The following is a 70,984-nucleotide window of genomic DNA, read 5'->3' as shown; positions in this document are numbered from 1 at the left end:
CGGCGTGGGGCGATGGCTAGGGTTTACGGCGGCGCTCTGTTGGATTGGGAGAGGCGCAGGGGGGTCGTGGGGTTTAAATGAAGGGGCTGGGGTCCTGGGCGTCCGTGCCACTGGGCGCACGGGCGAGATCTCCGGCGAGATGGGCGGGGTTCGTTGGCGCACTGGAGAAGGAAGGGGGAGGAGGGCGATGACAGGCGGGCCCGGGTGCGCAGGGAGAGAGGCGACGCGCGGTGCGGGCGAGCGGGCCGAGCGGGGTGTGCGGCGCCGACAGGTGGGGCCGGCGGCTCAGGTGGGTCGCGTGTGCGGAGCGGGCGGGATGGCTGTGGAGCGGGCGTGCTGGGCCGGTGTGAGGCAGGTGTGGGAGAGGGGCGAGCGCGCTGGGCCGCGGGAGATCGGGCTGGGCCGGTGGCGCGCGAGGAGGGAGAGGGAGGAGTGGGCCGGGGAGAGGCTGGGTCGGGCTGAGGGTTTGGGCTGGTGTTTTGGGTTTTGGCAGGTTTTTCTTTTCCAAAACTTCTTTTCTTCTATTTCTAATTCAAACAAGTTTGAATTCAAATGCAAATTTGAATTCAAACCACACTCAATTAAAAGTATGCACCAGCATGTATGCACAACAAAATTTAAACCTATGGTAAAAATTTAATTACTTAAGGAACAAAATTGAATTAAATGCCCTGCTAAACACAATAAATCCTTAGAAAATTAAATAAACCATTTAAATTTATTAATAAATTCTGAAATTTAAATTAGGGTGTTACAGACCCTACCCCGTTAAAGAAATCTCGTCCCCGAGATTTAGCTGGGCTGGCTAGCAAAGAGATCTGGATATGTCTTCATCAGCTCATCTTCTCGCTCCCAAGTAGCCTCAGCTTCACTGTGGTGACTCCACTGAACTCTGCACATCTTGATGCGCTTGTTCCGAGTAACCCTCTCTGATGTCTCCAGAATCTTCACCGGATGTTCAGTATAAGTCAGATCTTCCTGGACATCTACTCCATCCAGGGGTGCCTGCTCCTCGGGTACTCGCAAACACCTCTTCAGCTGAGATATATGGAAGACATCATGAACTCCCGAGAGGTTGAGAGGTAACTCCAGGCAATAAGCAACTTCGCCTTTCCGCTCTAGCACCTTGAATGGCCCCACATACCGAGGTGCTAACTTCCCTTTGACATTGAATCTGCGAATTCCTCTCATCGGAGACACCTTCAGATACACATAATCACCAACACTGAAGGTCAGATCTCTCCGTTTGCCATCAGCATAGCTCTTCTGTCTGCTCTGTGCAATCCTCAGGTTTTCTCGCATGGCCTGAACCATCTGCTCTGCATCATCTATGATCTCAGGGCCAAAGAGCTGCTTCTCACCAATCTGATCCCAATAGAGAGGAGTCCTGCACTTTCTGCCACACAATGCCTCGAAGGGGGACTTCTTCAGACTGGCCTGATAGCTGTTGTTATATGAGAACTCAGCATATGAAAGGCACTTATCCCAACTAGTACCGTACTGAATGGCACAAGCTCTCAGCACATCCTCCAACACTTGGTTGGTTCTCACTGTCTGCCCATCTGTCTGAGGGTGATAAGCCGTACTGAAGCGCAGCTTCGTATCCAACGAGTCATGGAGCTGCTCCCAGAACCGAGAAGTGAACTGAGACCCTCTGTCAGATATGATCTTCTTGGGCACACCATGTAAGTAGACAATCCGAGAGATGTACAACTCTGCCAGTTTAGCACCGGAGTAAGTAGTGTTCACCGGAATGAAGTGAGCAACCTTCGTCAATCGATCCACTACTACCCAAATGGAGTTGTACCCTTTCTGAGTACGAGGCAATCCAACAATGAAGTCCATAGTGATCTCCTCCCATTTCCACTCTGGAATCTTCAAAGACTGTAACAGACCTGCCGGCCTCTGATGCTCAGCCTTGACACGCTGACAGGTGTCACAAATAGCCACGTACTCTGCCACTGAACGCTTCATCCCATACCACCAGAAACGTTCCTTCAGATCATAATACATCTTCGTGCTGCCCGGATGAATAGAGTAAGCTGTATCATGGGCCTCACTCAGAATCAACTTCCGGAGATCCTTCACATCTGGCACACAGATCCGGTTCTTGTACCACAAAGTACCCTGATCATCCTCTCTGAAATGAGGAGCCTTGCCCTTCTTGAGCAACTCACAAATCTCCTGCAGCTTCTCATCATCTTTCTGATGCTGCCTGATCTCTGACTCTAGAGTCGGTACTGCCTCAAAAGCTGCACTAGAGGTATGATGCAAGAAGCCCAGACTCAACTGCTCGAACTCCTCGCATAACTCTGGAGGCATCTGGAAAGCCACGGCCATGTTGACATAACTTCTTCTGCTCAGAGCATCTGCTACAACATTGGCCTTGCCCGGATGATAGTGAATCTCCAGGTCATAATCCTTGACTAACTCTAGCCATCTTCTCTGCCGCATGTTCAGCTCATTCTGCGTGAAAATGTACTTGTGGCTCTTGTGATCAGTGTAGATATCACACCGCTGCCCATACAAGTAATGCCTCCAAATCTTCAGAGCATGCACAACTGCGGCTAACTCAAGATCATGAGTAGGATAGTTCAGCTCATGCCGACGTAACTGCCGTGAAGCATAAGCAATCACTCTACCCTCCTGCATCAGAACACACCCAAGACCATCCTTCGATGCATCACAATATACCGTGAACCTCTTGGTCTGGTCTGGTAGAGTCAGGACTGGCGCCGTAGTCAACCTCTTCTTCAGCTCATCAAAGGCCCTCTGACGCTCATCAGTCCACACAAAAGCCACATTTTTCTCCAGCAAAGAAGTCAAAGGCTTCGCGATCTTGGAGAAATTCTCAATGAACCTCCGATAATATCCAGCTAAGCCCAAGAAAGACCTGACTTCCTTTACTGTCTGCGGTGTCTCCCACTCGAGCACATCCTTCACCTTGCTCGGATCAACAGCAATGCCTCCCTGAGAGATAACATGACCGAGGAATGGAACCTCGTCAATCCAGAACTCGCACTTGCTGAACTTAGCATACAACTGATGTTCTCTCAGCCTCTGCAACACGAGTCTCAGATGCTCCTCATGCTCTTCTTCTGTCTTGGAGAAGATCAGAATATCATCAATGAAAATCACCACAAAGACATCCAGATAATCCATGAAGACCATGTTCATCAGATGCATGAAGAAAGCCGGGGCATTAGTCAAGCCGAAGGACATGACCGTATACTCATATAGCCCGTACTTGCAGGTGAATACCGTCTTCGGAATATCCCCAGGATGGATCCTCAGCTGAAAATAACCCGAACGAAGATCAATCTTCGAGAATATACGAGCACCTCGAAGCAGATCGAAGAGATCCTCAATACGGGGCAGTGGATGCTTGTTCTTGATAGTGACTGCATTCAGCTCCCGATAATCCACACACATCCTCTTCGAGCCATCCTTCTTATCTACCAGCAACAATGGAAAAGCCCAAGGAGAGAAGCTGCGACGGATATAGCCCTTGGCTAGCAACTCATCAATAGTCTTCTTTACTTCTTCATGCTCTATAGGTGCCATACGGTAGGGCCACTTTGCAATAGGAGCTGTGCCAGGCAAGAGATCAATACAAAACTCAATGGCGCGTTCAGGCGGCATACCTGGCAAATCATCCGGAAAGACATCCGGGAACTCAGACACCACGCGAATACCGTCCGTGGGTCTAGCCTCCATCTGATGAAGAAATCCAGAAGGCTCTGAAGCGCTGACTGTCACCTCTTGGCCATCAGATGCCGATAAGTGAACTGTTCGCTGAGCACAATCAATACGGACTCCCCATCTGGTAAGGGTCTCCATGCCCAAGATCACATCTATCCCCGAGGAGTCAATAACTATCAAGCCAGTGCGGAATTCTACCCCCTTTATGACAATACTAACTCTGGAGCATATAGAACATGTACGAATCTGACCCCCAGGTGAGGTAACTACCATAGCTGTCCTCATACAAGAAATCGGTATACCATGTTGCTCGGCAAATGACTTGGAAATGAAAGAATGGGTAGCACCGGTATCGAAAAGCACTGTAGCGGGGTGAGAGTTGACCATGAACGTACCAATAACCACGTTAGGAGCCTCGGCCGCTGACTCGGCCGTCACGTGGTTCACCCGACCCTGTGCAGGCGCCCTGGGCTGAGCTGGGCGCCCCTGCTGTCCCGCCTGCGCCTTCCGGGGGCAAGTGTTGGCGTAGTGCCCCGGCTGGCCACAGTGATAGCAGACGCGTGCAAGTGTCGAAGCTTGCTGTCCGGTAGGAGCTGCCGTACGTGGAGCCTGAGGTGCTGGCGGAGCTGGTAGAGCAGTACGAGCCGGAGGTGCCGGTAACCTCGGGCCCTGACCTGCCTGCTGCTGTCGAGGCGGGTACTGCTGCGGTCTCTGCTGGTACTACTGAGGAGGCCGGTACTGCTGCTGGTACTGCTGGGGCGGCTGGAGGCGAGGACGAGTGTTGCTGCCGGTAGCAACGGGGACAACCTTCCTCTTCTTGTCCTCCATCTCCAGGTGCTTGCGCTCAGTGTTGAGCGCACTGTCAACCAGATGGTTGAAGTCGTCGAAGCGGAGGTTGAGCAGCGCGTACTGGAGGTAGTCCTCAAGACCCTCCATGAAGTGCTCCTGCTTCTTGCGGTCATCCGCAACATCGGCAGGGGCGTAGCGAGCAAGCTGCAGAAAGCGATCACGATACTCTGTGACCGACATAGTCCCCTGAATTCACAAAGACAGATAGATATCGGAAGATTAACTCAAGATTCATAAGGATGGAACAAGGGGCATTAGCTCAAAATGAACCGCTGAATGTTTATATTTAAGATTACCTGCTTCAGTGCAAGGAACTCCTTCTGCTTCATCTTCATAACGCCCGCGGGGACGTTGTGACTGCGGAAACGCTCCCTGAACTGGAGCCAAGTGAGAGCCTCGCGGTCGTGAACTGGGTGGGACTCCCACCAGTCCAAAGCTGCCCCTCGCAGCTGTCCTGCTGCGTACAGAACTCGCTCCCGATCATCGCACTGGGCGATGTCCAGCTGACGCTCCACTGCACGGAGCCAGTCGTCAGCCTGAAGAGGGTCGGACGTGTGAGAAAACGTCGGTGGGTGACCCCTCAGAAACTCAGCACGCCTGTCGCGAGGCTGCGGCGGTGGAGGAGGCGGAGGCTGAGTGTGAGCATGCTGAAGAGCCTGAACCGTGTTGTTCAGGGTAGCCATCATCTGCATCTGGAGCTGGAAGTACTGCTCCGGAGTCAAAGGCGGCGGCATCGGTATCCCGGTACCCTGGTTGTTCTGACCCTGCTGCTGGCCAGAACCGGAACCGGTGCTCCTGGTGTTCACCATCTGATTTTGGACAAAAGATTTCACGAGTAAGGAATTTGCAGAAATAATTCAGATGGATATGATAACTCTTTGCGGAAAAAGACTCAGACATGATAAAGTTGACAGGATAGAGTGGACTATTTTACCCCCAACGATCTAACTCATTTTATTAATTAGTTAACTTTAACATCAGAGTGATTTTCTTTAAACAAATTTAAACTACTAAGCTATACAATCATTCAAAAATCCAAATCAAGCATGTAGCATAATAACAAGCAGACAATTTTCACAACTTAGCCGAGTTTAACATACGACTCAACTAACACGACGCGTAGCAGAACGTGCTATCGTGTTATTATAAAAGGGTCACCTAGCTAACTCATGGTGGTCAGATGACTGATTCAGGCCAAATCTACGAAAACTATTCTTCAGAGAGAGAAATCAAGGCAAGACGGGTAAAAGTCAAAGAATTCAAGGGGTATAATAGTAAAATAGTTTCAGCAGACAAGGATTGGAGAGAAGAAGTCCTAAAACTCGACCAGTTCTATCTAAGCTTCGTCCTACAGTCGATATGGCTCTGATACCACTCTGTAACACCCGGTTTATAAAAGAACATAAACTGAACAATCATATACGTGCCAGGATCAAGTCACACGTATATACAACAGAATGAACAGTATATCACAGCACATATCACGAATAAGACATAATAAATCGAACTACGAATGTTATTTATTACATTAATGACAAAATGTCTGATACAGCGGAAGCGAAGTACAAAATACGAATAAAGCTCTCCGAACCTGAAGCAGGGCGCCACAGGGACGTCGACTGGGAGACGAACACCTAGAAGTCCTCGTAGTCCTGGTAGCGCTGGACGAACTCCCTCGTGTCGGCAGGAACTGAGCAGCAGTAGCGTAGCCGAGAGGAAAAAGTAGAGAAGAGGCAAGAGTGAGTACACAACTTGTACTCAACAAGTATAACACAAACTATGAGGCTCTAGGCTGGCTGACTCAACTGCATTAGCTTTTAAGTGTTGGCAAAATTTTATTAAAACTATTTACTACAAGTTGATGAATTACCATTAACCCGGTTACATAGTAATTAGTCAAATTTAATCATGATACTACTGAGAACCAAACCAAAACCAAGCCACCAAGGTAACCCCTAGAAGCACCTCCCTCGTCGGAAGGAGATAACTCCACTAATCAAAAGGAGGATCTGGGCCGCTCGTAACCGTGAGTATGGCTAGTATACCAGTTTTACACTCTGCAGAGGTTGCACATCTTTACCCACAAGTCGTGAGCTACGCCAGATGTTCATCACACTTCCTTAGGTGAGATGACTAGCGACTCACTACGAGGCCTTTACAAAGAATCTCGTTGGTAGGGAGTAACCGCGAGGGTGGATCGGCGACTATGGAGCAGGTCTAGTGGGCGTCAAGACACGAAGCACAGACGAGGCCACTCAGCACGAGGGCCATAGAAGCTTACCGCCCCTGCCCCGCAGGTAAGTTACTCCAAACCAAAAAGATCTAATTATTACGCCAAGTCTATCCCATTCTAGCCTTGTGGTAGCGTTGTTGTCCCAGGTTGTTACTCTATGAACCGGTCCTTATGGAGAGTGGCCAACCAAGCACTAAGCACCGTGCTGGCCCCCTAAACCATGTTTCTACAAAAACCATATTTTAACGAGATGTGAGCCACCCAAGCACGAAGCACAGAGGGCCACTCTCAGAATTAAGTTCAAGTAAACCATTAATCAAATTAATTAAAAAGGACCAGAGTGTGTTATAGCGCAGCAACCTAGCACAACTAACCAAAATGCAACCCAAAGGTATATATAAAGGGTATAAAGTGGCTAGGAAAGTCCTTATAGGCATATAGTATTAAAATGCAGTATGAAATTGCAATTAAAGGGATAGGTTGTTCATGTTACACTTGCCTTCCTCGTACTGCTCTGGCTGCTGCTCAAACTGCTCCGAAGACGGCTGCTCCGGGTACTGGTACTGGGGCTCCTCAGACGGATCAACGTCTACTCACGAACACATGGCCAAAACAATGCACAATAATAAGCATACAAGCAAACACTAACAAAAACTAAGAAACAGTACAACAATATATAAAAACAGCACACTAAACTAGTCTAAAACTATTCTACGCGTTACAACGATTCCGTGGATATAAAGAACGCTAAAAACGGAGCTAAAACGCATAATCTACGCTAAAAACAAGTTCTAGGGGCTTATTTGTAATAAAAACAGGGTTCCAGGGGCTTTTCTGCTAAAACCGAGGACTAAAACGTAATTATACTATAGATCCAGGGTCTGACACGTAAAACTGTCAAGGGTGGACGGCGGGTTCAATATTAAAGAAGCTCAGGGGGCTAAGCGTTAAAAATAGGGACCTAACAAGAATTAATTTTGAACTGGGTGGACTGCGGGTTGATTTAGAGAAAACCCGAGGGCTCTTTAGCAAAATGGCCAAGGCGAAGCGGTATGTTTAGATCTAGACCGCCGAATCTGGATCTGAGGGCTAGGATCTAATCAAGGCACGATCTAATCTAGGTCGTCCATTGGAGATCGTGTGGCTCAGGGCGTTTGGGCGCGCGGGGGGGCGGCGGGACACGCCGGAGTTCGGTTTTCCGCGGCGGGGCTTCGCCGGCATTGAACGATCCAGCGCTCCGGGGGCTCATTTGGGCCGGTGTTTGGCCGTGGAGCACCGCCGTGGCATGTGTAGTCCACTGGCGGGCTCGGACGGGCGGTGCGGGGCTGGGAACGGGTTCCTCGACGGCGAGGGCGGCTCGGCGGCCACGGAGCTCGCCGGAGCGCGATGCCTGGGCGCCTAGAGCGCGCCAGGGTCTATGAGATCTAGCGCAAGGGAGCCGGTAAGACTTGGGGTGCTTACCCAGGGCTTGGAGCGGGCGGAGCTGCAGCGCGAGGTCACCGGCGTTGATGGCGAGCGGCGGAGCACGGCGCTGTGCACGGGGGCCGGGCGTGGTGGAGCTCCTCCGGGCGCCTGGACCTCGCGGATCGATGCGGGGTCATGCTGCGAGGTTGGACAGGGGGTCAGTGTGGGCCAAGGACCACCGGCGGCGAGGGAATTCCAGGGCGGAGCGGCTCACCTGAGTTGAGCTCCGGGCGAAATCTCGGCACGTGCAAGGCGGAAACCGAGGGCAGCGGGCGCGGAGCAGGTACTGGGCACGGGGCGGAGCTACTGCAGCGGTTGTCCGGGGCTGGGAGGCCGTGGCGTGGCCGGTCCGCGGCGGAGCAGGGGCGCGGTGAGGCAGAGCGGCGTGGGGCGACGGCTAGGGTTTACGGCGGCGCTCTGTTGGATTGGGAGAGGCGCAGGGGGTCGTGGGGTTTAAATGAAGGGGCTGGGGTCCTGGGCGTCCGTGCCACTAGGCGCGCGGGCGAGATCTCCGGCGAGATGGGCGGGGTTCGTTGGCGCGCTGGAGAAGGAAGGGGGAGGAGGGCGATGACAGGCGGGCCAGGGTGCGCAGGGAGAGAGGCGACGCGCGGTGCGGGCGAGCGGGCCGAGCGGGGTGTGCGGCGCCGACAGGTGGGGCCGGCGGCTCAGGTGGGTCGCGCGCGCGGAGCGGGCGGGATGGCTGTGGAGCGGGCGTGCTGGGCCGGTGTGAGGCAGGTGCGGGAGAGGGGCGAGCGCGCTGGGCCGCGGGAGATCGGGCTGGGCCGGTGGCGCGCGAGGAGGGAGAGGGAGGAGTGGGCCGGGGAGAGGCTGGGTCGGGCTGAGGGTTTGGGCTGGTGTTTTGGGTTTTGGCTGGTTTTTCTTTTCCAAAACTTCTTTTCTTCTATTTCTAATTCAAACAAGTTTGAATTCAAATGCAAATTTGAATTCAAACCACACTCAATTAAAAGTATGCACCAGCATGTATGCACAACAAAATTTAAACCTATGGTAAAATTTTAATTACTTAAGGAACAAAATTGAATTAAATGCCCTGCTAAACACAATAAATCCTTAGAAAATTAAATAAACCATTTAAATTTATTAATAAATTCTGAAATTTAAATTAGGGTGTTACATAGGCGGTGCTGAATCGTAGCTTCGTATCCAAAGAATCATGAAGCTGCTCCCATAACCGTGAAGTGAACTGAGATCCTCTGTCAGATATAATCTTCTTGGGCACACCATGCAGGCAGACAATCCGAGAGATGTACAACTCAGCATGTCTAGCACCAGAGTAAGTAGTGTTCACTGGAATGAAGTGAGCAACTTTCGTCAGACGATCCACTACTACCCATATGGAGTTGTACCCTTTCTGAGTACGAGGCAATCCAACAATGAAGTCCATAGTGATCTCCTCCCATTTCCACTCTGGAATCTTCAAAGGCTGTAACAGACCTGCTGGCCTCTGATGCTCAGCCTTGACACGCTGACAGGTGTCACAAATAACCACGTACTCTGCCACTGAACGCTTCATCCCATACCACCAGAAACGTTCCTTGAGATCATAATACATCTTCGTGATGCCCGGATGAATAGAATAAGTTGTATCATGAGCCTCACTCAGAATCAACTTCCGGAGATCCTTCACATCTGGCACACAGATCCGGTTCTTGTACCACAAGGTACCCTGATCATCCTCTCTGAAATGAGGAGCCTTGCCTTTCTTGAGCAACTCACGAATCTCCTGCAGCTTCTCATCTTCTTTCTGATGCTACCTGATCTCTGCCTGTAGAGTGGGTACTGCCTCGAATGCTGCACTCGAAGTATGTTGCATGAAACCCAGACTCAACTGCTCAAACTCCTCACATAACTCCTGAGGCATCTGGAAAGCAACGGCCATGTTGACATAGCTTCTTCTGCTCAGAGCATCTGCCACGACATTGGCCTTACCCGGATGATAGTGAATCTCCAGGTCATAATCCTTGACCAACTCTAACCACTCCTCCGCCGCATGTTCAGCTCATTCTGCGTGAAAATATACTTGAGGCTCTTGTGATCAGTATAGATATCACACTGCTGCCCATACAAGTAATGCCTCCAAATCTTCAGAGCGTGCACAACTACGGCTAACTCAAGATCATGAGTGGGATAGTTCAGCTCATGCCGACGTAACTGCCGCGAAGCATAAGCTATCACTCTGCCCTCCTGCATTAGAACACAACCAAGACCATCCTTCGAAGCATCACAATACACCGTGAACCTATTGCTCTGGTCTGGTAGAGTAAGGACCGGCGCCGTAGTCAACCTCTTCTTCAGCTCATCAAAGGCCATCTAACGCTCATCAGTCCATATAAATGCCGCATTCTTCTCCAGCAAGGAAGTCAAAGGCTTCGCGATCTTGGAGAAATTCTCAATGAACCTCCGATAATATCCTACTAAGCCCAAGAATGACCGGACTTCACCGTCTGCGGTGTCTCCCACTCGAGCACATCCTTCACCTTACTCGGATCAACTGCAATACCTCCCTTGGAGATGATATGACCGAGGAATGGAACCTCGTCAATCCAGAACTCGCACTTGCTGAACTTAGCATACAGCTGATGCTGTCTCAATCTCTACAACACGAGCCTCAGATGCTCTTCATGCTCTTCCTCTGTCTTGGAGAAGATCAGAATATCATCAATGAAGATCATCACGAAGACATCCAGATAATCCATGAAAACCATGTTCATCAGATGCATGAAGAAAGCCGGGGCATTAGTCAAGTCGAAGGACATGACCGTGTACTCATACAGCCCATACTTGCAAGTGAATGCCGTCTTCGGAATATCCCCAGGACGGATCCTCAGCTGAAAATAACCCGAACACAGATCAATCTTCGAGAATATACGAGCACCTCAAAGCAGATCGAAGAGATCCTCAATACGGGGCAGTGGATGCTTGTTCTTGATGGAAACTACATTCAGCTCCCGATAATCAACACACATTCTCTTCGAGCCATCCTTCTTATCCACTAGCAACAATGGAAAAGCCCAAGGAGAGAAGCTGTGACGGATATAGCCCTTGGCTAGCAACTCATCAATAGTCTTCTTAACTTCCTCATGCTCTATAGGTGCCATGCGGTAGGGCCGCTTTGCAATTGCCAGGCAAGAGATCAATAGAAAACTCGATGTCGCGTTCAGGCGGCATACCTGGCAAATCATCCGGAAAGACATCCGGGAATTCAGACACCACGAGAATACCATCCATGGGTCTAGCCTCCATCTGATGAAGAAATCCAGAAGGCTCTGAAGCACTGACTGTCACCTCTTGGCCATCAGATGCTGACAAGTGAACTGTCCGCTGAGCACAATCAATACGGACTCCCCATCTGGTAAGGGTCTCCATGCCCAAAATCACATCTATCCCCGAGGAATCAATGGCGATCAAACCAGTGCGGGAATTCTACCCCCTTTATGACCATACTAACTCTGGAGCATATAGAACATGTATGTATCTGGCCCCCAGGTGAGGTAACTACCATAGCTGTCCTCATACAAGAAACTGGTATACCATGCTTCTCGGCAAATGACTTGGAAATGAAAGAATGAGTAGCACCAGTATCGAAAAGCACTGTAGCGGGGTGAGAGTTGACCATGAACGTACCAATAACCACGTTAGGAGCCTCGGCCGCTGACTCGGCCGTCACGTGGTTCACCCGACCCTGTGCTGGCGCCCTGGGCTGAGCTGGGCGCCCCTGCTGTCCCGTCTGCGCCTTCCGGGGGCAAGAGTTGGCGTAGTGCCCCGGCTGGCCACAGTGATAGCAGGTGCGAGGGGGTCCCTGAGCCTGCTGTCCGGCAGGAGGAGCTGCCTGCCGTGGAGCCTAAGGTGCTGGCGGAGCTGGCGGAGCTGGTGGAGCAGCACGAGCCGGAGGTGCCGGTAACCTCGGGCCCTGACCTGCCTGCTGCTGCTGTCGAGGTGGGTATTGCTGCAGCCTCTGCTGGTACTGCTGGGGAGGCCGGTACTGCTGCTGCTGGTACTGCTAAGGCGGCTGGAGGCGAGGACGGGTGTTGCTGCCGGAAGCAACGGGGACAATCTTCCTCTTCTTGTCCTCCATCTCCAGGTGCTTGCGCTCCGTGTTGAGCGCGCTGTCAACCAGATGGTTGAAGTCGTCGAAGCGGAGGTTGAGCAGCGCGTACTGGAGGTAGTCCTCAAGACCCTCCATGAAGTGCTCCTGCTTCTTGCGGTCATCCGCAACATCGGCAGGGGCGTAGCGAGCAAGCTGCAGAAAACGATCACGATACTCCGTGACCGTCATAGTCCCCTGAAGTGAAAAAGACAGATATATATATCGAAGGATTAATTCATGACTCAGAAAGATAGAACAAGGGGGTATTAGCTCAAAAGGAAATGCTGAATGATTATTTTTGAGATTACCTGCTTCAGTGCAAGGAACTCCTTCTGCTTCATCTTCATAACGCCCGCGGGGACGTTGTGACTGCGGAACCGCTCCCGGAACTGGAGCCAGGTGAGAGCCTCGCGGTCCTGAACTGGGTGGGACTCCCACCAGTCCAAAGCTGCACCTCGCAGCTGTCCTGTTGCGTAAAAGACTCGCTCCCGATCATCGCACTGGGCGATGTCCAGCTGGCGCTCCACTGCACAGAGCCAGTCGTCAGCCTGAAGAGGGTCGGACGTGTGAGAGAACGTCGGCGGATGACCCCTCAGGAACTCGGCACGCCTGTCGCGGGGCTACGGCGGTGGAGGAGGCGGAGGCTGAGTGTGAGCCTGCTGAAGTGCCTGAACAGTGTTGTTCAGGGTTGCCATCATCTGCATCTGGAGCTGGAAGTACTGCTCCGGGGTCAGAGGCGGAGGCATCGGGATCCTAGCACCCTGGTTGTTCTGCCCCTGGTTGTTCTGCCCCTGCTGGTCAGAACCACGCCTGGTGTTCACTATCTGATTTGGACAAAAGATTTCATGAGTAAGGATATTGCAGAAATAAATTCAGATGGATACGATATTTCTCTGCGAGAAAGACTTAGACATGATAAAGTAGACAGGATAGAGACGGTTTTACCCCCAACGATCTAACTCATTTTATTATTTTAATTAACTTTAACTTAAGAGTGATTTTCTTTAAACAAATTTAAACTACTAAGCTATTCAATCATCCAAAAATCCAAATCAAACATGTACATAATAACAAGCAGACAATTTTTTTCACGACTTAGCCGAGTTTAACACACGACTCGACTAACACAACGCGTCGCAAAACGTGCTATCGTATTATTATAAAAGGGTCACCTAGCTTATACTCATGGTGGTCAGATGACTGATTCAGGCCTAAAATCTACGGAAACTATTCTATAGAGAGAAATTAAGGCAAGACGAGTAAAAATCTTGGAATTCAAGGAGTATAATAGCAAAATAGTTTCAGCAGACAAGGCTGAGAGAGAAGAAGACTTAAAACTCGACCAGTTCTATCTAGGCTTTCGTCCTACAGTCGATACGGCTCTGATACCACTCTGTAACACCCGGTTTATAAAAGGACATAAATCGAGCAATCATATACGTGCCAGGATCAAGTCACACGTATATACAACAGGATGAACAATATATCACAGTACATATCACGTAAAAGATATAATAAAGCGAATATGAATGTTATTTATTACATTAATGACAAAAATGTCTGATACAGCGGAAGCGAAGTACAAATATGATAAAACTCTCCGAAGCTGAGCAGGGCGCCACAGGGACGTCGATTGGGAGACGAACGCCTAGAAGTCCTCGTAGTCCTGGTAGCGCTGAGCGAACTCCCTCGCGTCGGCAGGAACTGAGCAGCAGTAGAGTATCCAAGAGGAAAAAGTAGAGAAGAGGCAAGAGTGAGTACACAACTTGTACTCAACAAGTATAACACAAACTATGAGGCTCTAAGGTTGGCTGACTCAACTGCATTAACTTTTAAGTGTTGGCAAAATTTTATTAAAGCTATTTACTATGAGTTGATGAATTACCATTAACCCAGTTACATAGTAATTAATCAGAATTAATTAAGAAACTACTGAGAACCAAACCGAACCAAGCCACCCGGGGAAACCTGCCTCGTCAAAGGAAGATAACCCCACTAATCAAAAGGAGGATCTGGGCTGCTCATAACCGTGAGCACGGCTAGTATACCAGTTTTACACTCTGCAGAGGTTGCACATCTTTACCCACAAGTCATGAGCTACGCTAGTTGTTCATCACACTTCCTTAGGTGAGATGACTAGCAAACTCACTACAAGGCCTTTACAAAGAATCTCGTTGGTAGGGAGTAACCGCGAGGGTGGATCGACGACTATGGAGCAGGTCTAGTGGGCGTCAAGACACGAAGCACAGACGAGGCCACTCAGCACGAGGGCCATATAAGCTTACCGCCCCTGCCCCGCAGGTAAGTTACTCCAAACCAAAAAGACCTAATTATTACACCAAGACCGTCCCATTCCAGTCTTATGGTAGCGCTGTTGTCCCAGGTTGTCGCTCTATGAACTGGTACTTATGGAGAGTGGCCAACCAAGCACTAAGCACCGTGCTGGCCCCCTAAACCAACCATGTTTCTAACAAAACCAATTTTAACGAGACGTGAGCCACTCAAGCCACACAGAGGGCCACTCTCAGAATTAAGTTGCATATACCATTAATCAAATTAACTAAAAAGGACCATTATGTGTTATAGCGCGGCACCTAGCACAACTAACCAAAATGCAACCCAAAGGATATATATAAAGGATATAAAGTGGCTAGGAAAGTCCTTATAGGCATACAGTATTAAAATGTAGTATGAAAATGTATTTAAAAGTGGTAGGTGTTGTTCATGTTATACTTGCCTTCCTCGTACTACTCCTGCTGCTGCTCAAACTGGTCGAAAGACGGCTGCTCCGGGTACTGGTACTGGGGCTCCTCCGGTAGCTCAACGTCTACTCACGAACACATGGCCAGAAAACAATACACAACAATAAGCATACAAGCAAACACAAGCAAAGACTAAGAAACAGTACATCAATACATAAAAATAGCACACTAGTCTAAAACTATTCTACGCGTTACAACGATCGCGTGGGCATAAAGAACGCCTAAAACGGAGCTAAAACGCAAAATCTAGGCCTAAAACAAGTTCCAGGGACCTTTTTATAAGAAAACTAGAGTTCCAGGGGGGTTCTGGGCAAAAACCGAGGACTAAAACGTAATTAAACATTAGAGCCAAGGGCTAGCGCGCAAAAAGACCTGGGGTGACAGCTGGGTGGACCGCGGGTTAAAAACTGGAAAACCTCGGGGCTTAGGTGTAAAGATTAGGACCTGGATAGAAATATCTTTACACAGACATGGACCGCGGGTTAATTGCAAGGAAATTGGAGGGCTTTTTAGCAAAAATGCCAGGGCGAACCGGTATGTTTAGATCTGGGCCGTTAGATCGCGATCACACAGCTCGGGTTTGATGGGCTCTAGATCTAATCGGGGCCGTTGCCTCGAGATCGGGCGGCCCAGGGTGAAGGGAGCGCGGGGCGGCGGCGCTGGGTCGCCGGAGACGTGCTCCCACGGTGGCGTTGCACCAGAGAGGGCCGAACTCGACCTTCTCGGGGCGGATTCGAGCGGAGCTGGGGTGTGGAAGCACCTATACGGCACGCGTGAAGCACCTGGGCATTCAGCTGGGCTCGGGAAGGTCTGTGGAGGTGGAATCGATGGACGGGGGCGGAAACTGCACGGTGGACACCGCCGGCGTGCGGTCTTTGTGCCGTGCTGGGCTCAGGTTTGGGCGCTAAAGGGTGCTAGTGTGCGCGCAAAGCCAACATAGGTCTGGGCAAGGCCAGCGCGAGGCCGTGCAGCGGTGAGGGGCATCCGCCATGGCGGAGCCATGGCGTGCGCGGCGGCGGAGCACCAGGGCACGTCGTGCCAGTAGCTAGGGTGGCACACAGCCGAATTAACTTATCGCAAAAGATAGCGGGCAACGGGGCGATGCTCACCGAGGTTTGGGTTAGGCTGGGACGGCGCTCAGGGTCGACGGCGTCGAGTTCGGCGGCGGGTCACGGGCGGAGCTTCGCGGTCCGGGTTGAAGGAGGGTGCTGCAGGGGTCCCCTGACCTCTGGATCTCGCGGATCGTTCCGGGATCGTGCTACAAGATTAGATGATGGGTCAGGGCGGGCCAAAGGCCACCGGCGGTGAGTAATGGAGCGGGCGGGGGAAAACTTACCGGAGAGACGTCCGGCGAAATTCTGGCGCAGCACGGGGCTAGGGCCGAGGCAAAGGCCTCAGGAGGGTTGCTGGCGTCGTGGCGATGCCCCTGCGCGGTTTGGCCGGGGCTCCGGTGCGGCGGAGTGGCGTGGCCGCGGCGAGGTGCTCTGCTCTGGGCAGGGGCAAGGCGGCGGCTAGGTTTGGGCGATGCTGGTGTGTGGGGTAGGGAGCAGGAGATTACGGGGCGGTTTAAAGAGCCCGAACCGAGGATCTCGGCGAGCAGGATAGGGAGGAAGGGATGCGGGGATCGCAGCCGGGGATCACGGCCGGTTTGTTGTGCGCAGTTGCTGTGCGAGCGGAGGGCGCGGGAAAGGAGATGGCCCTGACCTGTGGGTCCAGCCTGGCAGCGAGGGGAAGGCGACGCGGGCGAGAGCGGGCCGAGCGGGGCGCGGGTGAGCGGAGAGCGGAGCGCTGGGCCGCGCGCTTGGGCCGAGCTAGCGCGTCGTGCGGTGCTGGGCTGAGCGCGGGAGGAGGCAAGCTGGGCCGCGAGCGGGGTTTGGGCCGGCCTGTTGGGTTGTCCGGGAACAGAGGAAAAGGGGAGCGGGCTGGGTTTGGTTTTGAGTTTTCTTGTTTTGGGGTTGGGCTGGGTCCACTTTTCCTTTTCTATTCTATTTCTAAAACAAACAAACATGTTTGAATTCAAATACAAGTTTGAATTCAAACCACACTCACTCAATTAAAAACTATGCATCAGCATGAATGCAACAACAAGATTTAAACCTAGATAAAATTTTAATTACTTGAGGAACAAAAAGGGATTATATGCCATACTAAACACAATAAACCTTAGAAATTTAAATAAAGCAAATTAAATTTATTATTAAATGCTGAAATTTAAATTAGGGTGTTACATCATCCTCAGGCTCCAAATAACCGAGGGCAGCTCTGTGAGCCACCTCCGGCCAAACTTGTTCAGCTTGTTGAAGATCCTTGACTTGAGGCCTTGGAGGATCATGCCATTGGCACACTCCACTTGCCCATTCGTCTGTGGGTGCGCCACAGCCGACCAGTCCACGCGTATGTGGTAGCTATCGCAGAACGCCAAGAATTTCTTGCCCGTGAACTGGGTGCCGTTGACGGTGATGATCGAATTCGGGACCCCGAACCTGAACACAATGTCAGTAAAGAATAGAACAGCTTGCTCAGATCTAATATTGCCGATGGGTCGAGCCTCGATCCACTTGGAGAATTTGTCAATTGCCACCAATAAGTGGGTGTAGCCCCCGGGCGCCTTCTGCAGCGGGCCAACGAGGTCCAATCCCCACACTGCAAACGGCCACATGATGGGGATGGTCTGCAGAGTGTGGGCCGGGAGGTGCGTCTTTCGAGCGTAGAATTGGCAACCCTCGCAGGTCCGCACGACGTCGGTAGCATTGGCAACCGCGGTGGGCCAGTAAAACCTTGCCGAAACGCGTTACCCACGAGGGTGCGCGGTGCAGCGTGGTGACCACAGATGCCAGCGTGGATGTCACGGATCAGCTCCTTGCCCTCGGGAATCGGGATGCAGCGTTGCAAGATGCCCATGGGACTGCGCTTGTACTGCTCATCGTCGATTAGGACAAAGGACTTGGCTCACCTAGCAACGCGTCGCGCCTGTGCGCGGTCCGGGGGTAGCACCCCTCGGTTGATCCAGTCGAGGTACTGGTCGCGCCAGTCTTGCAAAAGTGGAGCCTCGTCGATCTGCATTGCCTTGCCCTCATCCTCCGAGGGCGCCTCGGTTTCGGTCTACATGGGCTCGGCCTCATCCACCAAGGGGTTCCCACCGGGGGGCTCGGCATTCGAGAGGCCCGGTTCCGCCGAATCCTTGAAATCGACGGAGGGCTTGGCGATGTCGCGAGCAAAGATGTTCGGGGGGACGGTGGTCCGCCCTGACGCGATCTTGGCCAATTCGTCGGCATGCTCGTTGTACTTGCATGGGACATGGTTGAGTTCTAGGCCGTCGAACTTGTCTTTGAGGCAGCGTACTGTGATGCAGTATGCCTCCATCTTCGGGTCGTGACAGCTAGACTCCTTCATCACTTGGTCGATAACGAGCTGAGAGTCACCGCGTACGTCGAGGCGCTTGACGCCGAGCTCGATGGCGATGCGGAGGCCACTGAGGAGGGCCTCATACTCTGCCATGTTATTGGACGCAGGGAAGTGTAGGCGAATTACGTAGCGCATGTGCTCTCTGAGGGGTGAGATGAAGAGGAGGCCGGCACCGGTGCCGGTTTTCATCACCGACCCGTTGAAGTACATGGTCCAGCATTCAGCTTAGATTTGCGGTGGGGCAGCTGAGTGTCCGTCCACTCGGCGACGAAGTCGGCCAAGATTTGGGACTTGATCGCCTTGCGAGGCGCGTAGGTGAGAGTTTCTCCCATCAGCTCCACGGACCACTTGGCAATTCTACCCTCGGCTTCCCTATTGCGGACTATCTCTCCCAGAGGGAAAGACGAGACCACGGTGACAGGATGGGCCTCGAAGTAGTGGTGCAGCTTGCGCCGAGCCAAGACCACCGTGTATAGCATCTTCTGGATCTGCGGATATCATGTCTTGGTTTCAGACAACACTTTGCTGATGTAGTACACTGGCTGTTGGATAGGCAGAGCATGGCCCTCCTCTTGTCTCTCTACAACAATCACCGTGCTGACCACTTGGGTCATTGTAGCTACGTACAGGTAGAGGGGCTCACCGTCTATGAGTGGTGTGAGAATGGAGGCATGAGTGAGTGATGCCTTCATCCTGTCAAGGGCTTCTTGAGCCTCGGGGGTCCACGTGAAGCGCTTAGTTTTCCTCAGGAGTCGATACAAAGGCAAGCCTTTCTCGCCGAGGCGCGAAATGAATCGGCTAAGGGACGCCAAGCATCCCATGACCCTCTATACCCCTTTTAGGTCCCGGATCGATCCCATCCGAGTGATGGCCGAGACTTTCTCAGGGTTGGGTTCAATGCCCCGCTGGGAGACAATGAAGCCCAAGAGCATGCCTCGAGGGACCCCGAAAACACATTTTTCCGGGTTGAGTTCGACCCCTTTGGCCCTTAGGCAATCGAACGCGATCCTGAGATCAGCGACCAGGTCGTCCGCCTTCCTGGATTTTACAACAATGTCATCAACATATGCCTCTACGTTCCGCCCGATATGGTCCCCGAATACGCGAAGCATACACCACTGGTATGTAACTCCGGCGTTTCTGAGGCCAAAAGGCATCGTGATATAGCAGTACATGCCGAATGGTGTGATAAAAGAGGTCGCGAGCTGGTCGGACTCTTTCATCTTGATTTGGTGGTAACCAGAATAAGCATCAAGAAAGTATAAAAGTTAGCATCCCGCAGTTGAATCAACGATTTGATCAATACGCGGCAAATGAAAGGGAACCTTCGGACATGCTTTATTTAAACTAGTGTAGTCTATGCACATCTTCCAACTTTCATTCTTTTTCTTCACTAATACAGGATTAGCTAGCCACTCGGGATGGAATACATCCTTGATGAAACCGACCGCCAGAAGTTTCAGCAGCTCCTCGCCGATCGCCCGGCGCTTGAGCTCGTCGAAGCGTCGCAGGCGCTGCTTCACCGGCTTGGAGTTGGGTCAGATGTCAAGGGAGTGCTCGGCGACCTCCTTCGGTATTCCCGGCATGTCCGAGGGGCTCCACGCGAAGATGTCTGCGTTGGCGCGGAGAAAGTCGACGAGCATCACTTCCTATTTGCTGTCGAGGGTGGCGCTGACCTGCAACGCCTTGTCGTCGGGGTGATTCGGGTTGAGGGGCACCTTCTTAATACCCTTGGCTGGTTCGAAGCTGCCCATGTGCCGGTGCATGGAGTCCAAGGCCTCGCTTGCCATCTTGTCGAGGGTGGCTGCGAGGGTCTCATCCTCCGCTTGAGCCTCCGCGTACTCGACGCACTCGACGTCGCACTCATAGGCATGCTCGAACGAGGAGCCGACGGTGATGACACCCTTTGGACCCAGCATCTTCAGCTTGAGGTAGGTGTAGTTGGGGATGGCCATGAACTTGGCGTAGCAGGGACGGCCAAGGATGGCATGGTAGGCTCCCCGAAACCCCACCACCTCGAAGGTGAGCACTTCCTTGTGGAAGTTGGCTGCCATGCTGAAGCAGACTGGTAGGTCGATCTGGCCGAGGGGTTGGACTCGCTTCCCCAGCGCAACACTATGGAATGGCGACTTGCTGGAGCGGAGCTTGTCCAATTTGATCCCCATGAGCTCCAAGGTGTGGGCGTACATGATGTTGAGGCTGCTGCCTCCATCCATGAGCACCATGGAGAAGCGAGTGTTGCCGATGATGGGGTCGACAACAAGCGGGTACCGTCCCGGGTGCGGGACGTAGTCGGGGTGGTCTTCGCGACCGAAGGAAATAGTGTCCTCCGACCAGTCGAGGTAGGATGGCGTGATCTTGGTGACGGAGAAGACTTCCCAGCGCTCACACTTGCGCTGCCGAGAGGTCATATTCGTCATCGGCCCTCCGAAGATGAAGAAGGCGTTCTCCACAGGGGGGAACTCGTCGTCTCCACCTTTATCACTAGCATCCTTCTTCTTGTCCTCATTGCGATGCGCGACTTGGTTGTAGTACTTTCGGAGCATCTCGCACTGCTCGAGGGTGTGGTTGACCGAGCCCTTGTGGTAAGGGCACGGCTTCTTGAGCATATCGTCGAACAGGCCGCCACTGCCTCGAGGGGGGCCTCGAGGTCCTTTGCAGTCTGGGGCAGCGACAAAGGCCTCGTCGGAGTCCTCCACCTGTCCTGGTCCGCGCTGGTTCGGTGGGGCCGGCTTCTTTCCTTTCTTCCCCCGCTTTTGCTTCTTGGCGGGGGCGTTGGTCTTGGCGCTACTGCCCTCTGTGGGCGCATCTTCCTTGCGCTTGTTTGCCTTATCGTCAAAGATGGCACCAACTGCCTCCTCGCCAGCGGCGTAGTTGGTGGCAGCATCAAACAACTCGTTGGTACTGGCGGGACGGCTTTGCGCAAGCTCGTGCACCAAGTTCCTGCACATCGTGCCTTCGAGGAAGGCGTCGATGACCTCGACGTGGGTGACGCTGGGGAGCTCGGTGCATTGCTTGGAGAAGCACCGCACATAGTCTCAGGACACCCTTTGAGGTCCCAGGAGTTCCAGGGTGCACGTAAGTGCCCTGGAAGTTGCCTACAAAGATCTTGACTAGGTCGGCCCAGGAGTGGATCTGGTCCGCGGGCAAGTGCTCGAGCCACGTTCGTGTGGCGTCAGCGAGGTAAAAGGGGAGGTTGCGGATGATGACCGCGTCGTCCGTCGCACCGCCCAGCTGGCATGCTAGGCGGTAGTCGTTGAGCCAAACTGCGGGATCGGTCTCGCCCAAGTACTTGACGAGGGTGGTGGGCTATCGAAAGCGCGGGGGAAAGGGAGCGGTACGAATCTCCTGGCTGAACACACGGGTGCTCGGAGGCTCCGGTAACTCGCCCCTGTCGTGCTCGGGGTCGATGCGACCACCCCGTCAAGGGGTGTACTTCCTGCTATTGATGATGTTGCGGGCGTCGCCATCGCCGGTGTGTCTGCGTGTGTCGTGGAGTCGCTCCCTTGCTGGAGTCCTTCCGATGTGGTCGTGCACCGAGGGTGCCTTCGCCCCATCCGCTACGGTTTCCTTGCCCTTTCCTTCTGGGGAGAGTGCACCGAGGCCTCGCGGCCCTGGTGTGCTGTACCTCCGACCTTCGGGACTGTCGAGCGCATGCGAGACGCAGAGCTCTCGGCCTGCTGCACAGCAGCCTGCTAGATGAGCACCTGTGCCTCATGGCGCAGGTTGCGACCTGGAGTCGTAGATGGCTCGGGCATTGCTTGGAGTAGGTAGGCCGCAGCGACGAGCTTCTCGCTGGCCGTCTTCAGTTCCGGTGGTCTGTCGACGTTGTCGGCTAGGATTCGTTCCCGGGTGACGCGCCCCACCGCCTGGGCCTGCGCGGCACGCGCGATGCGCTGCTGCTCGAGCACAGTGCGCAGCTCCTGCGTCTGCTGGCACTGCTCGTCGAGCCTGGCTTGAAACTCCTTCAGTTCCGCCAGCTGTGCTTGCCGAGCTTGAAGAAGAAGAAGGGGTCGCGATAGGCACCACCGCATGGTTTGCCTGCGCGTCTGCCCCGCCATTCCCGTCATCGCCCGGAGCGTCGTTGATCTGCCCGTCCGCGAGCTCGACCATGAAGCACTCTCAAGTGGGATCGTAATCCCCCTCGCTAGAGTCCTCGGAGCAGGTGAGGCAGTACGCCGCCGCGAGCTGGAATGAGCGGAAAGCATCGAAGTCACGGACTCCGGAGTAGTCCTCGGGCTTCTCGGCCATGAAGTTGTCCATGAAGAAGTTGATGTCGTCGGCAATTGAGCCCGCTGTCTCGAGGTAGGAGTCATCAGGAGATGTCGCGATGAGGTTGCGAATCGAGAGGAGGTGATGACCCGGCAGATCCTCATACTCAGTGAAGTTGGTGCTGGATGAAGAGGCATAGGTGGCAGCATTGCGCATCCCGAAGGGAAAGGGCGACGACACAGTCGCGCCCTCCCTAGGAGGCACTGGGGCAGCAGTCGATGGTGGTGCCAGCGCAGATGGCGCCGGAGCACGTGATTACGAAGTGGTGGCTCCGTCGGCCGCGACGCTGAGCTGTGACATGCCAACCTCAACCCACGTGGGGGAGTTGAGGCGTGCCGCCCTGCGCCGCTCCATGATCGCTTGTCGAGAGCCTGTTGCGCCGGGCTGGTGAAGTCAGAGCATCGGGGTTGCGTCTGGGCGAGAGGAGCTCCATGAGGTAACCGTTGCCGGTTGCCCTGAACTCAAGACTCCCGAACCGAATCTCGTATCCCGCTGGGAGCGGATTCGAGGCACCCATGGGGAATGGGTTGGATCTGCTCGCCATCCCTGGAGATCAAATGGGAACAAAAGAGAAATGACACATAGCTTCCCCTACCTGGCGCGCCAACTGTCGGTGTCCTGACCCGGTGGTCCGGCACCAACTAGTGATGATGCTGCGTGTTCCTCGTCCCAAATGGTTGATGCAAGAGGCAACACAGTAACGCACGGGGTTATTCTGGTTCCGGCCATGGGGCCGAACGTCCAGCAAAGGGATGTGCGAGAGCACTGTACTGTCTTGCAATGGGGGTGCCTGTAGTAGGGAGTAAAAGCGAGGCGAGAGAGGGAGGGAAGCTCCCAGGTCTCTGCTAGAGGAGGAGTTGATTAAGGCGAGCGCCAATATCGGGGCTCAGAAGAGCGTATGTGCTCTATGAGCGGTGCTGAGTGTTGTGTTCTGCCAGATCACCGTTAAGTTAGAGCCCGCCTCCCCCTTTTATAGGCACAAGGAGGGGCGGTGTACATGCACGGGGAGATCACGGAAGTCGTCGTCTTTTTCCCGAATCACGGGAGTGCAGTGGTCGAGCACTGTAGAAAGTATACTATGGGGTATGGTGCCTAGCGTGGCAGTCGTCCTGGGTATCGTCCTTGGCCTTGCAGAGATCGCGTCGGCGTTCTTGTAGCTCCAGCGGGCGGTGTGGTGGTTGTTGTAGGGGGTACCGTCCTCTAGGCGTGGCGTGGCGACATCCAGAGGGTCCTGCAGGCCAGGGTCTCGTCCTGGTCAAGGTCGGAGCCGCTTCCGAGAGTCGTGCCCATGCCGTTCGAGGGTTCCGCGGAGGGGAAAGTATGAAGGAGGTTTGGGGAGTTGGCAGCACAGTGGCTGGAGCATTGCCGAGCACGTCTTGCACTGTGTCGCAGGTTCCCACAGTGTCGCCACAGCATCCGGAATGGCAGAGCAGTGACCGGAGTTGGCGGACGGGACTCCGATCACAGCCACTGCGTGGAGTGGCTGCATGATGCCGTCTGCCCCGGATGCTGCGGAGGAGTGGTTGGAATTTAATGCTTCCGTATGGCGGGCAGGTGAGCGGAAGGGCCGTTTGTCCTTTCCGTCAAGGGGTGGCCTCGAGCGAGGCGGAGACGACCCGCTCCCTCGAGGGTAGGCCTCCCACCCTCGAGCGAGGCGGAGTCAGTCTACTGTCTCGAGGGTAGGCTCGCTACCCTCAAACGACGCGGAGATGTGGGGCATCCTCGGGGGTCTCGGCGGGGAGCCCTCGAGCGAGGCGGAGATCGCCCTGCGGGTATGAGGGGGCTTGGATGGGCCGCACTGTGTACGTGGGCCGCGTATTGGGCTTATTTGAGTCCTTTCCTTTTCTTTGGATTGGAGGGAGGCTGTAGGCCTTCGAGGGCCCAATTGCCTAACATGTGTTTTGCGTTTTAAGGGTGATTTAGTCCCCTGGTTAGGGTGCCCCTAATCATGGTACCTGACACGCATGACCTAAGAAGCTACGGATCCCCTTGATGTTTACTGAAGGTGGGAGACGTTCTATAATGTCGATTTTGGCTTTGTCCACCTCAATCCCCCTTTCGGACACAAGGTGTCCAAGGACGATGCCTTCACGGACCATGAAATGGCATTTTTCCCAATTTAGCACCAGGTCCTTTTCTTGGCATCGTTGCAAGACCCTGTCTAAATTTTCTAGACAATGATCAAAAGTTTTTCCATAGACGGAGAAATCGTCCATGAAGACTTCCATGATTTCCTCGATCATGTCTGAAGAGATAGACATCATGCACCGCTGAAACGATGTGGGAGCGTTATAAGGCCCGAAAGACATCCTGTGATAAGCATAGGTTCTGTATGGGCAAGCAAACGTGGTCTTGCTTTGGTCATCAGGGTGGATGGGAATTTGGTGATAACCGGAATACCCATCAAGGAAACAGAAGAAAGAATGCTTAGCCAACCGCTCTAACATTTCATCAATGAAGGGCAGCGGAAAGTGGTCTTTCTTTGTTGCCGAGTTAAGTTTCCGGTAATCTATGCACATCCTCCACCCTATGACAGGTCGTTGAGGGATAAGTTCATTCTTGCTGTTCTCAACGATCGTCATACCTCCCTTCTTTGGCACAACTTGTACTGGGCTTACCCACTCACTATGTGGCACGGGATAGATGATCCCGGCGTGCAAGAGTTTAAGGACCTCTTTCTTGACAGCATCTCTCATCGTATTATTTAGCCTACGCTAGGGCTCCCTAGAAGGTGTGCATGTAGAGTCGATAGGGATATGATGAGTGCAAAGGGTGGGACTGATTCCTTTCAGGTCCTCGAGTGAATTGCCAAAGACGGGTCTATGCTTTTCTAACACGGCTAAGAGTTTAGCCGTTTCCTCGTCAGAGAGGTGACTACTAATGATAATGGGAGTTTGCTTGTCACCATTGAGGAAAGCATAGCAAAGGCCATCGGGAAGGACTTTTAGCTCTATTGGAGGTCGTGTTGGCTTCTTGTGAATGGGCAGTTCGAGTTTTTCCCCTAAGTCGTCCTCTTCTTGGATGAAGAGTTCAGCATCTCTTTCTAAGGAGAGCTTAGAGTCGTCTTCTGGCATGACTGCCAACACCTCCTCAATGGGTCCTTCTTGGGGAACAAAATCGGCTATGGAGTTTTTGGTTTGGCCGATAGGCAAGGAGTAAGATTATCCCCCAAGAGACATGTCAATCCTTCCTAGAGTAGAAACATCTAGGAAGAGTTTTTCTACGGGATGCCCTATCAAGATGTCGAAGTCTTGGACTTCGAAGACGTGAAAATCTAGAGCAATCTCCGTTTTCATGTGCCAAACTGGCACATCTTGCATAATCCCAATCCCTCTTAGTGTGGAGTGTGACCCAGTTCTAAGGGATTTTGTGGTTGGAGTAACACGTCTTTCGCCTAAATGATCGAAAACGAAAGAGGCAGAAATAATATTTACTCCAACCGTGGGATTGCAAAGGGCCATGACTGCATTCCCTTCTATGGAGCATGGAATGGTTAAACAGGGGGCATGGAACTAGATTATTTCAGAAGATGTTTTCCCTTCCTATACCCATTCGTTACTCATGATGGTAGTCACCCTTTTTACGGTCTCTTTAAGGGAAGCCTTATCGAGACCGCTTGGTGGGTCTAAAGGGACTGGAGGCCTTTTCTGGAGGGGATATAACTTGATATTACCAAAGTCATAGAATATATCCTCCTCGATGTTGAATGGGAATTCTGGAGGCGGAATTTCATCCTCCTCCGGGTCTTCTGGTTCAGGGGAAGGTTCGGCCGGTGGTTCGTCTTGGGTTACTAAAGAGTGTAAGAGTTTGGCTACCGAAACTTCCTCCTGGCTTGAGGGTTGTACTACTGGGAGGGGTTCTGTGAAGGAGGTGTTCTCCAGGATACGATCCAGGAGTGCCATCCCTTCGGAAGTGGTTTTATAAGCGAACGATCCCCCAGCGGTGATATCAAGCTGTTGGGCTATGTCATTATTCAGCCCCAACCAGAAGTGCTGAAGCAGCACATGGTCGGGAATGGACAAGTCTGGGCCGGCATGTGTGAGTTGTGAGAATCTAACCCAGGCAGTCCCAAGGGTCTCCTTCTCATCCTGACGAAAGTCGAGGATTTCTTTACGCAGAGAAGCGATGCGAGAAATAGAGAAGAATGCGAGACAGAACCTGTTCCGCAATTCCTCCCAGTCTCCGTTTACCTTTCCTACGTTATGGGTGTACCATTGTTTCGCTTTCTCAGGAAGGGAGAAAGGAAATAATTTCCACCGAAGTGTTTCTTGTGCCATACCTGCAATGGACAAGCAAGAGCACATCTGCTCGAACTCTCGTAGGTGGTGGTAGGGATTTTCTAGCTCATATCCTGAGAAGGGTTGTTCCCGAACCATGACTATGAAGCTAGGGCGGAGTTCAAAGCCAGAAGCTGTGATTGGCTTGGATGACTGTGGTGGCTCTAAGAACTCGCTCGAGGGTGCAGAGAGTTGGTGGATACAAAGGGTGTCCATGGAATTAGGATAAAAAGAAAAGAAAGGTAAAAGAAAAGACACACGGGCAACTAGGTTCGAAGACAACTACGGCAACCGTTCCCCGGCAACGGCGCCAGAAATGCTTGTTGGTATTTCTTAACTCTTACAGAGAAGTCCGCAAGCGCACGGAAATATCGTTGTAGCACTTCACCTGAGAGTATTCAGGGTATCGTATTTTCTACGAGGAACGGGTGTGCAACTGTCTTCTAACTAGATTACCCCGAAGAAGATAAGAGATAGAGAGGTCTTAGGGTATTGTGGTTCTGATCTAAGGACGGGTTCAAGGGAAGATAAATTTATGTTTCCTCTCGTTCACTTCGGGCACCGGTTAGATCCTAGTCTGCCAAGGACCTCTGGCTACTAGCTCTACGCCAAACCCAGGCGGGGGGGGGGGGGGGAGTTCACTAACCACGCAGACTGTCTCCGTAGCGGACAGACAGGGCTGTCACCACCTACCGTCTACCCCACAATACCAGCTGAGCTCGAGGAAAACAAAGGTAATCTAAGGCCCAGACACCACGCCTATGCCTTCGACTACTACTCTAGAGTCGCGCAGGGTTATCCCGTCTTTATCAGGGGCCCTCTTCTAGATATCCGCTATAAGAACGGACGATGAACCAGCAAACGAGAGAGAACAAAAGGATAACTTAACTGGAACTCACCGAATAGAAGAACCCGGATATGTACTCCAAGTGTACCGTATCCGTAGAGGTACAAAGCCGAAGAGATGCCAACAAGTCCAGCTCTTCTCCGTACTCTTTCCTCACACACTCCCTAGGCTAAAGGTACAAAAGGTGGAGCCTCTCTACTCTTCTCCTTCACATATGAAATGGTGTGTGTTGTGAGAGGTGGAGGGAGGCCCTTTTATAGTCTTCAGGGTCAGTTCCCCCGAAAAGCATATATGGAAGGTGATCAGGAGGAGTAGGGGGCACGCCACGTCGAGGTGCATCTGGATGGATTGCTGGCCAGGTTCGGCCGAACCCTGGGTTCGGCCGACCCCACCTGGCAGCAGCTCGTCCTTATCTTCCTCGGGGAGTCTGACATGTGGACCCTTGTTAAGACCCCGTGGTGCATTTGCCTTGGTTCCCCCGTTTGCTCTGACTTGTGGGCCCTCTTTGTAAGTGACACGTCTCAGTGTTGATCTTTTATGCATTTTTCCTCGTGTTCACATGTGTTTTCTTCCTTTTTCAGATGTGGGTGCCTGCAGATGACAATTAACCAAAACTTTTGGAAATGATTAGTCATAAGCCCTATATCTAAGTTTGGTGATTATTTCCGATAAAAAGCTGTAGGAGTTGACGGTCGAAAACGACACTTAAGGACCGTCAACAGTCATAACATCAGTAGTTTAATCAGGATTTACCCGACAGCCTGTCAGATTACACCGTTTTAAGTGCACAGTAACTTGATTAATTTTTTTTTGAAACTAAAGACAGGAGCACTGCCATATCATTTTAGAAGAAGAAGCAATTGTACACCACACGCCGAAGCGAACGCCACCACACACAAACAACGCACGCGAACAACGCACGCAACAAGACACTACACCACCACAATCAGGGAGAAGGGCCACAAGTAAGCCACCGCAACCCGCGCCCTCGTTACCAACGCTGTGCCATGCCAAAAGCCGCAACCCGCTGCAAGCACAACTGGCCTCCTGAACTCCTCCACCATGGGCAAACACCATCAAGTCGCACACACACGATCGTTGATCCCTCTGCTCCGGCGATGCTTCGGCAGAACACTCCCGACGCAGCACCAATGAAACCACCGATCCTGACCACTCTGCGTGGGGGCCTCGCCTCACCCACCACCTCACACTCCTCTGTCAAGGACTCGGATACCTGAAACTGCTCTGAGAACAACACCTCCGCCCAGCCGTCACCGAGATCACCACTGCACCAAGCGCGCCAACTCGAGGCTACACACCAATGGGCCCTCTGCACCTCCCTGCCAACACGGACCAAGCGCACCACCACAGCCGCAACGCACAAGGCAACACCACCAGCCGATCACCACCACTGCCACAGGCCGAGACGGGTCTCCAGATGCGGCGCCTCCAAGAAGGGCAGGACGCCAATGGCGCCGTCGTCGCACGTCCACAGAGGACTGGGTTTTCACCCTGGGATCCCCGTGCTGCAAGGACATGGTAATCCTCAATGGTGCCCTCAATGGGGAAAGCGACGCCCCGAGGGCACCGCCACTATTGCCACCGACAGTGGAGGCTTTCGCCCGGAACAACACCCTTCCCGCCGCACGCTCTCGACCAATGACAGAAGCCCGCACCCCACCGCAACCACGACACCTCAACCGGGAGAAGCCCGACACAGCCCGAGGCGCCACCACGGCACCGCCAGCAAGCACCTGTCAGCCCCCGACCCCACCACCAAGGCGGCGCCGGACCAGCATCGCCGTCGAGGAGGAGAAGAGGAGCACCACCATCTTTCTGAAGCGCCCGATGCCCGCAGGCAGGACACCTCCAGTCCCACCAGCTCCTAGCCGCCAAGGCCCGGAATAGGCAGACCCAGCGGGTCCCGGCCGCAGCCATCGCCGGCGCCACTGCACCAGCCAGAGCCGCCGCCGGCCGCCACCTCCCTGCGCACTCCCATGCTGGCCGTCGCCGCCGCCATCACGCCGACCACCGCCGCCGCTGGAGCCCACCCGCGCCAGCCACAGCCGCCGCCCCCTTCAAAAATGCCGGCCGCCACTCCCGCCACCCACCGGCGCGCGCACCCGCCGCGCGGCCTCCAGATCCGGCCGGGGCGGCGCTAGATCAGGAGGCCCGAGCCTCCGCCGCCGCCATAGCCGCCGACGAGAGGAGCTCCGGGCGACCGGACGGCCGCGCCCGCCCAAAGTCGCCAGAGGAAAGGGAGGAGGAGCCCACCGCCGCCTTCACTGCGGCCACGCGGGTTGCCGGCGGACCACTCGGGCGGCGGCGCGGCTGGAGGAGGCCGGGAGAGGGGCGCGGCGGCGGCTAGGGTTGGGGGCTGCTCGGTCGCCAACGCGGGGGGGGGGGCGACGCGAGCGGCAAGGAAGAGTTTTTTTTACTCTGCTCTCTCTCTCTCATTTTGTGCCAACATTCAACTTGATTAAGTATTAAGATGATGGTTAATTGTAACATCCTAGCCTAATGGGCTGAGATGGGCCGGGCCAGTTTCGGAGTTGCTGTAGCTCCGGCACAGTATTCCCAGATATAGTCCCATACCGTAACCGGAAGCTGAACCATACCAGTTTAAAAGGCTGGGCTTGGGGAGTTGTTAACTCCGGTTCGAAACTTTTGCACGAAGCGATGACGAAATCGCAAGAGAGTTAATTACCAGGTGTGATTTACTCAATGTGTAGAGTAAATCTTAGCCGTTATTACGGGCCAGGTCATTACATTAATGCACTTAAGCCGGTTTAATTTGGGTGGTGCTGCTACATGGATGTAATTGGCTCATCATCTGTTGAGGGCCGTTCGTAAAACTGCTGCTCTTTTAATATTTTTGTGATTTTTAGGGCATCTCCAAGAATTTCCAATCTCACTTCTTCATTCTTATTTTTTTTAAAAAAATCATAGTTCCTCCTAATTCCGCCGTCGCTCGTCTCGATCGTCCCTGTCCGCGCCATTTTTCTTTGGGTTTTTTTGATTGGGGCCACTGCAATTTTCGAAGTTTTGAGATATGCCATTACAATTCACGTATTTTGAATCGTGCCATTACAATTCTTCTCTTCTTCGAACCGTGCCATTTTATACGTCTTTGATGCTCTTGGACCCACTCGCAGACCCGTGTATTTTCGTATGGTCCAAAATACCCCCTGCTACTTCTCTCCCTTCCCTCACTGACGTGTGGGGCCCACACGTCAGCTTCTTCAACCTCACCTCCACCGCGTTGCTCCCACACCGGGCGAGCTCCTCCCCCATGCCGCCGCCGTCGGCCTGCTCCCCCACCGGGCGAGCTCCTCCCCCGCCGCCGCCGGCCTTGCCTGGCCCTCGTGCGGGCTCGCCTCTGCTGCTGCCTCGCCTGGCCCTGTGCGCACCGGCGGGGCTCCTCGGTTCTGCTCGAGCCCCTGCTCGCGGCGAGGCTCCTCGGCTCGATTCGGGCGAGGACGAGGCGGAGGTGAAAGCAGCAAGATGGCCCCCGCTCCTCGCGGCCGCCCCTCCGCCCGCGAGCCCCTCCGCACAGCACCCAGGCCGCTCCTCCTCCGCCCGTCCACCCTACCTCCCTCGATGGATCCAGGTCGTGGCGGAGGCGGAGGCCCGCGCGGGGCCTCGCGCCTCTGCTCTGCTCGGCTGGGAGAGGGCGGGGCCAGGGCGAGCACCGCGGCCGTGCACTCAGGGGAACCGGAGCAGAGGCGACGCGTCTCGGCTCGACTCTGGCGGCGCGGCGGCCATGGCGAGGCGGAGGCGCGACGCGCGGAGGCTATGGCGGGACGAAGGCCCGCGACGGCGGCCATGGCGCGGCGGAGGCCCGCGGCGGCGGCCATGGCGAGGCCCACGGCGGCGGCCAGGGCGAGGCGGAGGCGCGCGGGCTCGAGGGCGGTGGAGGCCCGTGCAGGGGTGGCGGAGGCCGGCGCGGAGGATTCGAACGAGCTCCTCCAGCGGGGCTTCGCCGTCCGCGACGGCCTCCCGGCACCGGCGGCAGAAGAGGGGCGCGGCGGCGGCATCCGGCCAGGCGCGGTGAATCCGGACGGCGGCGGCGTCTCGTCTCCATCTCCTCCTCTCTCTCTCTCTTGTGCGCGGGGCAGCAACGCGGTGGAGGTGAGGTTGAAGGAGAAGCTGACGTGTGGGCCCCACACGTCAGTGAGGGAAGGGAGAGAATGAGCAGGGGTATTTTGGACCATACGAAAATACACGGGTCTGCGAGTGGGTCCAAGAATATCAAAGACGTATAAAATGGCACGGTTCAAAGAAGAGAAGAATTGTAATGGCACGATTCAAAATACGTGAATTGTAATGTCATATCTCAGAACTTCGAAAATTACAGTGGCACCAATCAAAAAAACCCTTTTTCTTTTGTCGCGGGTTCTTCCTCGGGCCCAGGTGCCGCTCGTGGTGGGCCGGCGCCGCAGTGGTGGTCCCCTCTAGAGGTGGTCTCAGAAGACTCAGATTCTAGGATTACTAGCTCTGCACGATCATGAGCTCGCACAAACGCTGGATTGGAGCGTGGAATTGCAGCCGCTGCTGTTTATCTTGTTTACATGTTACGGAGGCTGCTTGCTTCGTTTCTTCGGTGACTTTCCTGCGCGCTGTGGAGGGCACGCGTCGCCCTGCGCAAAGGAGGGGCGCCAGCGCGCCGCCATGGCTGCCTGCGCAAACTCGGATGGGTATCCAGGGACTAGGATGGATCTACATCCGAATTCTTAGAACAAATTTGATATTTTAAAATAGATATATTTAAAATTTTATGCTTATCTTTTTTTTATATTATCAAGCATATTATTACACATAAGAATAAAATTTTGTATTGATTTTTTATGTATTATTTGCTCCCTACAATTAAAAAGGTAAAAAAGATTCGAATCCGTATTCGATCCGTATTCGAATTTTTATATCTATTATTTGAGAATATATATGATAAATTTGAGGTTTAGTTTTTATGAATTTTTACAAGATCAATATTAAATACAAGACTATGAATTTACATAGTAAATTCTATATCTTATTTGTCTATAATTGAAGAAAAATGACCAAAAATCTGACATTCGAATAAACATCCAAATCCATCCTGGACTCCAAGTATATGTTCGGGTACTCCACACTTATGTTCGGACATCCGATCGTCGACCTAAATATTTCAAGTATAAGTCTGAATACTTTGGACATAGTATAAAAAGAAACGTTTTGCGACGCGTGGAAGAAGAAACATTTTGACACAACAAGAGGGAGATCGCGGAGCAGAAACCTTGTGGGTCCATAATCTTTTATTGTTGGAGAGAAAAAATAGAGAACTGAATATTTTTCCCTTCCTCGTATCTATTCGGGGAGTTGGCAAAATTTTAAAAAAAATATATAAGGAATTGTTGGACATCTTATAAAAAACCGAAGAGGACGACCGACTCCTGGTGTGCTGGGCTCCACCATCTCGCATTGAAAAATCGCATTCCATTCGATTCTTCGTTCCTCCCCGACATAACTCGCCGCCGCCGCCGGGGAGATCTCGCTCCCCTTTCCTTCCCTTCGCTCTCGTTGTGTAGGATTTCGCGCAGATCCGATTCCCCTGCTGTGCCGGTTACTTCTTCTTCTTCTTCTTCTCCGATCCATTTGATATTTGGGCCGGATTATCCTTGGACGAGATCTCTCTCACACGCATCATCCTTCTGCTTTAGGAAGGAAGCAAGCAAAGACGGAGGCATGACGTGGTTCCGCGCCGCCTCGGGCGCCGCCCGCCTCGCCCTCCGCCGCTGCCTCGCCACCCGCGCCCCGCCAGCCGCCGCCGCCACCCGATGCGGCCGCGGCTTCCACTCCACCGCCCTGCGGCCTCGCTCCGCCGCCCCCGCGCCCCGCGCCGTCCCGCTCTCCCGCCTCTCCGACAGCTTCCTCGACGGCACCAGCAGCGTCTACCTCGAGGAGCTCCAGCGCGCCTGGGAGGCCGACCCCTCCTCCGTCGACGAGTCGTGGGACAACTTCTTCCGCAACTTCGTCGCCCAGGCCTCCCCCTCCGCCGGCGTCTCCGGCCAGACCATCCAGGAGAGCATGCAGCTCCTCCTCCTCGTCAGGGCCTACCAGGTCAACGGCCACATGATGGCCAAGCTCGACCCCCTCGGCCTCGACGACAGAGCCGTCCCCGAGGACCTCCGCCTCGGCCTCTACGGCTTCACGGACGCCGACCTCGACAGGGAGTTCTTCCTCGGCGTCTGGAGGATGTCCGGTTTCCTCTCCGAGAACCGCCCCGTCCTCACCCTCCGCGAGATCCTCAGCAAGCTCCAGCAGGCCTACTGCGGCCCCATCGGCTACGAGTACATGCACATCCCCGACAGGGACAAGTGCAACTGGCTCAGAGAAAAGATCGAGACCGCCAAGCCCAGGGACTACGACAAGGACCGCCGCCTCGTCATGCTCGACAGGCTCATCTGGAGCACGCAGTTCGAGAACTTCCTCGCCACCAAGTGGGCTACCGCCAAGAGGTTTGGCCTTGAGGGTGGTGAGACGCTCATCCCTGGCATGAAGGAGATGTTCGATAGGGCTGCTGACCTCGGCGTCGAGAACATTGTCATCGGGATGCCGCACAGGGGGAGGCTCAATGTCCTTGGTAATGTTGTCCGCAAACCGTTGTCTCAGATATTCAGCGAGTTCACTGGTGGCACGAGGCCTGTTGAAGGTGAGGATGGGCTCTACACTGGAACTGGTGATGTCAAGTACCACCTGGGTACCTCCTATGACCGCCCAACTCGTGGTGGCAAGAGGATTCACTTGTCCTTGGTCGCCAATCCCAGTCATCTGGAAGCTGTTGATCCTGTTGTCATTGGCAAGACGCGTGCCAAACAATTCTACTCCAACGATGCCGACAGGACAAAGAACATGGGTATTCTGATACATGGAGATGGTAGCTTTGCTGGCCAGGGTGTGGTCTACGAGACGCTCCATCTAAGTGCCCTCCCGAACTACACTACTGGTGGAACCATACATATTGTTGTTAACAACCAAGTTGCCTTCACGACGGATCCAAGAGCTGGCAGGTCCTCCCAGTACTGCACAGATGTTGCCAAAGCCCTGAATGCTCCTATATTCCATGTAAATGGTGATGATTTAGAGGCTGTCGTCCGTGTCTGTGAGCTTGCAGCAGAGTGGCGCCAGACTTTTCACTCAGATGTGGTTGTCGATCTAATCTGCTACCGCCGTTTTGGGCATAATGAAATCGATGAACCCTCCTTCACACAGCCAAAGATGTATCAGGTAAACCCTACTGCTGCTTGTTCAGATTGTTTTTCATATATCGTCAACCATTTTCCCATAAGTTCCCATATGTTGGTGCTTGATGTAGTTTGCTGCTCTTGTTTGTTCTTTTTTAGCTGGCTGTGCATGTGCATCTTATCTGTCTTGACTCCGTATTCTTATGTTTTTCTTAGAGGAATGCTAGATAGTAATTAAGCTGGTCGTAGTATAAGGTTACAAAAGAGGCCAGTGAACCTGTTCCCTATCTTCCTCTCTCCCCCTTCCTTTCTAAATATGCTTTGTTTCTTGGCACATTGCTTGACCCTGTTGAGCATTCATGACAGGTCATTAAGAACCATCCCAGCTCATTGAAGCTTTATGAGCAGAAACTGCTAGGATCAGGAGACGTCTCGAAAGAAGATGTCCAGAGGATCCATGACAAGGTGAACCATATCTTGAATGAAGAATTTACAAAGAGCAAGCACTATGTTCCCAACAAGAGGGATTGGCTCTCTGCTTACTGGACTGGCTTTAAGTCGCCCGAGCAAATATCACGTGTTCGCAACACTGGGTAACAGCAATCTCTGTTGATTTCACTTCATGGTAATTTGGCCATTGGATGTTGAAAATGCCTTCTATGCAGGGTCAAGCCGGAGATACTGAAACGTGTTGGACAAGCAATTACTACACTGCCTGAAAACTTCAACCCACACAGAGCAGTGAAGAAGATTTTTGAGCTTCGAGCAGCTATGATTGAGAGTGGCGAAGGAATTGATTGGGCTGTTGCAGAAGCCCTAGCCTTTGCAACACTTATTGTAGAAGGTAATCATGTTAGGCTAAGTGGACAGGATGTGGAAAGAGGAACTTTCAGCCACCGGCATGCAGTTCTGCATGACCAGGAAACTGGAGCGAAGTACTGCCCACTTGACCATGTTGCAATGAATCAAAGTGCGGAACTGTTTACTGTGAGTAACAGGTAAGTTTGCTTATGGACCTGCCAAATTTCTTGTCTTATTTCAGTCAGAAGTGTAGTTCTTTTTTTTTCTGATGTTATGAATGATTGCAGTTCACTTTCAGAATTTGCTGTCCTTGGGTTTGAATTGGGTTACTCCATGGAGAACCCTAATTCATTGGTTCTTTGGGAAGCACAATTCGGTGACTTTTCCAATGGTGCGCAAGTGATGTTTGACCAGTTTTTGAGCAGTGGAGAGGCAAAATGGTTGCGCCAAACTGGCCTTGTTGTTCTGCTTCCTCATGGTTATGATGGTCAAGGTCCCGAACATTCCAGTGCCCGTTTGGAGCGCTTCCTTCAGGTAATTGACAGGGAGGCCCCTTTTTTGCATCCTTGTTCTATAAATTATCTAACGTGAGATGGTTTTGGTTTTATCCGAATTATTTTGAAAGAGATTATCCAATTATTTATGTGGACAGACAAATCTTTTTTGTTTGGCAAAGTCATGAAATGTGAGTATACATAGCTATAAATTTTTATGTGAGATATTTGTTTTCTTATACAAACCATTTGAAAAGAAATTATGCATTTTAAATGCATCTGTACAAACCTTTTTTGTGTGGGAGCCAATAATTTTTCAATGTAACTATGTAAGTGTACAGTAGATTCGGTACATTTCCTTTTTGTAATAATCCAGATCTTCTGCTGTGCTGGAATGTTTGGACCAGAATGTGAACTTGGTTGCTTACATGAAACTGATGGTATCTTTTGTACCAGATGAGCGATGACAATCCTTTTGTCATACCTGAGATGGAACCGACACTTCGCAAACAGATCCAAGAGTGTAATTGGCAAGTTGTGAATGTGACAACTCCTGCAAATTATTTCCATGTGTTGCGTCGTCAGGTCAGCTTATCTTAATCTGCAGGGGTTTTTTATTCCTGATCCTATAGCATTTGGATGCCATTTTGCTCACATGGATCATTATTTCAATTCTCGCCTACTGTTTGTGGTGGGGATGCTTTAGATACATAGGGAGTTCCGGAAGCCTCTGATTGTAACAGCTCCTAAGAACCTGCTTCGGCACAAGGATTGCAAGTCCAATCTTTCTGAGTTTGATGATGTTGAAGGCCATCCGGGATTTGATAAGCAGGGAACACGTTTCAAGCGACTGATAAAGGACCGTAACGATCACAAGCAAGTTGAGGAGGGTATCAACCGTCTTATATTATGTTCTGGGAAAGTAAGTATGGCTTGCCAATTTGGTAGATTAAGTCAAGCTTGTGAAGTGTTTCAATATCAAATCAAGCCAAATCGCTGGTCCAGGAAATATAAACCAATTTCTGCACTGCAGGTTTACTATGAACTTGACGAAGAGCGTAAAAAGTCAGAGCGCAGTGATGTTGCAATTTGCAGAGTTGAGCAACTTTGCCCATTCCCGTACGACCTTATCCAAAGAGAGCTTAAGAGATATCCAAGTATGTGAGCTTTTCCTCGAGCATCTAACCTTCCATGTTAATAATTTGTTTTTCTTAGCTGTTGCGACACATTGTTAATTCTGGATACACTTTGGAGCACTCTTGACTGTCATGTTTGCACGGTGTAGATGCGGAGATTGTGTGGTGCCAGGAGGAGCCCATGAACATGGGTGCATACAGCTACATCTCTCCTCGGCTGTATACTGCCACGAAGGCTCTTGGGCGGGGTTCGTTTGAAGACATCAAGTACATAGGCAGAGCACCTTCAGCTGCTACAGCCACAGGCTTCCTGTCGGTTCATGTACAGGAGCAGTCAGAGCTGGTAAAGAAGGCACTGCAGCCGGAGCCGATCAAGTTCCCCTGATGGGGATGCAGATCTTCACGCTGCTGTTGCTTAGTACAAACTATCGTGAAATAACATGACCCTGACATGCCTGTTTGCAGGAGGCTCGACATACCCGAACGTGCATTTTAAAAGTTTTGCACATTTTCTTTTCTTTTTCAATTTTGAGGCTTTTGTGTTTTTTTTTTGGGAAATAATTATGAAGACCTGAAGCTCTGTGAAACCGATGTCATTCATTCGACTTTGCTTTCATAGTGGCTTTCTGTTATGCTGGTGTTTCCTCTCCAGGGTGAGGTCCAAATAATCAACGGATATTTTGAGGATTTTACCGCATTGCAATTGCATCCATGTTTCAGGAAGCAATTCGCATCAACTGACAAAGACGCCAGGCAACGACTCTTTTACACAGGCGCTTCGTCACTCGTTAGCTTTTCTTTATTTTTAGCATCACCACCAGACTTTATTGATCATGGACACGATAAGAGTTACGCACGGCATCAGTCCCAAGCAAAAGAAGATGCGGAGCTTGGGCCGGTACAACTGTGGTAAGTATGATGAAATTGGCCCGTGAAAACCAGACTGGCCCAATGCCGCTGTTTGTCAATCATCATCACCGCCATGCCCAGCCCAGCCTACACCTATTACTCGTTTCGCATCTCGTCGGCATCGCCATCGCCGCCATGCCGCATCTGGCCGCCGCCGATGCTTTCCTCATTCTCGAGTTCATCGCCGGCAACCGCCGCACTCCCCACGGCATACTAGCCGCCCTCCTCGCCCTCCTACCCTCCTCCTTTTCGCCCCGCACCTCCCCGCGCCTCCGCAAAGCTCTAGTGCTCCGCGCCCTCCACGCCGCCCTCCACGCCGAAGATGCCTCCTGTTCCTTCACCCTCCTCGGCAAAGCGCGGAGGGTCCTCGCCGACCCCAACGCCCCCGCCTGCTTCCCAAACCAGCTTTCTTTTGCAGACAACCAGGAGGACGACGGGGCTAGGGCCGCAGCCGCGGTGGCCGATCTCAAGCGCTTCCTCGACCACGAGTGGGCCAACCTCCCACCTTCCATGCTTGAGCTTGCCGCCGATCGCCTCGCCGGACACAGGTCCCTCCAAACGTGGGCCGCCGCCGACCATGCCAATCGTACAAAGCTTCGCCTGCTCGGTACCCCCCAATTACCAAATCTTTTTTTTAACAAGTTGTGACTTGAGTAATACCTAAGAATGAGAAATTATGAATGAATGATTTTTTTTTTTGTTACTTCATGCAGTAGGGGAGTCCACAGAGCGTGAGATTTTAGCCAAGCTTATGCAAGATGCATCAGCTTCTCATCCACCTATCCTGCCGGAAGTTTCTGATAACGCAAACGATGCTAATGAAGCTGATGGTGCTCAACAAAACCATGCGGCTTATCATTCTAAGCAAAGCAATGAAGCTGACCGTGCTCAAGAAGGCATGGCTGCGCATCAAAATGTGTCAATGAAAGGAGCACAGGGGGTCCAACTTCCAGAGAAGTCTGTCCCTGCGTCTAATAAGCCCAGTCTTATGGAGAGACATCCCAATGCAAGTATTTTTGAGGTAATTAATTCACTGTGGTTTTTTTATTGCCACTATGAAAGTTACATACATTAGATGAAGCCTATCAATTCCATATAGATGTATCCATCTTCAAGTAACTCAAAGCACATTGAACTAGTTGTTCTTTTTTTTTCTTTTCTGGTAGAACATAAGAATAGCATATGTGCAATATGGTGATAATGTTATGTCATCTTTCTGGGTGCAGTGGAATGGCTTGGGTGACTATGATGAAGACAGGCTAGTAGGGAAGCGTAAGCTACCCCCTTTTGAGAGGAAACCACATCCTTCCCCTGCATTTGCACATAAGATGAGAAAGAAGTGGAGTGAGATAGAGGAAAAAACCTTGTTGGAAGGGGTGGAGAAGTGAGTAGATATTTTTGTTTCCCTCGTTACTCTTACTGTCTTAAAATTATGTTCTAACTCCAATAAGGCACCCTAATTTTGTATTGTGATGCGAAGGTATGGCAAAGGCAATTGGAAAGATATCAAAATGGCTTACCCTAACGTCTTTGAAGAGAGATCAACGGTATGCATTTTGGGTGCCATTCTATTTCTAGCTTTAGATGAAGACTTGGGCTTGAAATTTTGAGTCTGATGTGCAGGTAGATCTGAAGGATAAGTTCAGAAATATGGAAAGGCACCATGAATAAACTTGAGGCCTGGTGGTGTTGTGCTTCTCTGCTCTGTAGATACTAGTATAATATGATGGCGGCAGTATGCAAATGAAAACCCATGTAAGGTGGCGTGCAGACATTTTTTTTCTGTGTTTATTTGGAGTGTCTGAAGGGAGAGTCTCCAGCACTGGGCATCTTCTCTCATCTCCATTCCACATGATTTCTCCTCTCTGGATTCCTGTAGGGTTGACTTTGACCCATGCAAAAGGTTTTATCTTTGGAGGGAAATTTACATACTCCTAGGGTTTAGGGTACATCCCATTACCAGTGTAGGTGAGTAATTTTGTGAAAATTTTACCCTCCACAGCCCTTTTTTTTGTTGGGGGGGGGGGGGGGGGGGGGGGGGGGGGTGCATCTGCTAAAAAAAACAGAGGAGCTGCGGTGGAAAATGAAACAGCTAGTGGGAAAATTGAAAAGGCTAGTTTTTTTAAGAAAACCTAGTGGGAAAATTAGCCTTTCGACGGCTTTTTGACTTTTCCGAAAGTAAATGCAGGTTTGGAAGTCCAACCAAATACACCCAGAACCATGAGGCAAAAGGTGCTAATCAGTCAGGTAATGTTAAATCATTAAGTTTACCTTCAAAACACCAGTTCAAAGATCGGCAGAAAGAAGAGTTCCATACTATAGCTTTCTTTTTTTTGGTCATCCAATGTCAATCCATGTAGTTTTGCTTCTTATTTATCATGGGGGTATTATCATTCATGCATTCTTGCTTCATTGTATTTTAGACCATATTGTAGATAGTATGCAGCTTTAAAAACGCTGTAATTTGAAGGACAATTCTACCCTAATAAAGACCTTTTTTGAGGAAAAAATAATTAGTACAGAGCAAAAGAAAATAAGAGTGATCGAGCAAGTTTATCAGTAAAAAAGGATGACAGCAAAGAACAATGTTGAAAATCTGAACAAAAGGGGATAATGTTGTCAAAACTAAATGAAAAATTGCCACTGATATCCAAAAGTAAAGCATGGTTCGTCAAGTTCGCAAAGATGAAGCCGCAAAAATTTAGCGAACAAAACTAAAAGAGAAGAACTTAGCATGGGTTCCCAAAGAAAGTATTCAAACTCGAGGCAAAAATGATGCCCAAGTAATCGGTGTAATGAAGGCAAATGGAAGAAGAAGAGGTAAGAGAGACAAATATCAAGTCAACCGTTTGCACCCAATCATCAAAGTTACTAGCCACCACATCATAAATGTTATTCAAATTTGCTACCGGTGCCAAAAAAACCATCTTCAGGTATATATTTGTTGTCCTGCATGCTCTTCCTTTGATCCTTGGCACCATGGATTTTTATATCACGGAGGGTTGCTGTCAAATTATATTATCTAAAAGTTGAAACAACTGAAAAATTTTGTCACCAAGATTATGCCATTATACCTCTCACGGAGTTCAATTTGTCAGGCCAAAAAGTTTGACAAAAGCGGTGGAGACTCATCTTTTGATAGAAAAAAATATTTCTACCAAAAAGTAAAGTTTTTTTTTTCATCAAGCATTTTTGTCTACCCACTCTTATACCCACTTATTACTTACCATATTTTGAACTCAGACCAAATTGATGGACATTGATGGACCATGATTGTCTTTCCATATGCATGGCACAAAAAGGCCATGCACTAATTGTTGTCTTTTCCATCTAAACCGTGCATATCTTTCCAATTTACTAGACCGTGATTGGCTTTCTATATTGAATATTTCAAATCGCTGCCATCGTTATCTCATCGTTGCTAGCTTTCCATATGCACAATTCCAATTTGCTAGATGACATCATACCAGGCGCCCCTGGCAAAGCTCCTCCAGCCCAGTAGATTCTCACCAGCACCATGAGGATGGCGTACGTGCTGGCCCCTGACGGCGAGAACCCTCTCGAGCAGCATTACGCGGTGATGACGACCAGTGGGTCCTCGACGTAACGGTGAGGACGACCTGCTGCTCCATGATGGCAAGGATCCCCTAGAGCAGCATGGCGTGGTGACGACGGCCTGCAGGTCCTCGGCGGCACGGCGAGGACAGCCTTTCTATCTGTCCCCAGACGGCGAAGATCCATTCCAGCATTACGGTGTTAGGCAAATCTAGTCAACACACGAATGCGCTAGCACGCGCAGATCGCAATCGATCCTCACCAGCGAAGCCTCACGTAGACTGGTTGGAGCAGAGACGCCGCGGAAATTTAGAACCGCGAGCTCGGGAGGGAGCCCGTCGGAACTTATAATCTAGAATTGTCCTGAGGTCGGTAGGCCACTCAGAACGCCCTCGAACGCCATAGAGACACAATAAGAATAGTAGAGGGAATTGAAAAAGGTAGAGTTAGAGATAAAAGTGCAGGATAGATATACTCTTTTTTTTATCACAGGATAAATATACTCTTAATACTATACACCGTGATGTGACGTGCCAGGGAGAGTTAGCCCGACGTGGACCGTCCGATCGATCCGCTCCATTGTTCTTTTGCAAATAGACCCTTCAGGTTTTTTAATTCGAACCCGCCGTCCATGTTTTTTTTCAAACACCCCCCCGGCGCGCCACCCTCCAGCATCCCCCACTCCCCGCGCCCCTCCCCCTAACCCTAACCCTAGCGTGCCCGCCGATCACCGCCCTCACCTCCCGCCGCCGGTCGCCGCCCTCTGCCCCGGAGAGAGACGCCCGATGCGGCGCATGGATTTGCCGCACCCACCTGTCGCAGTCGCAGCACCTCGGTCCGCGCCCCGCCGGCCGCCTCCGTGCCCTGTGCCCGCCCGTCAGCCGCCGACCGCCGCCACCGCCTATGGCTCGCCGCCGTAAAGGTTTAGCCTGCTGCTCCGGCGGCGCGAACCTGGATCCCCGCCGGGCACACGCTGGTCCTCCCTCTCTCCGTCACCCGGCGACGCCCCTCTCTCCCTCCTCACAGCCACAGCGACCCGCGCCGCCGCTGCCGCTACTGGTGACCCGTAGCGGAAGGCCTGTCGGCGGCTCCACCCCTCCCCGTTGGCGAAGGAAGGGGCGCCGCCGCCGGGCGACATGACACGGAGGCCGCTCGCCTTACGCCAGGCGCCGCACTGTCCATCGCTGACCCCTCCGCCTCCAACTGTGCACGGCGGCCCCGGCTGGCTCACCACAGCGCACCTCCGGCGGGATGACTACACCAAGCTCAGGCGCCGCCGCTGCGAGTTGTGCTATGGGGCCATCAAATCGACAACGCCCTGGGAGGGATTGGTTTTCCCTGCCATGGAGGCGCACCCAAATCTGATTTCTCTCTCCCAACCCCATCAATTTGCATCTTGGTTGAAGGCCGTTGAGCCCCTGGTGTCTTGGACCCAGATTTCTATCTGATTTTTTTTTTTGCATCAGGGCAGAAATGGATCTACTAGGTCTTTATTTTTTATTTGTTGTTGATCGTTTTCTCTCCCGAAATCACCTGTTACCTTCCCAATATTGGAATTGAAATCCTTCCTGTGAGCTCTTTTCTTTTCTATAAAATTAAATTGCAAATCCTAACCCTAGCCATTTATGTACTCATATTTCTCTATAGATCTCAGCAAGCGTCAATGAGATTGCCAGACTTCAAGGTAGGATCTTTCTTTTTTTATTCAATTCAACCTATTTTGCAATCCCAACAGTGCATGCACTCTATTCTGTTGCGCCATGTAGTGTTATAGGACCTGTTAAAGTTGAACACTCTTAGATCTATCCATACATCACAATCAAACTGAATCTATTTCGTCCAAAATTATTGGTATTTTACTATTCAAAGATGCAATCCATGTTTCTTTATGTGTGACATAACAAGATAAACTGAATCGCATAGCCAAAGGTGATAACACAGATTTTCTCCTTTTTTTGCTGAATGTCAAAAACCTTATTATCATCATGGTAGAATATGTGGATCCAATGATCCTTAAAATTCTAAAATCAGTTTCCCTTTTTACAGCAGTTCTAAAATCAGTTGAGAATATAGCAGTTCTGAAATGAGTTGAGAAGTATCATGCTTGAATAAATGTTAAGGTATCTGGCAGATGGACCTGGGACAAGCAACATATACATAGGACAAAGTTGCAATTATATCTGTAGTTTAAGCTTTATGAGAAAATCCACTTACTCTTTTCTTTATTGCAAGAAAATATTGCAAAGTATGCTTGGATATATCTTGCTGCCCTCTGTGATACATGGAGTTCTAGGTTTGCCAGGATAGGAATAAGAATGACATTCAATTTATTTGCTACTAGACATGCTGACCACATGCCATGGAATGAACAATTCGCTTGCAGGGACCTAGCTTGTGTTAAATACCACTTTATTTCAAAAGTGTGTTACAAAACAATAGTTAATACATCATATAAATATGTAGTTGTTGGTCTGGATAGTTCTACTATGATCATCTTATAATGTTGTACCCCTTTCAAACCAACGTGGAGCTTTCCATTTTCTCTTTTTCCCTTCTCTCCCTTTATTCACTATTTTCGTCCAAAAGAACACTCATGTGCATATACTTCCCAATATTACTCACTGATGTACACCTGAGTCAAAAATGTATTGTCGATGCACTTAGGAAAAAAAACAGAAACAAGAACAAAAGAATTTTCAGCAGGAAATAATCATGATTCAACAATGCTTGCAAGCATGTCTACATATGCACTCAAAAAACAAAATTAGCAGCAAGACTACTGGATGATTATTGCTAACTCATTATATCATAATATGTCATGATATTATCCTTCTTTCATTTCTTTTACATGTTGAAGGGAGCATCAGTTGGAACTATTTTTGGAAATTGTAGCTTTCATGACACATCAGGTAGTAGAAATTATGTACTTGCTTTGTCAATAACTTATTTCTCAATACTTCTCTCATTTTACTCAAACCTGATCACCTGGGTTAAGATGGGATGTCAATTGGTCACTAAACCTTTAGGGACTCCATAATTTGAACTACAAAATTGTAGAGCTCCAATATGGGTTTTATCACAAGTTAATAGTTATGTTCTACACCTTCTCTTGATATACTTGAGATGGAGATCCTATCCAGTATTGATTTGCATACATCTCAAACCTGTGCTGCTGTGCACATTCAGATATATGGGTTCCAATATGTGTCATGTCTCAGATTAATACAACTTATTTTAGTACAATAGTAGAATTTTAGAAGATACGAAGGTGAAGTCACTTCAGCCTAAGCATAATAGATCTCTCATTTTAATCCATAATAAGTTTGGTCTATTTTTATTTCCTCTTTTTTTTGCAGCATTTTCTTCCCTTGCCAATAGCGGATTATTTGTTCCATTGGATTTTGAATGTTGCTCCATCGATTCCTGCTTACTTACAGTTATGTTGTTTCTAATGTGCATTGCCAATCACAGATTGTCTGATTAGGCACATACTAATATCCTTTGTTCATTGACAGCTTCAGCTAGGGAAGTAAGCACGCAACTTTGTACTAATGGACTTCGAGATGATCAGTATAAAGAGGAGACAATAATATATCATCGCAGCTGGCATCATTTTTGCTCAAGTGAACCTTCAGTGTAGATGTACTTTTACTTCATGCCTATAGTGCCGTTCCTGCTTATGTTTATTTTTTTTCCTTCAATTATTTTGGTTGGCATTCCTCATAGGATATTCATGATCTGTGTACAAGAATCCATGATCTTAATACCAAAAGGTAGATATGGAAATCATGTTTCCTTAAAGTTAATTGATATGACGATGATACACTGATTCGCTTGCCCAAATCAATTAGCATACTGCCAATCATTTGTTTGCAGAGCGGAGCATTTAGCATCATCTCGGCGCGGCGAAGCGCGCTGATCGTCCTAGTGTTGATTCGATTGGGATGTCCTCAATCGGTCGTAACCCTTCATATTTATAGGGTGGGGTGATCTGTATCTTTTAGGAGTCGAAACCCTAACAAATTTCATGTCAAAATACAACTTCTAACTCGGATTGGGCATTTCGGACCAGTTTGACCGGTCTCCGAACCGGTCTGACCGGTCAGACCGGAGTGCAGATCTTCCGAGAGGCATAACTTTCTCATCCGGACTCTAAATTGGACGTTCCACATATGCATTTCAATCGTCTCGATGAGATCTATGCAATGGTGCAGTCCAATTGGCATTTTGACAACCTTACCCAGACCGGTCTGACCGGTTTCTACAACCGGTCTGACCGGTTCGAACCGCCTAGACTGCCTAGCGAATGAAGCGTCCCCTCATAAGAGAAGACTTAAATGTGATACAAAGCACCAGTCCCAGGAGGTTGATGCCACATTTATTACATCAGATGGTTCAAAACCGTACAAACTTTGGAGGACACTCGATACAGATAATGATAATGATTAACCAAGCTACGACATAACACCAGACCGCAAACCACATGGGGTCTACCACAGGCTCAGAGTACTGCGACAGCGGAGGCATCTCGTCAGGGCCGGTACCACAGGCAAGGTTGGGTGTAGAACGATAACCCTACTCGGCGTCGTCTGGTATGAAGTCTGGGTCTTCTTCTGTAAAAAGTAAGAGTGGGGTGAGTACAAACGTACTCAGCAAGTCCAACCACACCCACGGAGGGGGGTTATAACAGAATAATATGCATAGGTAAATCAAGGAATAGGTTACGGTTTAATTTGCAGAAAAACGATATTTTATGCAGGGGTTCATTTAACAGAAAACCTTTTTTTTAAAAACAGTTTTTGTAGTAACACAGAGTTTAGGTTTTAAAACTGCTACCGGACTCCCCGTCCGTCGTAGCACACGGCACAACTGCCGGACATAATTCCAAAACAACTCACACCAGCCCATCCCAAGGAAACACTAGTTATGTGACCACACCGTAACTCGCCCAATACCGTGGGCACGGACTATTCGAATAGATTCTTAACTCTGCAGAGGTGTGCAACTTTACCCACAAGTAGGATACCACAACTCGAACACCGTCGTGTCGGTGTAGATCCCAACATAGCCATTACCCACCATAGCTAAGCCTGACTAGCCATCACGGGATGCACCAAGGGGTCATTGACCGTTCACTTGGGTATAACCGGGCATAAGTCACTCGGGGCTTATCCCTTTTCCTTAGTCACCCGTTGCTCTCAGCTCTCCTGATGGCTATCACACCAACTAGTGGGATTTATGCTACGCCGTTGCCCATTCAACGGTCGAGTGGTTTGCACGATAGTGGAGTTAGGTGAGATGACACACCAACTCGGTCCTTAGACACGACAAGATGGATATCTCCCTTCTTTGCCCTGCCACACAGGCATAAGCACACCAATCGGCAATTCACACAGAAATGCCGTCCATCCCGTCCATACTCATCTTTCGAAAATCCACATTTTATCCCTTCCCATACGCACACATTTACTTTATCAAATAGATCATATTATGAGTAAAGACCTAAGCGTTCTAATATCGATTAATGTCCAAGCAAAATCAGACATTAATCTAGGTGGTCAAGGAATGGTCATCACAAATCAAGGAGTGGCTATCCAACCGTGTTTTCATGCATGTAAAACATATGCAACTTTATAAAACAGGCCATTGGGTTGTGTTTATAAATACTAGGACAGAAACATGCATCGAAGGATGGGATTGAACTTGCCGTCTTCGTAGCCTTCGGGGAAGTCCTGTCCTTCGGGCTCGGGGTCGCGGAACTGGTCCTCGTTCCCTTGCTCGTAGAACTGCTCGCTAGCGGGCTCTCCTTCGTTCACACCGCGATCTATAGCACACACAACAAGCATCCAATCAGTACAAAGACCTATCGTTGAGCTCGAATCGGAAACACATAAAATATGGAGATAGAAGTAACATCTTTGAGTGGTTTCCTAAAGGCATGGCCAAGACTTAGTTATGAGAAGCGTGGTAAAGTTTCGGGTTGATCAGAGGTCGTTTGTTACATGAAATGATGGGTTTTGTAAGGGTTTGTGGGTCGGTTAAGGGGTCAGGGGCCTATTTGTAATTAATTCGGGAGAACCCGGGGCCTGTTTATGATTTCTAAAAGTATTTGGGCCTAAAAGGAAAGTGCAGGGGCCTGATTATTATTAAGTTTAAATAGTGGAGGACTTGTTTGGAAAAAATAGGAAAGTAGAAGGGCCCTTTTAGGAAAAAGCCCATAAGGAGTGGGGATTCTTTTGAGAACACAAGGAAGACTAGGGGGTTTTGGGCAAAACCGCCCTGTCTTCCCCTTCCTCCCGACCGAAACAGGGGAGGGGAGCAAGGGCGCCGGCGGCGTCAATCCCCGGCGGCCAGGAGCTCGGCGCCGGCCCGGGGTAGAGGGGAAAGGAGAAGGGGAAGATGGCGGCTCGATTCCCCCACCTGGCTCGGCTTGGGACGGAGCGAGGCGGCGGGTCGTCGTGAGCGGGCGGCGGCGGTCACTGGAGTCCGGCGGGGCGGCGCTGGGAGCTGCGAGGAGAAGCGGTGGTGGCGGGGAGGCTTGGGTGCGGAGGAGCGGCGCCGGTAGGCCCTTTTATAGCCGATGTAGGTCGGTTGGGGGGGGCGTGGCCGGTGGCGAGTAAGTGCCGCCCGGCGGGCGGCGCGGCGGGCCTTAATGGCGCTCGGCCGCGCTCGCGCGTCGTGGAGCGGCGCACGGGCGACGAGGTGGCGCAGGGGTGACGGGACGTGGGCGGCAGCGGCGAGCACAGGGCGGCGCTGTGCGGGGCAGCGGCGAGCGGCGCGCGGCGCGGCCAGGCGCGCACGTGGGCTCGGCGGAGCTCACGGCGTTGCGGCTTGGCGCGTTCGCCGCGGCTCGGTGCGCGTGCGCGTGAATGGCGCTGAGTGGGGGCGGGGCAGTGAGCGGCACAGCGAGGTGGCACGGTGGTGATGGCGGCCGCGGCGTGGCGCGGTCAGCCGGGGCGTCGTGTGCGTGCACGCGTGCGCGTGCGCACGGGCGGGTGCACGCACCGGGACGGGGCGAGCGAGCTGGGCGAGGCCGGGGCCGGGGCGTCGTGGTGCAGCCGGCGCAGGCGCGCGCGGGCGCGGCCAGTGCGCGGGTACGCGGTGTGCGTGCGCGACGCGACTCGGCGCGGCGCGGCGTGTGCGTGTGCGCGCGGCGCACGGTCGGCCGGGGCGGGGCGCTGCGGTGGCGAGGCGCGAGGGCGGGGAGCGGTCGAGCGCGGAGGGCGGCGTGGCACGCGGGGCAGGCCGAACTGGGCGTGCGCGGGGAGGTGGAGCCGGGCACGGCGGCGCTCGGAGCGGGAGGCGGCTCGGGGCAGGCGCGACGGGGAAGGAAGAGAGGAAGGAAGGAAGGGAAAGAAAGAAAAAGGAAAAAGGGTGAAGAGAAAAAAAAGAAAAATAGGAAAAAGAAATGAAGAAAAAGAAAATGGGGAAAAGGGAGAGAGAGAGAAAGGAAAAGGAGGGGGAGGGGCGGTGCGCGCCAGCGGCGACCGCGGCTGCGGTCGGCCACGCGGGACGCGGGAGGTGGGGCACGCGGCCGGAGGAGAGAGGGAAAAGGAGGGGGCGGGATTCGCGGCGGCCGGTCACGACGCGTCGCGTTGGATGGGAAGGAGATGAGACGTGGATTGAAATCGGGTGTCGGGTCAGATCTCCGGGGATCGGGAGATCGGAGCAGGAGGGTTTCCGGGAAGTTAGGGTTAGGGTTTGAGTCGAGCTCAACAACAAAAACAAATTTAGCGCATGATTTATTTTGGTGAGTTTTCGGGATGTCACAAACCTACCCCACTTAAAATGAATCTCGTCCTCGAGATTCGACTGGTTCCAAAACAGGTGGGGAAACTCCTTCTTCAGAGCGTCTTCTCGTTCCCACGTCGCTTCTTCTACTCCGTGTCTGCTCCACTGGACTCTGCATATCCGTACTTCAGAGTTTCTGGTCCTTCTGGTGACCGTGTCGAGAATCTTGACCGGTACTTCTTGATATCGTAGGTCTGGCTGTAGATCTATCGTTTCTACTGGCACGTGCTCTGCCTCGGGTACTCTCAAACACCTCCTTAGCTATGAGACGTGGAACACTGGATGTATATCTGACATTTCTTCTGGCAGTTCCAAACGGTATGCTACTGCTCCAACTTTCTTCAGAACTCGGTATGGTCCAATGTACCGAGGGGCTAATTTTCCTTGTACCTGAAATCTTCGGGTTCCTCGAATGGGTGATACCTTGAGATACACAAAATCCCCTGGACTAAAACTTATTTCCCGCCTTTTCTTGTCAGCGTAACTCTTCTGTCGGGACTGGGCTGCTTTCAGCTTTTCTCTAATCTCGGCCACCCTTTCTTCTGCTTCCTTGATGAGGGCGGGCCCGACTAGAGCACGTTCTCCAACTTCTGACCACATCAGAGGGGTTCTGCATTTCCTTCCGTAAAGAGCCTCGAACGGCGACATGCCCAAACTTGCTTGATACCCGTTGTTGTATGAGAACTCGGCATAGGGTAAACTCTGTTCCCAATCTTTGCCGTAGGTGAGAACACATGCTCTCAACATATCTTCCATAATCTGATTCACCCTTTCTGTCTGACCATCTGTCTGCGGGTGATAAGCGGAACTAAAGTCTAGCTTGGTGCCCATAGCTTTATGCAAGCTTTTCCAAAATCTAGAGGTGAACTGGGTCCCTCTATCTGAGACGATTCGACTGGGCACACCATGCAACTTTACTATATTTTCCACATAGAGCTTGGCTAGCTTCTCTCCGCCGTAGTTGGTCCGTACGGGTATGAAGTGAGCCGCTTTAGTGAGTCGGTCCACTATTACCCATATGGAATCATGTCCTTTCTGGGTTCTGGGCAGCCCTACCACAAAATCCATTCCTACTTCATCCCATTTCCAAACTGGAATGGGTAGGGGTTGCAATAATCCTACCGGCTTCTGGTGTTCAGCTTTAATTCTCTGGCAAGTATCGCAATGGGCGACAAATCGTGCAATATCTGCCTTCATCCCATTCCACCAATATTTCTGTCTTAGGTCCATATACATTTTGGTGGATCCTGGGTGGATGGAGTAGGCCGAGTTATGAGCTTCGTCCATGATTATCTGTCTGAAGTCTCCCTTCTGGGGCACACAAATCCTATCTTTATACCATAACGTTCCCTTATCATCCACTCTAAAGTCTGGTGCCTTATTTTCTCCGGTCTGCCTCCGGATTTCCATCAGTCCCTTGTCCGCTCTCTGGGCTTTCCTGATTCGTTCTTCTAGAGTGGATTGAACGTTCAGCACTTGGCTGGAGCCTCGAGGGACAATGTGCACGTTTAATCGCGCCATTTCCTCTTGTAAATGGTCATCCTTGGGCCCGTAGGATTTCCGACTTAGGGCATCGGCTACTACATTTGCTTTACCAGGATGATAATGGATTTCAAGATTATAATCTTTGACTAATTCCAGCCATCTTCTTTGTCTCAAGTTCAAGTCTGGCTGGGTGAAGATATACTTCAGACTTTTATGGTCGGTAAAGATTTCGCATTTATTTCCAATCAAATAATGCCTCCAAATTTTAAGAGCATGCACTACGGCTGCAAGCTCCAAGTCATGGGTCGGGTAGTTTTGCTCATGAGTCCTGAGCTGACGGGAAGCATATGCAACGACTTTCCCATCTTGCATCAGTACACAACCCAATCCTTGTCGGGACGCATCACAATAGATGACAAAATCCCGATGGATATCCGGTAAGGTTAGCACTGGGGCCGTCGTCAATCTTCGCTTCAACTCCTGGAAGCTTCTTTCACACGACTCCGTCCAGGTGAACTTCTTTTCTTTCTTGAGCAGCTCTGTCATGGGCCGGGCTATCTTAGAAAATCCCTCAATGAATCTCCGATAATACCCAGCTAATCCAAGAAAACTCCTGATCTCACTAACATTGGTTGGTTGCTGCCAATTGGAGACTGCTTCAACCTTCTCGGGATCCACTGCTACTCCTTCCGCGGTCAAGATATGACCAAGGAAAGCTACTTTCTCCAGCCAGAACTCACACTTGCTGAATTTGGCGTATAGCCTGTGCATTCTCAACTTCTCCAGAACTACTCTCAGGTGTTGCTCGTGCTCCTGAATACTCTTTGAGTAAATAAGTATGTCGTCAATGAAGACTACGACAAACTTATCTAGCTCGTCCATAAACACTTTGTTCATGAGGTTCATGAAATAGGCAGGTGCATTTGTCAGTCCAAAAGACATCACCGTAAACTCAAACTGACCATACCGGGTGACAAAAGCTGTCTTCGGGATATCGCTCTCCCTGATCTTGAGCTGAAAGTAGCCGGACCTCAGGTCAATCTTGGAAAAGTACCTGGCTCCTTTTAACTGGTCAAACAGATCATCGATCCTGGGGAGAGGGTACTTGTTCTTAATAGTGACCTCGTTTAGTGCCCGGTAATCTACACATAGCCTCATACTTCCGTCCTTCTTCTTGACGAATAGAACCGGGGCTCCCCAAGGCGACGAACTTGGCCTGATGAAGCCAATCCGTTGCAACTCCTCCAGTTGTTTCTTTAACTCCGCCAACTCGGAGGCTGCCATTCTATAAGGTCTCTTGGCTATAGGGGCAGTTCCAGGGACAAGGTCAATAACAAACTCTACATCCCTATCTGGTGGCATACCAGGAAGTTCTTCCGGAAAAACATCTGGATACTCGTTCACTACTGGGACTTCTTCCAAGGACTTGGCTTTCATGCTGAATACCATCAGGTTTGCTCCACTTTCCCGGGTATGACAGGTCACTCGGACTCCCTCTGGGTTTGTTAGATGGACTACCTTGTCCGTACAACCTATGAGGCCATTATGTTTGCTCAGCCAATCCATTCCAAGGATCACATCTATCCCTTCTGACTTAAGTACTACTAGATCTGCTAGAAACTCTACCCCACTTAAATTAATCCTTACCCGTAGACAACCCAGTTGACACCTGATGTCTCCTCCGGGCGTCCGGGTTAGTAGGGGTGTCTTTAGTAGTACTGTAGGTATTTTATGTTTCTCCACAAAACTCGAGGATATAAATGAGTGTGATGCTCCAGAATCAAACAGTACTGTTGCAAGAGTTGAGCTGACTAGGTACTCACCGAGTACTATGCCTTGAGCTCCTTGAGCTTCCTGTGCGTCGATGTGGTTGACACGGGCTCGTCCGAAAGGCTGCTGGGATTGCCTCTGCTGATTGTTGTTGTTGTTGTTGCCGTTGCCACGGAGGGGCACTCGGTTGGCACCGGTCAGAACTGGCTTGAGTCCGTTCACTGTGTTGGAGAAAGCTGAAGTAGCAGGCTTGTTCTTGGCATAGGGGCAGTCGGCGATGAAGTGACCTGTCTCACGGCAATTGAAGCAGGCCCTCACGTTGCTGTTGTTGTTGGTGACCTGGCTTGCATTACTCTGTGGGGCCCTCATGGTGCTCTGGCTTCTGGGCTGGGTGTTAGGGGCTCGTGGTCCTGTCACTTGCGACTGAGTTCTGTACTGCATTGGGGCTTGGGACCTTGGTGCATTGTAGCTGAAGCTTCTGGCCTTCTGGTAACGATCCTGCTGGCGGGCCTTGCTCTCCAGGAACTTGCGCTTGTTATCCTTTCTTTCATCACTCTTGGCCTTCTCAGTGAGGATTGCCTTGTTCATCAAGGTGTTGAAGTCAGGATAGATCTGAGGGGTGAGCAGGGTCCTGAGTTCTGGATTTAGTCCTTTCTTGAACATCTCCTGCTTCTTCTCATCGTCATTCACTTCTTCTGGTGCATAGCGAGCCAATTCCATGAACTGGTGTGTATATTCTTCTACCGTCATATCCCCTGCTGAAGTGCGCGGAATTCATCTGCCTTGCACTTCATGGTGGCCGAGGGGATGTGATAACAGCGGAACTCTCTCACGAATTCATTCCAGGTGATGGTGGAGGCATCTCTGGCAGCAGCGCAGTAATTTTCCCACCAGGCTAAGGCAGTCCCGGTGAGTTGATGTGCTGCCAGGAGGACTTTATCTCGATCCTGGCACCCAAACGGCTCGAGCTTCCTCTGGATCACACGGAGCCAATCATCTGCGTCCAAGGGGTTGCTGGATCCGGCAAAAGTAGGTGGCTTGGCCCTCAGAAAAGCTGTCAGCTTGTCATTGAAGGTCTGCTCTCGTGGCTGCCTATTCATCAGAGCATTGGCCAGTGTCTCCAGTATGAGAGTCTGGTTATGGATTATTTGTGCTAGGTCCGTGAAGGGTGGTGGTGGTGGTAGCTGTGCATCATGATTTTCTCCTCTGCCCTGACTCACTTCTTGTTCTTCCTGAGGATGGTTTTGCCCGTTAAGGCGTACTCCTGCATCAGCGGCTGCAGGGTCCCTGACACGGGAGGCCCTCGTGACGCTTCGGGAAACCATCTGTAGATTTGGTAGGGTTTTTGTGAGATTGGGATTAGGTGATGTTTAAGTTATTTAATTCGTATTTTTGAAAAAGGCAGAATTAACCTTCTGCCGAAAGGCACACACACAACAAGCACACAACAAGGCAAACAAGCGACTTTTACTAAAGCGAGGTAGGGTACAACACAGGAACAAGACTAGAACGTGTACTACACGTCCGGGTACAGGTTCAAACTAGGAATACAACTTAAACTGGAAGGGCTAGAAGGGTACAACAACAGGGTAGGGTTGGACACTCTACTCGCGGGGCGAGTCTTCTTTTGGGGTGGTACGTGCTTCCGGGGAAACAAACGGCTCGTCGTCCTCCGGGTTCCCGTTCTCTTGGGGCTGAGCAGCAACTTCTCTTTCTCTGACAGCAGTAGACCCTTCGGGGTTCTCGGGTGGAGCTCGAGGGCTTCCAAAGAGCGTTCCCCATCCTATGACGGGTGTCCCAAGTAGAACATGGTCTTCTCCGATGGCCGAAACTGGGGTCCCACTTCTGGTCCATTCTTGCATGCGCCGGTCTCGGGCCTGTCTGAGGCTCTCCTGTGCAACTGCTTCACTGCTGATCGTGGCTGCGGCTCTTGCCTCGGCTTGGGCTGCTCGGACCTGTTGGAGCCTCACCGCGAGTTCAGCTTGCTCGGCACGATTGGTCTGCTCCCTTAGCAGGTGGGCCTGCTCATCGAAGAGTTGATCCAAAGCGGCCAGATAGTTAGCCACTTGGTACAAAGGGTCTACTTCATGGCGGCGCCGTTCCAGGCTTCTCATGCGGGCTTCCCAAACAGGGGTTCTGATGGCCGGCGGAAAGAACCTCATTGGCGTGGGTGCTAGGTGTTCTTCGAAAATCCGGCATAGGTACCGAAGTGCCTTTCTGACAGCCAAGGGATAGGTGTCTTGGTGCCTGAATCCCGTAGCGGTCACTCGCCACGACTGGATGTTGGGGTGGCGTTCACTTCTGGCGATGACTAGGACCACCCTGCAGCGGAGAGTGCCATGATGCTCGTACTCTCTGCTGTAGTACCTTGGGTGTTCCGTAACACCAAGGCTCTCCAGGGCGTTGATCAACAGGCTGGGGAAGTCAGGTGCAGCTTGGCAGTCGCCCTGGGTCCATCCTTCCTCAGCCATCTGAAAACAAAGATAGGGTGAAGATCTTGCACGAATATTTGCGGTACACAAAGGGGTAGATGGTTTTTATTTATGGCATCATGGTGGGGTACAACTTCATGGGTACATGATTATTAGAGCAAAGGTTCTAGCTTAGAGACTACTCCTATCATGGGGATTCTTCCTCAATCCTAAGGGAGCGCTTCTTCAGTGGAAGATACTGATCCGTGGTATCATCGGTCTGAGTACCCTTATCCCAATGGGTTTCCTCGGGCTCTTCTTCCTCTGTCTGAGTACCTACGTCCCAATGGGTTTCCATGGGTTCTTCTTCTTCATCTTCCTCTATCCATCCACCTATTCCCCAGCGAGCCTCGTACCTCCGCATCTGAGCTTGGAGAGCGGCTAGTGAGTTCTCGGCACGTGCGGCCCTTGTCCGCTGCTCTTCCAGTTCTGCCTCTTTTTCATCCATTTGGACTTGGAGGGCAGCCAGGGAATACTCGGCGTGTGCGGTCCTTGTCCGTTGTTCATCCAGCTCCTGGGTTGCCTTTTCTGCTCTGTGAACTTGTTGCTTTAGCTGTGCTGCTTGCTCACGGTAGAGCTCATCCAGGCCGGTGAGGTAGATGGACAGGTGGGATACAGTGTCTTCCAGATCTTCTTCTTCCCTCCCGAGTCCTCTCATTCGGGCGATCCAGGTGCGTCCTCTTCCTTCAGTTGGCGGGAAGAACCCCATAGGAGTCCGCTGAAGGTGATGCTTGTAGATCACTCGGAGCCATCGCAGGGCTTTACGGGCGGCTTTCCGATAGGTATCCGGGAAACGGAATCCAGTGGTGGAGATGAACCAAGGGTCCACATCAGGATAGCGGGTGCTTCTTGCTATGAAGATCATCAGGTCACACCGAAGAGTACCCTTGGAGTCGTACTCCTGATAGAGAAACTCTGGTGGATCCACAACTCCGATGCGTTCCAGGCTGAGTATCAACAACTTGGGAAGGCCGGGCTCTGCGAAACAGATTCCGCCAATCCATCCATTGTCAGCCATCTGGAATAGGGCAAGAACCAAAGGTAAGTGTTTGTGTGAGGAAAGGATTAAGGATAGAAAAGTCCTAAGGTAAAGGGTCTAAAAACGGGTTTCGCTCCTAGGGTCACGTCCTACGGCCAACCTACGGCTCTGATACCACCTGAAGCGTCCCCTCATAAGAGAAGACTTAAATGTGATACAAAGCACCAGTCCGAGGAGGCTGATGCCACATTTATTACATCAGATGGTTCAAAACCGTACAAACCTTGGAGGACACTCGATACAGATAATGATAATGATTAACCAAGCTACGACATAACACCAGACCGCAAACCACATGGGGTCTACCACAGGCTCAGAGTACTGCGACAGCGGAGGCATCTCGTCAGGGCCGGTACCACAGGCAAGGTTGGGTGTAGAACGATAACCCTACTCGGCGTCGTCTGGTATGAAGTCTGGGTCTTCTTCTGTAAAAAGTAAGAGTGGGGTGAGTACAAACGTACTCAGCAAGTCCAACCACACCCACGGAGGGGGGTTATAACAGAATAATATGCATAGGTAAATCAAGGAATAGGTTACGGTTTAATTTGCAGAAAAACGATATTTTATGCAGGGGTTCATTTAACAGAAAACCTTTTTTTTAAAAACAGTTTTTGTAGTAACACAGAGTTTAGGTTTTAAAACTGCTACCGGACTCCCCGTCCGTCGTAGCACACGGCACAACTGCCGGACATAATTCCAAAACAACTCACACCAGCCCATCCCAAGGAAACACTAGTTATGTGACCACACCGTAACTCGCCCAATACCGTGGGCACGGACTATTCGAATAGATTCTTAACTCTGCAGAGGTGTGCAACTTTACCCACAAGTAGGATACCACAACTCGAACACCGTCGTGTCGGTGTAGATCCCAACATAGCCATTACCCACCATAGCTAAGCCTGACTAGCCATCACGGGATGCACCAAGGGGTCATTGACCGTTCACTTGGGTATAACCGGGCATAAGTCACTCGGGGCTTATCCCTTTTCCTTAGTCACCCGTTGCTCTCAGCTCTCCTGATGGCTATCACACCAACTAGTGGGATTTATGCTACGCCGTTGCCCATTCAACGGTCGAGTGGTTTGCACGATAGTGGAGTTAGGTGAGATGACACACCAACTCGGTCCTTAGACACGACAAGATGGATATCTCCCTTCTTTGCCCTGCCACACAGGCATAAGCACACCAATCGGCAATTCACACAGAAATGCCGTCCATCCCGTCCATACTCATCTTTCGAAAATCCACATTTTATCCCTTCCCATACGCACACATTTACTTTATCAAATAGATCATATTATGAGTAAAGACCTAAGCGTTCTAATATCGATTAATGTCCAAGCAAAATCAGACATTAATCTAGGTGGTCAAGGAATGGTCATCACAAATCAAGGAGTGGCTATCCAACCGTGTTTTCATGCATGTAAAACATATGCAACTTTATAAAACAGGCCATTGGGTTGTGTTTATAAATACTAGGACAGAAACATGCATCGAAGGATGGGATTGAACTTGCCGTCTTCGTAGCCTTCGGGGAAGTCCTGTCCTTCGGGCTCGGGGTCGCGGAACTGGTCCTCGTTCCCTTGCTCGTAGAACTGCTCGCTAGCGGGCTCTCCTTCGTTCACACCGCGATCTATAGCACACACAACAAGCATCCAATCAGTACAAAGACCTATCGTTGAGCTCGAATCGGAAACACATAAAATATGGAGATAGAAGTAACATCTTTGAGTGGTTTCCTAAAGGCATGGCCAAGACTTAGTTATGAGAAGCGTGGTAAAGTTTCGGGTTGATCAGAGGTCGTTTGTTACATGAAATGATGGGTTTTGTAAGGGTTTGTGGGTCGGTTAAGGGGTCAGGGGCCTATTTGTAATTAATTCGGGAGAACCCGGGGCCTGTTTATGATTTCTAAAAGTATTTGGGCCTAAAAGGAAAGTGCAGGGGCCTGATTATTATTAAGTTTAAATAGTGGAGGACTTGTTTGGAAAAAATAGGAAAGTAGAAGGGCCCTTTTAGGAAAAAGCCCATAAGGAGTGGGGATTCTTTTGAGAACACAAGGAAGACTAGGGGGTTTTGGGCAAAACCGCCCTGTCTTCCCCTTCCTCCCGACCGAAACAGGGGAGGGGAGCAAGGGCGCCGGCGGCGTCAATCCCCGGCGGCCAGGAGCTCGGCACCGGCCCGGGGTAGAGGGGAAAGGAGAAGGGGAAGATGGCAGCTCGATTCCCCCACCTGGCTCGGCTTGGGACGGAGCGAGGCGGCGGGTCGTCGTGAGCGGGCGGCGGCGGTCACTGGAGTCCGGCGGGGCGGAGCTGGGAGCTGCGAGGAGAAGCGGTGGTGGCGGGGAGGCTTGGGTGCGGAGGAGCGGCGCCGGTAGGCCCTTTTATAGCCGATGGAGGTCGGTTGGGGGGGGGGCGTGGCCGGTGGCGAGTAAGTGCCGCCCGGCGGGCGGCGCGGCGGGCCTTAATGGCGCTCGGCCGCGCTCGCGCGTCGTGGAGCGGCGCACGGGCGACGAGGTGGCGCAGGGGTGACGGGACGTGGGCGGCAGCGGCGAGCACAGGGCGGCGCTGTGCGGGGCAGCGGCGAGCGGCGCGCGGCGCGGCCAGGTGCGCACGTGGGCTCGGCGGAGCTCACGGCGTTGCGGCTTGGCGCGTTCGCCGCGGCTCGGTGCGCGTGCGCGTGAATGGCGCTGAGTGGGGCGGGGCAGTGAGCGGCACAGCGAGGTGGCGCGGCGGTGATGGCGGCCGCGGCGTGGCACGGTCAGCCGGGGCGTCGTGTGCGTGCACGCGTGTGCGTGCGCACGGGCGGGTGCACGCACCGGGACGGGGCGAGCGAGCTGGGCGAGGCCGGGGCCGGGGCGTTGTGGTGCAGCCGGTGCAGGCGCGCGCGGGCGCGGCCAGTGCGCGGGTACGCGGTGTGCGTGCGCGACGCGGCTCGGCGCGGCGCGGCGTGTGCATGTGCGCGCGGCGCACGGTCGGCCGGGGCGGGGCGCTACGGTGGCGTGGCGCGAGGGCGGGGAGCGGTCGAGCGCGGAGGGCGGCGTGGCACGCGGGGCAGGCCGAACTGGGCGTGCGCGGGGAGGTGGAGCCGGGCACGGCGGCGCTCGGAGCGGGAGGCGGCTCGGGGCAGGCGCGACGGGGAAGGAAGAGAGGAAGGATGGAAGGGAAAGAAAGAAAAAGGAAAAAGGGTGAAGAGAAAAAAAAGAAAAATAGGAAAAAGAAATGAAGAAAAAGAAAATGGGGAAAAGGGAGAGAGAGAGAGAAAGGAAAAGGAGGGGGAGGGGCGGTGCGCGCCAGCGGCGACCGCGGCTGCGGTCGGCCACGCGGGACGCGGGAGGTGGGGCACGCGGCCGGAGGAGAGAGGGAAAAGGAGGGGGCGGGATTCGCGGCGGCCGGTCACGACGCGTCGCGTTGGATGGGAAGGAGATGAGACGTGGATTGAAATCGGGTGTCGGGTCAGATCTCCGGGGATCGGGAGATCGGAGCAGGAGGGTTTCCGGGAAGTTAGGGTTAGGGTTTGAGTCGAGCTCAACAACAAAAACAAATTTAGCGCATGATTTATTTTGGTGAGTTTTCGGGATGTCACAAACCTACCCCACTTAAAATGAATCTCGTCCTCGAGATTCGGCTGGTTCCTAAACAGGTGGGGAAACTCCTTCTTTAGAGCGTCTTCTCGTTCCCACGTCGCTTCTTCTACTCCGTGTCTGCTCCACTGGACTCTGCATATCCGTACTTCAGAGTTTCTGGTCCTTCTGGTGACTGTGTCGAGAATCTTGACCGGTACTTCTTGATATCGTAGGTCTGGCTGTAGATCTATCGTTTCTACTGGCACGTGCTCTGCCTCGGGTACTCTCAAACACCTCCTTAGCTGTGAGACGTGGAACACTGGATGTATATCTGACATTTCTTCTGGCAGTTCCAAACGGTATGCTACTGCTCCAACTTTCTTCAGAACTCGGTATGGTCCAATGTACCGAGGGGCTAATTTTCCTTGTACCTGAAATCTTCGGGTTCCTCGAATGGGTGATACCTTGAGATACACAAAATCCCCTGGACTGAAACTTATTTCCTGCCTTTTCTTGTCAGCGTAACTCTTCTGTCGGGACTGGGCTGCTTTCAGCTTTTCTCTAATCTCGGCCACCCTTTCTTCTGCTTCCTTGATGAGGGCGGGCCCGACTAGAGCACGTTCTCCAACTTCTGACCACATCAGAGGGGTTCTGCATTTCCTTCCGTAAAGAGCCTCGAACGGCGACATGCCCAAACTTGCTTGATACCCGTTGTTGTATGAGAACTCGGCATAGGGTAAACTCTGTTCCCAATCTTTGCCGTAGGTGAGAACACATGCTCTCAACATATCTTCCATAATCTGATTCACCCTTTCTGTCTGACCATCTGTCTACGGGTGATAAGCGGAACTAAAGTCTAGCTTGGTGCCCATAGCTTTATGCAAGCTTTTCCAAAATCTAGAGGTGAACTGGGTCCCTCTATCTGAGACGATTCGACTGGGCACACCATGCAACTTTACTATATTTTCCACATAGAGCTTGGCTAGCTTCTCTCCGCCGTAGTTGGTCCGTACGGGTATGAAGTGAGCCGCTTTAGTGAGTCGGTCCACTATTACCCATATGGAATCATGTCCTTTCTGGGTTCTGGGCAGCCCTACCACAAAATCCATTCCTACTTCATCCCATTTCCAAACTGGAATGGGTAGGGGTTGCAATAATCCTGCCGGCTTCTAGTGTTCAGCTTTAATTCTCTGGCAAGTATCGCAATGGGCGACAAATCCTGAAACATCTCTCATAGCCCAAAACTGCACTGAAACAATGAGAAGCACTTGCGCACCAATCCTGGCTTGCTTTCAAGGGTGATATTGTATATCAGTCATGTCATTCGATTCTTCCATTCTAGATTTGATGATGACCAGATTAGTCTTGAACCCCTCTTGTTTGTATTCACCAGATCTTTCAACGCATCTTGGATCATGCAAATATCCAACAACAAGCTTTCTAACTACTAACTTCAGCCTCAACAAATCATAAAACTCCAATAGCCGAAGCAACAGTTCTACCAGTCAGATCGGTGTCAATGATGGTTAAACCGGTTTGTCCAGGATATACGCCCCAGTATTGCAAAACATCGGTCTTTGAAAAGAATATCTTTTGCACATGGTGACCTGATGCCCATTAATTTAGAGTATCAATCCTGCACCTTCATGTTTAAATATCTTCAGCATCTAGCCATCAGAGTATCAAATTTTCTAGCTCGAATTGAAAAAGTATATACAATTTGGCTTTATGTGCTAGTGTCAATTTTTTCAATCGGCTCAAAACCTCAAAACTTGAGCTCCACATTGTTACGTTCTTGGAGTAGCCTCATTATCCACTAGCTCCTCGTCATCTTGTACTGAAGACACCAGTGATGTTTCTTCATCGCAAGGAGCCAAAACGGGTACTTTTGATTTGGCTTTCTGCTGAACGGAAGGTTCAACCGGTCTGACCGGTTGCTTGGGGAGGTCAGACCAGTCAGCTGTACCAGTCCGACCGGTTGCCTGAAGCGGTTTGATCGGTCGTGCTGGATGGTCAGCTGTTTTAACCCTCCATACTTTGTCCTGAGGGATGATGGGCATGTACTTGTTGAATTGCTCATCCCTCAACCTTTCGGCCTCCTGCTCCTTCTGTTCTTGACGACGCATGCGCTGCAACCTCCTCTTTTGTGTATGAGTTAACCCTGGTGGACACCACCTGGGTTGAGAATATTTATCCGTGGAGCTGCTACTGGATTCATGGTCGTCAGCCATGACAAGCTTCTGGTGGCGAAGATTGACCGATTTGCCAAAAACCATCGGTCCTTTCTCAACGTCCTTGACAACCACTTTGACATCACCAATCTGTACGACGTCACTGGTTTTAGTCTTTACTGGATCCACCAACATCGGTTGCATCTTGTCCTTCTTCCCCTTGATGCGATATTCTTGCTTTAGAGGACGAAACTGGACCGGTCTCTGGTGAGACCGGTCGCTGACCGGTCTGACCGGTGTAGTAGACCGCGCTGGACGTGATTGATGTGGTCCCAATTGGTCGTGCACCAGTCATGAAAGCCTATCCAACACAGGTCTTCGGAAGTATCTTCCACTCTGGTGAGATGGTGGATGCGGCATCGGATAGCATTGCATCCAAACTCCTTCATGCTCCCATGTTGGGCAAAAAGAATCCGATGTCGAGGACATCCACGGCATGTTGATGTACGCGCTTTGAGGAGGAAACTGTATAGTGACATCACCCCTGCACTTGCTGAATCCTCCTCTAGGAGAAGAAGTTTTGCCTTGACGCAAAGGTGACTTCGATATCTTTTTTACTGGCCGATCTTTTGGAACGGCCTTTGTGTACTTGTTCAACAACTGATCAAAGGTGGATTTCTATTTTACAACTCTTTCTTGCACCCTTGATTTATTCACCTTACAAGTACCCACTTCTGGGCCCTTAGGCTTGATAGTTCTGGGTCGGCTCTGTGCCTGACCGGTTGAAGAGGCCAGTCTGACCGGTCGTTCCTGGGCAACAGGCCGACTCGTGTCTTGCGAGGAACTTTCTTGCCCCCCCGGGTCTTGAAGCTTTGATAGTGATTTTTAGTTACTCCTTTCCATCAGGAGACTTTTCCAATGTCACTTCCCTAGCCAGAATTGTGTCATCGACATTCTTCGGCCTTGACTCACCAATGATCACATTTCTTCCTTTTGCTCCTTCGGCTTGTTCCGGCCGAATGAGCACCTTGGCATTACACAGATCAATAGTATGAACAGGGAACAAAGCTTCATTAATTTGCAACTCAGGCAAAGTCAATCGTCCTTCATTAACGGCCGATTGTACATGTCGACGAAACACATTGCAGTCTTTAGTTGCATGAGAAAATGAATTATACCACTTACAATATGCACGCCACTTCAATTCTTCAAGCGACGGTATGACATGAGATGACTTGATGTTTTCACTTCTAAGCAATTTATCAAATATGCGATCACACTTAGAAACATCAAAAGTGAAACAAGCTTCTTCTCGCCGATTCTTTGTAATCGGCTTAAGCGATGGACAAGAACATGGCATAGCTTAAGATGGCCATACAAACTCAGCCACATAAACTTCTTTTCTCCCATCATCCAAACCATTGGATTCACACTCACCATGTGTGCTGGACTAATGAGATTCACAATCCTCTTTGGCCTTCCTAAATTTGTACTCTTGGTTCATAGCTCGAAGTTGTAAATCATTAAGGTTGTAATAATTAAAACTTTCAAGCTTTTCCTTAAGATATGAATGCAAACTACCAAGAGCAATATCTATCGAGTCCTTATCAGAAATTGACAAACTGAAACATCAGGTTTAATTTCTTTAAACCTTTTAAAATAATCAAAAACAAATTCGTCCCTGCCTTGTCTAACCGATGTCATGTCTATCAATTTAGCTTCATTCTCCCCACTATAAAAGTGACCGTGGAATTTTTGTTCCAATTCGTTCCAGGAGCGGACCGAATTAGGGGGTAATGAAGAAAACCAAGAAAAGGCAGTTCCAGTCAAAGATAAAGAAAACAAACGGACTCGCAAAGCATTACTGGAACTAGCTTCACTGAGCTGAGCAACATACTGACTAATGTGCTCCCAAGTTGACCGATTGTCATCCCCGCTAAATTTGATGAAGTCGGGAACGTACCACCCTGTAGGATAAGGAACCAAATCAAAAGCATCGGGGTACGGTCGTTGATACATCCAATTTTTATTAGGATTTATACCTAATTGACTAACCTTAGTACCAAGCAGTATGTTCAAATCTGCTTTCATCCTAACAAAATCGGCTTCGTAGTTACCACTTGTAGATGCTTGCGCGTTAGAAGCTAGACGATGCGTGATAGGATCAATTTGTGCCATCGTCTGTACAGAACTAACAGGTGTGCACTTTAACAAATCATTATGCACATTGTTCGGAATTGGCCCATGCTGGACACCCGATCCTTGTGGAGGAATAAGCGGCACACTGCATACTATAGTAGTATATGAAGAATTAATATTTGCCAATTCATTCGTTCGGCTAAAGCTAGCCGAAGAAATAGTTGGCACAATCGGTGTTGATATTGCTGGGCTGGCCACCGTTGCACCGGTCTGACCGGTCGGCAGGACCGGTCTGACCGGTTCGGCCATGCCTGTTAGGGCCAAACGTGGTGGCGGTGACTGCCCAGCCAAATAGTTTGCCGGCACACTATACAATGATTGTGATGTGGGTGATGCAGATGAACCGAGGTTAAGGGCTGCAGTAGAATAACAATTATCCACCCCTTCGCCTTTTTCTAAAGATTGAGTTTTTTCACCAATACCAATGAGCAAGGTCTAAGTAAACTATTGTGACTTGTTGTATTTCTTAACTAACGCAGCCAGTTTACCAACAAAATCAGAAGGCAGATCGCTTACATTGCTCATAGAGGTAGATGAAGTTGTAGATGAGAGAACCGGCATAACATATTTCTCCTTTTCGATCATGCCTTGCGGAGTTGTAACAGAACCGCCCAAATTAAACCGGCTTAAGTGCGCTAACTAGCGTCTTAATGGTTAATCAAGTTAGCACACACTTAAAACGGTGTAATCCGGTCGTCTGTCGGGTTAAGGATCGAAAAACACTGGAAGTCTCGCACGAAGACGAGCTCAGATGATTACAAGCAGACAAAAGTTCTCAAAGTTAATTTACAATGCGGAGTTTTACAACAAGTTTACGTAAATTATCAGAGTTCAAAATGCAGCGGAAATTGAATAGAAGTTTAGTTTGAAAACACCGATAACTACGAAGGCGTGAGGATATCACATCGAGCCCACCGATGTGAATCCTGGTTAGCTCCAACAGCAGCAATTACACCTGAAAAACAAGATAACAACAAACCCTGGGTATACTAATACTCAGCAAGGCTTACCCGACATGGGTATACTTAGCCCACTATCTAGACATGCAAAGTTTTTTGGCTCTGGCGTTTATTTTTGTTGGAAAGCGACTAATAGTGGATCCTTACTTTCAATATTTTAGCTCAAATTTAATGTACAAATATCAACTAGGTTTGCACAAACATCTAGAGCAAACATGGTATATCATGTTATATTTTCCAAGAGTATCATAAACATATCTCATCACATTGCCATTCTCATTCCACTTCTTTACTACGATGTGACAAAGAGATCAAGGCTCTCATAACCGCGAGTCATGGCGAATCGATCCGATTTAACCTTGCAAGGTGGACCTAACTCACACGACACAAGCAAACCACGCCGGGCCACACACGTCAGTTGTTCCCATCATTACCACGACATCTGAAATACGCCTGCTAAAACCCAAGAGAAGGGCCCCTCACAGTGAACTCCCGGAGAACCCGGAGGCGACATCCAATCCAACACCCGCTATCATCCCACGCCCAGCGTAGCAGGACGGAATTCAAAGTATCGTAGTAAAGCGGTACACAGTTTACCGGTTTCGACTACCTCCTACTTTCGGCATGTGGTTAGTACTGTTCAATCCTCGATCAACACTGCCAACAACGATACGGTCCTCAATGGACACAGACGGGGCCATCTAAGACACCAGGACCCTGTCCTGTTGCCATCACTTACATCTCAACATCATTTCCCGTCCGGTCTCCATTTTTCTTTCCTCATTGATTCCTTCTCAAGTACTTTGCCAGAAGTAACAAGGACATATAACTCATGAGTGACAGAAATCACTCAACTTCTACTGAGTCCTAATTCAGCATTGCAATACTAACGACCTGCACACTAGTAGAGTAACTGAGGAAACCTAGGGATCATGCATCTACGGTTCCAATCAACTCCTAGAAATGTAAATGCACACTAATTATATAATAAACATTGAATACTGAAATTAAGGGTTATGCTCCGGGGCTTGCCTGAGATTTGACACAAGTCAGTTAGTTAGTTTGCACCAGCTTGATAGCATTTCCAGTCTAATCATGTACTCCAGGCAGTCCGTCCATCTTCGGGATCGGTCCACCAGTCACTGTCTTGTGGTTCGGTTCCGTCATCACGTGTTTCACATCCACACGTTGTACGTCTAGCGTACCTAAATGATATGCAATAAGGCGAGTGCATGATCATAAAGAAAACAACACATGATGCATTAGTGCTCATGATGCAATGCAATTACAAGAAAGACCTGACTGGGCAATCATTTATCGAGTATGCATCGCAAACAAGCTCAAAAGGCAAAATGAGTTGGTGCTATAATAAGAGAGTTCATTCAATTTATTTTAGCCTGAAGTGTTTCCTACAAGAAGTATTCTTAAGCTTGTTTAGAAAAGACCAAACTTATGCATAAAGCAAAGTAAGTAACCAAAGAATTAATTAACTAACAAGCAACCAGAAACAAGCTTAGCAAAAGCCAACCACGTTCCAATCCTAATGCAAGAACATGAAAAACAATTTGGAAATAAGCGCCTCGCTAGAGCATACACATACAGACATGGATTTCTTTAGCAACAACCCAAAAGGGAGAGCTATAACTAGCAACTAAACAAAAATAGCACTTACTGGCAACCATAAATTAGCACACAAATTAACTGGCACGACATAAGATTGGTAAATGGTGCAACAAAAACTTACCAACTTTTGTTTATAACAAACATCATTTAAATTAGCCTCAACAAGACAAACTGAACAAAAACAGATTTACAAACATGCACATAGCTTCTGGTTCTGAAATTTTTACAGTGAACTAAACATGCAAAGAGTAAGCTACTGCATAAATTTCATAATTTTTCGACTTTCCGAACTACAGATATTAAATAAACAATCTAAAACAAGCATTACTCATGATTAAATCAATACATCATAAAAACATTAAATAAACAGCAGGTTAAATATTTTTTCTAAGTTCTACATGCCAAAATAAAGCTAACCCAACTAGTTTTACATTTTTTTACCATTTTTCTACTATTTACTAAGCATTTTCAAAGCTTGCAACCACTTAAACTAACATTTAAACTAGAGCAAAAACTATTTAGAAACTGAAGATCAACCTGTAAGGAAAGTTGTAGATCTTAGAACAAGAAATCCAACAAATTTTAGTTTATATTTTTCTGATTTTTCTATGATTTTTAATTGAATTTAGAAGTTCACTGATTAGATTTGAAAACTTAAACTAAAGCTTTACAATAGGGTCCCTGGAATTTGCATAAAATACCCTAGAAAGAATTGGGGGCTCGCAATTTGGCCCTTGGCCGGATTGGAAGCAGGGGAGGGAGACAGGGGGGCAGCGCCGCCGTTTCCCGGCGAGGGAGCTCGCCAGCGGCGAGGGCCCGGGGGCGGAGGAGGTAGAGGAGGTCGGGAGCTACCTGTGGGTGCCCTTGGAAGGGATTGGGGGTGGTCGGATGAGGCGGGGCCGTGGAGGAGGGCGGCCGGCGGCGGTAGCTGGCGGTGGTGGCGGCGCTCTGGCTGCCGTGAGCGATGGGGAGAAGGTCAACAAGCTTCACGGTGCCATGGGGAAGGTCACTGCGGCGTTGGCTTGGCTTGGGGAAGGCCGGAGAAGGGGTCTCCACGGCAAGCTCGGCGGGAGGGGGGCGGCCATGGCGTGCGGCGGCGCTCGGGTGTGCAAGGGCAAGCTCGCTTTGGCTCAGGGACGGGAAGGGAGTGGAGAGGGAGGTCGGGAACGTGTGCTGCGCGAGCGAAAGGGGAAGGAGAGGGGCGAGGGCGCAGGTCGGCCGGCTCTGCACATCGTCGCCGTGGCGCTTCGAGTGGCCATCATCGGCGTGCGCGCAGGGAGACGGCGCCGCGTGGCGAGGCCGCGAGACTTCGGGGAGAAACCGGGGGCGGGGAAGGCAGTTTTGGCTGGGGGCTCGGCGCGTGGACGGCCAGCCGTCGACGCCGGCGCACGGCGCCGTCACGGCAAGAAACAGAGAGGAGGGAGGAGAGATGGTGGTGAGGGTAATTTCATAATTAACTCGAAGTTCCAAAATTCCAGTTTGTAAACTCAGATTTTCTCCTTCTTCATGACCTCAAATGAAAAACTTTTGAATACCAAACTTACTTAAATTTTCAAGATCTACAACTTTCGTATGAGGCACATTTTCATTTGAATAATGGATTCAAAGATAAAATTTGAAACTTGAGTGCATTTGAAAATGTTCTATACACTTCGGAATTCAACTTTTTCTCCCACTTTTGTGTGCCAACTCGAAAAATTTTGAACATGAAAGTTGTTCATCATTCAAAAACTTATAACATTGGTTCTAGGCAAAAGTCCATTTAAGCAAAGGTTTGAAATTTATTTTTAAACCTATTTGTTACAATTTGAAATATAAATTAAACGTTTAAAAACTATAATTTGAAGAACTCGCCATTTCATGTGTTAAAGTACTAACAACTTTATTGAAAGCCTTTACATGATTAACATTAGTACTAATCGTCATGTTAAACATATGATTAACGCTAATTACAGGTGATTAACACCTAGGTGTTACAGGAGTCCTCTCGTAGCAAGAGATCAGCTTCCTTCTGGCTTCCTCTTCCCGCTGCTTGAGCTGAATCTCAAATGCATGGCGTTGCTCCTCAGGCAGGTCGTCGTACTTAACATCGTCGCCGTTCTTGGGGTCGACCTTGAACTTGTCTTGATCTTCACCGGCCATACTCGTCGATGGTGATTTCTTCTTCCCCAACGGAGTCGCCAAAATATGTTGACGCAAATCTGGTCAACACACGAATGCGCTAGCACGCGCAGATCACAATCGATCCTCACCAGCGAAGCCTCATGTAGTCCGGTCAGACCGGTTGCACTCACTGGTCAGACCGGTTGGAGCAGAGACGCCGCGAAAACCTAGAACCGCGAGCTCGGGAGGGACTCCATCGGAGCTTGCAGATCTAGGGTTGTCCTGAGGTCGGCAAGCCACTCAGAACGCCCTCGAACGCCGTAAAGTCGCAAGAAGAACAGCAGAGGGGATTGGAAAAAGTAGGGTTAGAGATAAAAGTGAAGGATAGATATGTTGATTCGATTGGGATACCATCAATCGGCCGTAACCCTTTATATTTATAGGATGGGGTGGTATGTACCCTTTAGGAGTCGAAACCCTAATAAATCTTGTGTCAAAATACAACTCCTAACTCAGATTGGGCGTTTCGGACCGGTCAGACCGGTTCTGACCGGTCTGACTGGGGTGCAGATCTTCCGGGAGGCATAACTTCCTCATCCGGACTCCAAATTGGACGTTCCACATATGCATTTCGATCGTCTCAACGAGATCTATGCAATGGTGCAGTCCAATTGGTATTTTCACAACCTTATCCAGACCGGTCTGACTGGTTTCTACAACCGGTCTGACCGGTTCGCCCAGACTGCCTAGCGAACCTCAGTATTTGCCAATTTTGGATGTCAACACACAGAAGGATGGTCTGCTCCCCGTGATAGTAAGGACGATGCCCTTGAGCAGCATGGTGTGGTGATGACGGCCTGCAGGTCCCGATCTCCCCCTGCCGATCACCGCTGATCGCCTCTGGTCGATCACCGGCTGCTGAGCGCCACTGGCTAGTTTCCTTCCTCCGGCCAAGCGTCCCTGTTAGGGATGCAAGTGGGTACCCATTGGTATTTTTGATTTTTTTCATTTTAGTTTATTTTCTCTCTCAAACTAATTACGTAGCATGCCATTTTAGTTCATTTTACCAAATTTTGGGTCGATCCATTGACCCAAAAAAGATGGGACTTGCATCCCTAGTCCCTATCCGAGTGCTTCCACCGGCGCTCCTCCGACCAAGCGCCCCTGGCCGATCTCTTTTCGGTCACACTCGGTTCCGATCCATCGCCCCGGCCGATCACCTTCGTGAAGCACCGAACAGGCAGTACAAAGACACTTGTAGCCTAATGGTTACAAGAGCCTCAGTAGCACCTGAGGTCCTGGGTTTGACTCTCCATGGGAGCGAATATTCTGGAATTTAACGGTGTTGTGCATTCAGTGGTAGGTGACGTTCCTGTCGACAGCGAGGCGCCTGTGGTGACTTCGTCAATCTCGAGGATTTGCCGGCTCAGTCTTCGAAGATGCTCATAGGGGTAGGGTTTGCGTACGTGTGTTCATAGGGGTGTGTGCGTGCGTTGTGAGTGTTTGTGTTGTACTGTGGAATCTCAAAAACTCTAGTCTATTAGACGCTTGGTTTGGTTTTAAATTTACATGTGTAGGTATCAATTCACTATCACGCGGGAACAAGAAATTTCAAATGGATGGTTCTACCCCACTTGGACATATAGCGAACACATGCAAACGTAGTAATAAACGACCAGCAAGTTATGATTCTGATATCGAAAATTGTAGACATGGTAGTCTTCTTTTCTTAGCTCATGTTAAAAGTACATTTACGATGCATCATCAACCC

At 50.7% G+C, this 70,984-nt stretch overlaps 2 protein-coding genes across 13 annotated transcripts; both read left to right on the top strand.

Moving 5' to 3' along the window:
• The first annotated feature begins 33,369 nt into the window (after window positions 1-33,369).
• Window positions 33,370-38,205, top strand: LOC120694948 (2-oxoglutarate dehydrogenase, mitochondrial-like). Its single transcript, XM_039978288.1, has 9 exons — window positions 33,370-33,520; window positions 33,619-35,185; window positions 35,509-35,735; window positions 35,808-36,140; window positions 36,231-36,477; window positions 36,894-37,022; window positions 37,144-37,359; window positions 37,471-37,594; window positions 37,723-38,205. The coding sequence occupies exons 2-9, from the start codon at window positions 33,644-33,646 to the stop codon at window positions 37,956-37,958; spliced, it is 3,054 nt and encodes a 1,017-aa protein (XP_039834222.1). The 5' UTR covers window positions 33,370-33,520; window positions 33,619-33,643; the 3' UTR covers window positions 37,959-38,205.
• A 351-nt stretch (window positions 38,206-38,556) lies between these two features.
• On the top strand, window positions 38,557-45,847 carry LOC120694949 (telomeric repeat-binding factor 2-like). Of its 12 annotated transcripts, none has more exons than XR_005683716.1 (8): window positions 38,557-39,089; window positions 39,196-39,503; window positions 39,709-39,866; window positions 39,963-40,029; window positions 40,106-40,237; window positions 40,671-40,729; window positions 44,895-44,946; window positions 45,553-45,847. XR_005683716.1 is itself a non-coding variant. In XM_039978289.1 (5 exons), the coding sequence occupies exons 1-5, from the start codon at window positions 38,618-38,620 to the stop codon at window positions 40,151-40,153; spliced, it is 1,053 nt and encodes a 350-aa protein (XP_039834223.1). In that variant the 5' UTR covers window positions 38,557-38,617; the 3' UTR covers window positions 40,154-41,068. The 12 variants fall into 12 exon arrangements, 1 of the variants encoding a protein (XP_039834223.1); XR_005683714.1 differs by having other exon boundaries at window positions 45,394-45,847; XR_005683718.1 differs by lacking the exon at window positions 44,895-44,946 and adding an exon at window positions 43,685-43,721.
• Window positions 45,848-70,984: the final 25,137 nt, after the last annotated feature.

The sequence above is a fragment of the Panicum virgatum genome, chromosome 2K (assembly GCF_016808335.1).
Source record: "Panicum virgatum strain AP13 chromosome 2K, P.virgatum_v5, whole genome shotgun sequence".
NCBI classification, from domain to species: Eukaryota; Viridiplantae; Streptophyta; class Magnoliopsida; order Poales; family Poaceae; genus Panicum; species Panicum virgatum.
Note: the sequence above shows the minus strand (reverse complement) of the source record. Positions and strands in the feature narration are given on the sequence as shown.

Excerpts from the sequence above, each read along its gene's own strand:
- LOC120694949 (XM_039978289.1), top strand. The coding sequence starts at position 38,618 with ATGCCGCATCTGGCCGCCGCCGATGCTTTCCTCATTCTCGAGTTCATC. Across the intron at positions 39,090-39,195 it reads TACAAAGCTTCGCCTGCTCG|TAGGGGAGTCCACAGAGCGT; the intron begins GTACCCCCCAAT and ends TACTTCATGCAG. Across the intron at positions 39,867-39,962 it reads TTGTTGGAAGGGGTGGAGAA|GTATGGCAAAGGCAATTGGA; the intron begins GTGAGTAGATAT and ends TGTGATGCGAAG.
- LOC120694948 (XM_039978288.1), top strand. The coding sequence starts at position 33,644 with ATGACGTGGTTCCGCGCCGCCTCGGGCGCCGCCCGCCTCGCCCTCCGC. Across the intron at positions 36,478-36,893 it reads GTTTGGAGCGCTTCCTTCAG|ATGAGCGATGACAATCCTTT; the intron begins GTAATTGACAGG and ends CTTTTGTACCAG. Across the intron at positions 37,023-37,143 it reads TCCATGTGTTGCGTCGTCAG|ATACATAGGGAGTTCCGGAA; the intron begins GTCAGCTTATCT and ends GGGATGCTTTAG.